This window comes from Semicossyphus pulcher, unplaced genomic scaffold (assembly GCF_022749685.1).
Source record: "Semicossyphus pulcher isolate SPU_LCO1_2020_fin unplaced genomic scaffold, fSemPul1.0.p SCAF_12, whole genome shotgun sequence".
Taxonomy (NCBI): Eukaryota; Metazoa; Chordata; class Actinopteri; order Labriformes; family Labridae; genus Semicossyphus; species Semicossyphus pulcher.
The window spans coordinates 30342384-30413732 of NW_027211626.1; the positions used below are offsets into that span (position 1 = coordinate 30342384).

Here is a 71349-nt window from a genome sequence, read left to right on the forward strand (position 1 = left end):
AAATGATAAGTGAGCAAACAAAAGAAAAAAGAGGCAGTGATTATTCCAATTACAAAACCGGGAAAGGACCCATTTAATCCCAAAAAATGATAGACCAATAGCTCTGACCTCACATCTAGGAAAGATAATGGAAAGGATGATTGTTGAAAGACTAACTTTTTTACCTTAAAAGTAGAGGAATTATAGGAAGCGTAGAGGAACCATGGATTCGGTTATGTGTTTGGAAACAGATATTAAAAAAGCACAGGTAAATTAAGAATCTGTTATTGCAATGTTCTTTGACATAGAGAAGGCATATGATATGGTTTGGACGGAGGGGTTAATGATTAAATTAATTTGGAAAGGAATAGCAGGATGTGTTCTCTAAAGTTCCTGGCGATATTGGCCGGATGTTTGCTGATAATGGAGTCTTATGGAAAAGAGGCAAAAATATGAATCATATTATGGCAAAAATACAAGATGTGGTAAATGCGATTGAAGAATGGTCATCTTCATGGGGAGTCAAGTTCTCAGTACAAAAAAACAAAAGCAGTCACTTTTACAAGAAGAGAAATGTTGATGCACAGATAAAGATGTATGGACAACAGAACAAGAGAAAGTTTTTAGATTTCTGGGTGTTTGGTTTGGTTTGGTTTGATAAGATCAGTGATTGATTATGGGTGCATTGCTTATGGTACAGCTGCAATATCCTCTTTAAAGAAGCTGAAACTGATACAGGCTCAAGCGTTAAGATTGTGTTGTGGTGCTTTGAGGTCAACACCTGTGTCTGCTCTTCAGGTTGAGATGGGAGAAATGCTGTTGTATTTAAGATGCAAACAATTAACTATGCAATACTGGACAAATTTACAAGGGCATTCTGAAGGCAGGCATCCAACAAGAAAGGTACTTCTTCAATGCTGGGAGAGTGAAAGGGCCAAACAGGAGAGTTTTGCATGGAGTAGTAATAAAGGAGCAAGAGACATGACACTGAGCCAGAAAAGATTCAGCCAGACAGTACTCCTACCAGTAACACCACCCAGGTTGTATCCCCCAGCTATAGTTGACTTTTACATTCTGAATAAAAAGAAGATTCATAAAGATATTGGAAATATTGCAGTCAGATCAGTGGCAAACATTATATCAAACACATGTGCCAGTATCCACCGATGAATCCAAAGATCCTACTACACGAAGAACAAGTTATGCACTTAGTATCCCATTTTTACAAGTTTCAGTTAAGAGAAGAACTGTGGCTATCACAACAGCATTGCAGTGAATAGAGCAGGCAAAGGTTACAAAGGTCATTTTATGCTCAGATTCATGTTCAGCTTTAATGTCATTACAGTCACACAGTAGACAGGATATTGTTCATGAAATATATGAAACTCTATACAAATTAAAAGATATGAATAAATTGGTTACATTTATGTGGATACCAGCACACAGAGGAAAAAAGGGAAATGAACCAGTAGAAGGGAACACAGGTAGACACCTTTATAATTTACAACAAAAAAGGGGGTACAGTGAGGGTAGCTAAAAAGTGCACAAAGGAGGAAAACATCTTAACAAGGCTCAGGTCATACAAGACTCAACAAAACATTGCATCTGATAAATAAACACCCCACAGGATTATGTCAGCTGTGTCATTTAGAAGAATCAGTGGAACGTGTTATTTTGCAATGCCAAAAGTACTTTAGAGAAAGACACAAATTAAAGGCAGACATCAGTAAGCTTGGAGAAGAAGAGCTTACTTTAAAAAATGTATTTGAAATTGGGTTTATTGGTTTATTGTGCTATTTGAGAGAAACTTGGCCATAAGATTTGCTTTTATGTTGCCTGTAATGTACAGGTCTTATTTCTAAGCTGTCATAGAGGTGTTAATTCAATGATATTTCAGCATCAAGGTCATAATTGGTGGTGGGGCTGTTCTAAGCTGCATTATATTCAGAGGTGTTTCTAATACTGTGCCCCCCTCATGTATGTAAATAGGGAGGACATGAAATTAGAGACACATCTGAATATGAATAAGGTCAGTACAACACCACCTTTAACTATGGCCTCAGTAATAAGCATAATTGAATTTACACATTTCCGACTCTCGACTGCGATTTTCAGGTGTTCAAATGCTGGTACACACTCCAATACAGTAGGTGGCGGTAATGCATTTAAAAGCTGAGCGCCACCCGCGATTAAAAAAAAAAAGAGGAAGAAGACGACTATGTTTTTGTTTCTGGCGGAAACATCAGCATTAGGGTGTGTTTGTAATCGCTTGACTAAAGTTTCGGAGTGAGCTGAATGTGTTTCTAAGATCTAGCCTGAGGTAATACCGACTATGTTATGCCCCGTTATTCTTTTAGTTTTCACTCTCCGATTATACATTCTCTTTAAACTGTTACTTTACAGTTAGCCGTAGCATTAGCCGTTTGCATTTAGCTCTGAACAAACAGAAACTCTTAAGTACTCTTCTTTAACGGTTTATAATTATGTAACAAACTGATCGAAGGGTTAATTAACTTATCGGTGATATGAAGAAAGAATAGAAAGTTTGTATATCACAGTTGTATAGCGGCTGACATAATTCAGTTTCAGACAGATTAGCTTAGGCTAAGCTAAACTTTGTTTCATTCTGATTTGAAATTGACTGTGCCAAGAATCAGGATCGTATTAAACTGCCTATGCTAACACTCAGTGTTGTTATAACCTGCCAGCTGCTTACAGTCAGTGTTCTATTATCCTGCGAAATGCTAGCATTATGTGTTGTATAAACCTGTTAACCGCTTACACTCAGTGTTATTAACCTGCTAACAGCCAGTATTGTATTAACCTGCTAAGTGCTAACAGTCAGTATTGCATTAACCTGCTAAGTGCTAACAGTCAGTGTTGTATATCCTCACACGTAAGTGTTGTGTTATCCTGCAAACCGCTGTCTGCTAACACCCAGTGTTGTGTTTACCTGCTGTTGGTAACAGCTGATAGTCAGTGTTGTTGTAATGTTTTGTATTTAACAGCAATGTTTTGTGACAGATGTACTACTATCGATATGAGAACGCGGAGGTCAGCTGCTGCTACAAATATCTGATGTTCAGCTACAACATCATCTTCTGGGTAAATTAACTGCTTACACACCTGTTTACCAGCCCACCTGTTAACATGTTATTTGTGACTGTGAAAGAGCCGTGTTTATCTAAAAGCCCCGAAAGAAAGCCGTTTCCTGTCTGAAAGTTAACAGGAAGTACGTCAGTGACATCCTGTGTGGTTGAGGGAGCAATCTTTCACAATCTGTGTTCCTGTGAAATGTCATGAGTCACAGTTCTTTTCACATTCAGATTCACATCTAAACAAGTTCAGTTTTTCAGAAAACTTTTGAACTTAGACTATTATTCTAGAATGCATATTAACCAATCTTACATTTTGAGTTGGACGGACTGCGAAAGAAATGCTGGTTCTGACTAAACATTGGTCTGTATCTGTTATTGGATCTGATCAATTGCTGGTTTTGGGCGGTTATTGGATCTGACTGTCTTGCTTTGTCTTTATGTGTTTGTGTTGTAGCTGGCTGGAGTTGCCTTCATTGCAGTTGGTTTCTGGGCATGGAGTGAAAAGGTGAATAAACACAGTCTGTCTTAAACTATCAAATCAACCATAAAGTGATACACCTGTTCTTATTCCTTATCTCATTTAGAACAAAAGCTTGTTAGTAGTAATTTTTATTTTTATTTTACACTCTATATCACACTTTATAACATTCATTATTATATCATTTTGATACATTAAACTTAGGAATGGACTGATTGCAGTTTACCTGTCCTCAACTGGTCTGTTGTGGTTTACAGGGAGTCCTGTTGGATCTTACCCAAGTGACCCGGCTTCATGGTTTTGACCCAGTCTGGTTGGTCCTGGCAGTAGGCGGAATCACCTTCATCCTGGGCTTTGCTGGCTGTGTGGGAGCTCTGAGAGAAAACATCTGTCTTCTGAAGTTTGTATGTCAAGAATATCTGTCTTATAATGTTTTACATGGAAACATCTGTCTGCTAATATCTCTACATTAAAAAACTCTGTCCCCTTAAGTTTATACATCTAAAAACATCTGTTATATGACATTGTCCATTAAAAATATCTGTCTGCTAAAATCCGTTCGTTAAAAATGTCTTTCTGCTAAAGTTTGAACTTAAGACACGACCATCTTCTAACGTTTGCAGATTCAAAACATTCTTTAAAAAGTTTATAGTCTAAAACTTAATTGTGCCATAGTTAGGATGGTAATAATATGCATCTGCTCAAGGTTTATCGTTAAGATATGTATAAAATCCAGGTGGCGGTAGCTCACCTTGTGGAGTGCTTACCACTCAGACTGAGTACTTACAACAGGGCCCTTTGTAGCATGTCATACCCCTTTATCTCTTCACCTTTCTCTCAAACTTGTTCCTATTTAACAAAGGCACAATTGCCCCCAAACATTAAGGATTTTAATATAAAGCCATCTGCTTTTCTGTTTGTATGATAACACATTTAACCTTTAAGGTCACAGGGGGTTGAGTACTTATGCAAGGTACTGTATTATCTGCACAGCATCCTCTTTACAGTTGGCTAAAAGTTTTGTAATGTAAGTTTGTAATATACATTTTTTTTGTATGTAATTTGGTTTGCGTGTTGTTAAATTCAGTTTTCAGGTGTGATTGGCTTCATCTTCATCCTGGAGTTGACAGCTGCAGTCCTGGCAGTGGTTTTTCAGAGTCAGGTCAGAGAGTGGATCAACGACTTCTTCCTGGCAAACATCAAAGCGTACAGAGACGACATTGACCTGCAGAACCTCATTGATTCTCTACAGAAGATGGTAACTCATCTCTGTTTTTTTGTGATGCCCAAAGTTTCTTGTTCCTGTTTATTTAAATCTTTAAGTATCTTGTTCTTTTAACAGAACCACTGCTGTGGAGCTCAGGAGCCTGACGACTGGAATCGGAATGTTTATTTCAGCTGTAATGGAACTCATCGCAGCAGAGAGAAGTGTGGAGTTCCTTTTTCCTGCTGCATCGCTGATCCTGCTGTGAGTCACTGATGAATAATAATCAATACAAACCATTGGTTATCCTGGTTAGATAACAATATAATCAGTCTGAAAGTAACTGAGTTGATGTTTCTGTTATCATTGATGGATGTATCTTAATGCGTTTAATTGTGTTGGGTTCAGGTGTTAAAAGTTTGATTGTTTCAGGACTCGGTGGTGAACACTCAGTGTGGCTACGATGTAAGAAGCAAACCAAAGGTGAGATTTCATTTAAAGAACCGCTTCAGCATGTTGGTCTAGGTCTGTCAGGTCCAGGTGAGACCTCATCTGATCAAGCAGTCTTGTATCTGTAACAAATGAAGTAAAATGTGAGGGATAATGTACAGTAAGCAGGTCATTATAGCCAGAAGAAACAGACAGGGTGATGAAGGGTGCGAGCTGTACATTATCCTGCTTATTACACAGCTTTTTGCTAAAGAAATAAATAATTTGACACATAAATATGTTTAAATATAATTTTTATTTATTTTGCTTAAAAATATTTTTTTAGATTCAATGTACTTAACTGTAATAACAATGGTAAATTGGTTGTTCTTAAAATCAGCCGACTTGTTACAGTCCACATTTAACTGAACACTTTCATTGATGGTAAGGTAAACAAGGTGAACAGAACTGAATGCATGAATCCTTCGTAGCCTTGTAGCTTTAAAATTCTGTTAACATTTTCATTTTTGTATAGATGCCTGTTTTATCTTCTCTTTTAAGTTCCTTTGCTTGCCACAATAAATGGTCTGATGTGAAATGCACTGGACTTCATCCTTTGGATTGTTAGGAGTAGACATAGTCCTTCCAAGTCTGTGTTCAGAAATTTGTCCCTATTAACCAACTTTTATACAGAAATAACTGACCCTAGAATGCTGTAATTGAATTGAGTATTCAACAAAACTGGGAAAAGAATAAAACATTAAAGAGATTTATAAAAGACAGTAACATTCTTACATTGACATCACAGGAATCTGAATCAGGAATTGAAGGAGTGAAGATGTCCAGAAGTTAATTGTGGCCTTGCAGTCTGAAACATCTCAGTATTACATCAATATCCAGTATTAAATATTGATATCGCTGATGTTCAAACAAGAAGTTGATCATGTGTTCAAATAGGTTCTTGAGTTTTAACAGTAACATGTTCCACCAGAACATGTTCTTTAATGTTCTTTGATGTTCCTGCACAGAGGGAGTGGAGTGAAGACATCTACATTAAAGGTTGTATTGCTGCGTTGGAGGATTGGTTACCTGGAAATCTCTACACAGTAGCCATTGTCTTCATTGTCATCTCTCTGCTGCAGGTAAAATACATACTGGAACAGTATGGGTATTGCAACAGTAGGAACAATGTGCTATAACTTTAATCCAACAGTACCAAGTGTAAGCTGGGCGATAAAATCATCTTTATTTGGTGTCGTTATAACAATATGACCATAATTATAATAAAATTGGATATTACTAGATATGGACAGATCTAACAGTCACATAGCAGTGTTGACTAAGGGGAAAATAAGAGATGGTGAAATTAACCGTTGCAATCATCCAATGATGACGGAACTTTTGAAAAAAAGTGTCATATGACATCAATTATATAGATGTTAGTGTCAGCTTGCCAAGCAGACCCCTTACAGGACATCTTATATCCTCTAAAGAACCCCAAGGGAGACATCTTCTAACCTGAAACCGCAAAGAGTTGGTTTTTTTTTGTTTTTTTCTCACGCTTAAAGGTTTAACCGTTTCGGTAGTTGACTTATGCCACTGATTTGAAATTTAATTACAAAATATTTTGCCTTAAAAAATGACCAGGTTCATTATCAGGATACTCTTTAAACTGTCAGTGTTATCAAATGATATTTATCGATTAATATCAGGTATACGAGATAGAAAAGATACATGATCTTTTTTTGCCATTTTGCCTAGCCTTTCCATATGTGGTATTACTTAAATTCTACAGTACCTAGTATATACTGTAAGCTTATCTAATGTTTCTGTTTACTTGTTTATCTATGAGCAGATGGTGGGGATCTACCTGGCCAGGACTCTGATCTCGGACATCTTGAAGGTAAAGTTCAGTTACTGAAGCTCCACCTGCAGGGGCGAGGCCTCCATCAGGTGTTACTGGACCAAGCTTACTCCGTCAGATGTGCCTTCTCCTTCCTTTTTGTCTTATTCTTCTTCTATAGCAGCTCTGCCATATCAACCTTCACTTCATGTCGTCAGGATAGTCTTCTGATGATGTCATTGCTATGGTTGCTAAAAGGATGGTGGAACCTCCACAGTCCTGACAGAGGACACGTTGTCCTTTCTTCCTGGACGTTTAGTTGATGTTTTGGAGTTTATTTGTTTGTCTGTTTTGTCTGTGAGAGTTTCATCATCTAACAGACATGAAGCTGCTCAGCACCAGACTGCCTTCACTTTCTCTGCAGTTTAAAGATGAACTGTCTCAGTCCTCTCTGTGAATGTTAATTGAACCATTTTGACCTTTGACCTGATTGGCTGTTTACCACTCAGTGCCTCCAACATCACTATCCTCATCATCTTCATCAGGTTGTACTCAGGTCTTGTTACTATCTGAACATTATGTGAATGATCGATCTACTTATTACTTTTTCATACAGCAAAACATGATGAAGTCATGAAAACGTCAGCTTTCTTTTTGTCAAAAACTGTGAAAAATGACAGAAAGTTAGCCAAGGGAAGAAGAGTTTGAGTACCCAAGCATTTTCTGATTGATGATTTCTGTATTGTCTTCATCATCTGCTTGTTTCTGTGATTTAAAACGAGAAGGGTAATGAGAGATTGGTAAGTCAGTGATGTCACCCATATGTGTTTCACCACAGGTGAAGTTTAGCTATATGTTTAAGGCAGACATAAACATCAACCTGATCTGTATACATAATAATTTCATAGCTTAATTCAGATCGATCAGATCCGTGTAAAAACAACAAAACAACCAAAAACTGATCAATAATCGTCCAAACATTTGTGGCTTGTTTTTAAAAAAACATTTCAATAATCAATAATGTTCATTTATGTTCTTGGTTTAACAAACACACATTTTTTTTATGATTGTACGTTTTAAACGCTCACATTAATATTGTTATTGACCAGGTGTAATTTCAGCGTCTTAAAGAAACAAAGCAGCTCATTGACTCTTTTTTGTATTTTTGTTGTTTTATTTTAGAAACACCACATAATAAAACAAACTACAAGCAGCTTTCATTGAAAGTGAATTAAATCAGAAACAACAGAAGAGAAAACAAACTGAAGTTGAAATCAGTTTATTCAAATGGCAGACTGTTCCTTTATAACATTTCAGGCCATGTGATCGCCTGTATGATTGGTTAAAAACAAACTTTGACACTGGATTCATGTTTGTTGGAATTTTTTGTAAGAATAAAGATTTTGAGGCGTTTAAGATGATATGAAAAAACAGAATTTTGTACCAATGTCCTGCTTAAGCAGATTTCTTTCTTTCTGTTCAGTTGTTTATGATTTCATGTGTTTAGAAGACTTATTCTGGAGGGATTCTGTTGTTTTTATAAAAGTGATTTTTATGCCTTCTTGTATTTCACAAAATTAAAAATTAAATTAGGTTTTGACTTTTTTTTTTACAATTACAACCCCATAAACCTTCATTTTAACAGTACACTATAAAAAACAAGCTATAGGATCTACTCAGTAAAACTGAGGTAACAATTTGCACTTCATTTGACTGAGTAAATTTTACCCTATGTTTTGAGTGAAGAGTACCTACATTTAACACAACAACAACATGATACACTAGAATAAATTAGGTAACTTCTTCTTCTCAACATTTCTCATTACATTACACAAATAATTACTTATAAACTTATTAAAAAAAATTAGTACTATTAACTCATAAAACAGAGAACTTTTCCAGCTCACATCTACGGGCAATTTAGAGTCACCAATGAATCTAGCAAGCATGTCTTTAGACTGTGGGAGGAAGCCGGAGTATCTGGAGGGAACCTACGCATGCACGGGGAGAACATGCAAACTCGAGCCCACTTCGTCGGTACCGGGATTCCAACCAGGAACCTTCTAGTTGTGAGGCGACAGCGCTAACCATTGCACCACCGTGCAGCATTTTGGGAATTCAAGCTGCTCAAACAAAAATAAATTATAATCAACAACATTAGCCTGCTCGTGTTAATTCACTTACTAATATTGAGGAAAGTCAGCCAGTGTAACTGCTAAGAGAGGGCTACAGATTTAAATTTCTTGTCATATACAAACACGCCAACTACAAATCGTCTGGTGTATCTAATAAAAATATAAACACTTTCATTCATTCTATGATACACAGCAAAACAGGAATCTTAGCTTTAACCCCGATTAATCCAACCCTGCCTGCAGCCAAGAACAAACTTTGACGCATGCACACTTTGCAGTAGCCCGATATCTTTGGGTAGATTTTCTTTCTTTATTTTGGGTCGCAATTGTTACTGTTGAAATTTAGGTAATGCAGGTAAACTTTACTCATTTCAATTTATTTCACTTGCTGACTTATATACTTTTAGTATACTTTACATAATTTGCATGGATTTGATTTACTACCCTCAAAAATCTTTTTTTACAGTGTATTAATATTGATTGATTAACACACGATCATCACAGACTGGATACCACCTTACCATAGCATTTTTGGGATAAAAGGTTGGATATTTGACCTCTGTTGATTTTTTATTTATTTTTACAAATATTGATTCCCAGATATACAACACATTCTTCAACTGGAATACCTTTAAATTCTGTGGTATGAATACTGCCATCTTTGAGCACTAAGACTTCATTTCTTACCCTGATAACCTAGAGAACACATTAAGACAGTTTTGAATTTTTTTAAAACCTGCTTTTCATCTTTTAAAAAGATAGCCATATTATCAGCTAATTGACAACAATCAATTTCTTTTTCTAAGACTGCAATGCCTTGAAATGGTTCATTATGTAGGCTATATGTAAAGCCATTGTTTGCAATTGCATGACTAAAAGACAGAAAATGGAGCCTCTGGATCTCCCTGTTTTCTACCTCGGGAGATGCTATTCACCATGAACGTTTAACTGAGCTATTACAGTCCTTATATAAGGTTTGTATTACTCTTTTAATGTGTCAAAAAAAGTCAAAGGCTTTTTACATGTCTATGATTGAAATGTAACTGTTGTCCGTTATGTAGTCCTTATAGTCAATCAGATCAAAGATCGATTGGATATTGTTACGTATATGTCTTTCTTGCATAAAACCAGACTGACAGTCATCAATAATCGCGTCTAAACATAGTTTTAATCTTTGTCTGAGTGAATAATTTTGCATCATTATTAATTAAAGTTATAGGCCTCAAATGATCAGGCAGTAATAGGTCCTTATTGGGTTTCGGTATCAAGGTAATTAAACCTTGGCACAACGATGACGGAAGCTTGCAAGCTTCTATAGCCTCCTTAAAAACATAGAACATAAATTCACAGATATGATCTTGAAATATTTATGAAATTCTCCAGTCAGGTCATCATTACCCGGGGATTTATCTTATTTGTCTTTCAATTTTTTAGTATTCTTGGTAAGATGATCAAGGGACAAAGGTTGATCACAAATGTCTCTATCAGTATTGCTAATATTTCATGTTTTAATTTTTATAGAAGAATGACTTAATGACTAATTACTTAAATAATAATAATAATAATAATAGTGTTTGCCATATATAAATAAATAAACTATTTTATGATCAGTAAAAATTGATGGTTCTATTATTGTTTGTTTTACTTGGTCCATTCAATCATTCCATATCAGCCAGAAGTCAATTCTGGAGCTCTTACTCAAATATTTGTTGTTCCAACTGAACTGGATTTGGTGCATTTTTTTTTTTTTTTCTATGTGGATAACAGTCTTTGTGGGGTCACTGATACAATCCCAGTCAATACCTCAAGGTATTAATTTAGCTTTCATAAAGGTATTCAGTAAGACACAATGTCAATGTTTGTGTGATGACGGTGAGTGTCCGCCCGGCGGCGCTGCAGCTCCTCAAAGCAGCTAATGTGCGAAACCTGACCTACCTACCCCGAGTCCCCCTCACAGACTGTATGCTCAGCCGTCCCCCAGTCCCCCCCCCCCTCCCCCCCCTCCGGGGGAAGCGCGCGTTGCCAGAGCAGGCGGAGTCGGAAACGCGCAGCAGCGTCGGTCCGTCGTGTCTGCGGCTCCGCGGATTCCTTCGTCTCTGTCTCAGCTGTCGGATTCTCCAGAAACGGCTTCTCTTTCCAGTCCGCAGGGAACCGTCCGGTCTTCGGCCTCACGGAAGGACGGATACGGCGGGCAGCGCGGCGGGGACAGCTCGGCTCGATTCTTTCTCTAACTGCTGCGGTGGAAAAACCCGTACGGAGGCCCACAGTGTGCGCTCAGCCTCCTGCAGGCCTCCGGCCCGGATTCCCGCTTTTCTCCCGGAAAATGGACGGATTCACCGGCAGCCTAGGTGAGTTCCAGCTACAGCTGGCTCCGTAAAGATAAGCCGGTCACCTGTCCGTGCAACGGCGGGACGGGGAGAGCCACACGCGCCTCTGACGGCATTACACGTGTCACTGCTGTATTTATCTAAATAGGTCTGCACCGCCCCTGCGGCGGATGCAGGGCCACAAAACCAACAGCTCCTGCTGAAGGGAATGAGACTCTTCAAGAGTCCTGGACCCTCTCCCTCCCAAAAACAGTAAAGTTTTTCTTTCTGCATCTGTTGGAGAAGAGCATGAGCTTCAGAGGGAAAGTCCACAATGATCTAGGGGACAGGAGGCGGGCTGTATGTGTATGTGTTACAGTGCTTGGTGTGAGTTTCAGGAAGTAGTCTGAGCCATTAGTTGCAATATGTCTTACAGGGGGCAGGGGTACTTTTGAACCTAAGATCAAATATCTGGATATATAGGTATATATTCATATCTCTGTATCTCAAGTATTCCCATAGAGTCATGGTATAGGAATATGGAAAGTTTCTGGTTCTCTCTAAGTCTTAACTTAACTTTGTGGTTTGAACTGGGAATTTTTCTGGACTGCACTTGAAGGATTTCTAGTCTGACCTGGGATGCGAATCTCTGCTCTTAAATGGAAGGTTTTCTGATTTGAAGCGGGACGGTTTTTGGTCTTACAAACTATGTCTGTGAAGTAATTAGCTGGTAAATTAGCTATCTAACCATCATATTTCCCACAGAATGATATTCCATTGGTGGTGGTTGCTAGCCAAAATTGTTTACCAATCAGACTTTAAAAAATTCCTGTAACAGACTTGCCTAATTAGCAGGTATCCCATACCTGCTAATTAGTAATATATCTTTAAAAAATACTACAATTTCACTTATCCAAAAAAAGGAGCACATGTTGTCTTGATCAGAGAAATCGACTATGGGGGTCAAAACTGTATTTGTACCCAGCTTTCAACATGGTTATTTTTGATGTCAGTTTGAGGAGTTTACTATGGGGCATAATGGGGATTGAAAGTGGCCACTTTAGAAATGGCAGTTTTTGACACTTCTGTGTTGAGCCCCAGAGGTTGCCACTTGATTGAGATCCAGTGTTTCTGCCTCAATTTACGTGGCAGTATAATGAGATGCAGTGTTTTGCCTTACTGTCATAATTGACTGCGTAGTGAGATCCAATGTTTCTCTTACCATGACAGTGTTTTTAGATCTTCTGTCTCTGCTTCATTTTATATGACTATATATATTGACATCTAGTGTGTCCAACTCTCTATAATTGGCTGTATATTCAGATCCAGTTTCTGTTTCACTATTGATGAGAGTCTTGAGATCCAGTGTTTAAATCCCCTCTATTTTATAACAATATTGAGCTCTAATGTTTGTATCAGTATATGACAGTATATTGAGATACAGTGTTTCTATTTCAATATCGATGACATATTTCACATCCAGTGATTCTGTCTCACTAAAGATGACAGAATATAGAGATCAGTTGTTTTTGTCGATGACAGAATATTGATATCCATTTTTCTGCCTCACTTAAAAGGACAGTTTATCCATGCAATGGTTCTGCCTCCTATAGTTGACAGGATATTGAGATTGAGTGTTTTTGTCACTATAGATGACAGTATGTCCGGAGCAAGTGTTTCAGATGTCAACGATCGTCTTTCTGCTCTGGAGCTTCGAGTTCAGCAGCAGGAAGATGAACTGACGGTGATGAAAGCTGCTCTTGCTGACGTCCTTCGCCGTCTTGCTGCCTCAGAAGTCTCTGCTTCCTCCTCCTCCAAGAAACAACATGGAGGGAAAGGTAATGTTTTTAGTTCTTTGTACTAGATCCCTCCTAACTGTTTTAGGATACTAGCTCTGTCCTTGCAGTTTTTGCTCCAAAGCAAAAGCATCTTTCATCACAGCAGATCAGCATGTGTTGCTCTTGTTCCACAGTTTTAACATAAGATTCAAAGAAGGTTTGAGAAGCTTAGGATTTGTGTTAATATAAATAGATAAGGCTGCACAATTATTCGATTATTAATCCCGATCACGATTATGGCTTCCCATGGTTAAATAAACTTGATTGACAGTGATACTGACTATAAAAATGCGTGCTCCACCCATAGAAAACTCTGCTGTGTATCAAATCAAGGGCCCCCTAAACTAACAGCCACTCTCCCATGGGGCAATCAAGAGGTTTTGGCTTCACTTTTGGTGGAGCTGGCATGTCATGTCATGAGTGCCTACCATGCAGCAGAAGTTTAAACTGGAAGAGTAAACTACAGAGACTGATCGGGAGAAACAAAAGTCAAATGTCTGGTACAGATGACAAAGATCTGGTCTCCCCAAAACAACTCAACAGTTTTTTGGAGGTATTTCTGGTTAAGGGCAAGTGATGTTGAACAAGAAAAAATAATATAAAAAGAGTGCATGAAACCTGTGTCTGCGCCCTAAAGCAACGCAGCTAACTAGTTCAACCACCTGAAAAACGCCTCAGAGTGCCATATGAAGAGTGTATCAAAGCCAAGAGGAATAACGCCAGACATCATTAGACATCCATAACATTGACACTGTACAGCGTGACACCCTATCCATCCAACTCCCTAAGACAGACTGGCCAAATGGAATGTGAATGCACTGTTAATTTCAAATACATGTGTCCTTGAAATACTGAGGGTATTGAAGGCTTCAGGAAATTGCTGAACACACTGGACAAAAGATATGCCATTCTGTCATGTAATTATTTTTCTAAAGTGGCATTATCTGCGCTGTATGCAAAAATATCATGCAAAAATGGAGAGGGAGAAGATGCACCAATAATCGTGATTAATAACCTTGATCTCAATATTGATCAAAATCATTATGATTATCATTTGGCCGTTGTGCAGCCTGACCCATGGATGTATTGTACAAACTGTATTCCAAAATCAAAGATGGCATCCTCTCATTTTATTTCTTAATGAGAGCATTTGTAAAAAAGTTCTCTACCTTGTGCCCTCTGTGTATCCTACTTGAAATGCTCACAAGTGATTCTTCTGCTCAGACTTTAAACTGTGACTTTATAAACTTCAAAGTATATTTAAGGATTTACATATATAATACGCATCAAATCTGAATCCATTTAAAACTTCATAATATCAAGTGTCATCAGTGAGCTTAACCCGTTTCTAATTGGTTGTGTTTAGTGTTTTAATAGTCAGGTTTAGTTTTGAACTGGATGTGTTTGAGTTAGTTAACTGGTTAGTGTTAACAGCATCCTGCTGCCCCCTAGGTGGTGCTGCAATGCGTGAAGCCTACTCAATGTCCTGTATCGCTAATGGAGGAAATTCTGGACGAAAGAGAGACTCCACCTCCGTCACCAGGAAGGAGACAGTGTCATCCGCCGCCAAGAGGTTAAACATTTCTCTGTAAATCTATGTCTGCTCTTCGTCTCATTTTCTGTTAATGGTCATTGATTTTTCTCTACACTCCCTAATTTCAGCCTCGAGAATGCCGGCAGACCAGATCTGATAGATGTAACTGATAAAATCATGACACTGCTGCTTGTTGTGACTCAGTTTATGATCTAAACCAGGGCTAGTGGTGCAACGGAACATAGTTGATTTGTGACCATGATTCGGCACACATGTGAACTGATTGACGCTGATGAAAAGAGTTGTGAACACCTCTAATCAAAGATTTTGGAAAACAGAAAAACACTTGAATAGCGGCTGCTGCAACACTGGGTAGTGAGGTTAGTGTTAGGTTGGATATTCAACAGACACCACTCCTGTCCAACCTAGAGCTAACTGCACTGTAATGCTACCCGGCATGTGGCAGCGTTTGTAGGTGTGCACAGCATTTCACAAAGAAATGTTGTTAATAGTTGTACCAAGGCGCTTCAACCGTGTCTGCATTTACTTTGGAAGAACAGCTGGTGGTTGCGTGTAATTACATTCTGTATCTTAACATTAGTAACCTCATCTCACAGCCTGCTGTGTTGATGTAAACTTACCCATATTACACAAACTGTCAACCTATGCAAAAATACACATCCGCTAAATGAACGGTGGGCATATGTTTGTAATGATTATGTACTAAGTTGGGGGAACGATAGATAAGTACAATTTTTCATAGATAATTGAACAGATGCAGTAGCAATGTGCAGTTTTCTCATCCGTTGCACCCTTTACCGGGACAGAATACAGAACTCTGTCAGCAGCCTGAGATTAGTTAAATGACTGCAGTCAATTTTGTAGAATGAAGTAGTGGAATTATTAAATGTTCCACATGTGGAGGGAAAATAGTAGAAGCTCTATACAATTTGTAGAATCAGTAGACATACAGTAGCAACAGTAGAATCAGTGTGTTCTGGCCTCACACACTCCTGGTTTTGTCCACAGTGGAGCAGACAGGAAGGAGGAGGTCAGCAGCCAGCGGTCTCAGATGGATTTTGGTGGTTTGAATCAATGCAGTAAACATTGTAGTATCAGTAGAGAAAAGTAGAATCAATAGATGTAGAATAAAACCAGTAGAAAAGTAGAATCTGTAGTTTGTGGTGTCATATGGTCCTGGTTTTGTCCACAGTGGAACAGACAAGAAGAAGGACAACAGCAGCCAGCGGTCTCAGATGGAGGAGATCCAGGAACGTGAGGAGCCTCCTCGCCTAAAGAACTCATCCCCCTCTCCCCCCTCCCCCCACCCTCCCCAGACCCCTCAGACTCCCCAGACCCCGGTGACCCCCCAACCGCAGAGAACGGCCCAGTTGGCTGACACCAGTAAAGGCCACACCCCTCCCAAAAGGTTCCACTTTGTAATCTGTTGGCTGGCTCTAACCTCACTTCTTGCTGACGCTGCTCTGACATTTCTCTGCCTTTGGTTACTAACCCCGCCCCTAAGGACCCATAGTCCTCCCCTGTTCTGCCAACACCTGATGACCTGACCAGGTCAAGTACAGGTGTGGGTAGATGGAAAAAAACCTAGCAGGACTATGGGTCCTCAGTAGCAGGCCTTAATGACCTCAGGAACATTATGGAGTCTCCTGGAACCTCTGGGGAACCCAGAGTCTTCTGACACCTTCTGGAGTGTCCTCAGATGTCCCAGAGATCAAGTAGTCTCAATGAAATCCTAGAGTCTTCTCAGGACATCTGAAATCAAGATAATGCTCAGGCCTCCTTTCTCCTTGGGCCTCATGGAGATTATTGGGTCTCCCTTGGGCCTCCTGGAGATCCAGGGGTCTGCTAATACTTCCTGGAGATCTGGGCATCTCCTCAGGCCTCCTGGAGGTCCGGGAGACTCCTCGGCCGAAGTTGTTCAAAATATTCAATCTGGATCAGAATGATCTGGATTTGGAAATCCCTTTTTTTCTTGGATCAGCTAATCCATCTTACTTTTGTCCTGGTTTTTCAAAACTGGAGTAGAACAACCTGATCCATACACAGACTTTTTAAGTTTACCATATCTGCATTACCAGTGCTCTAAATGGGACTACATACCATACATTTGTCCACAGGAGCCGCCAAAATCCACACAGAATTTGAAAGTTGCTTTACATTTAACATTAGATGCAAAATACTGAAATCAACCATGAATCCACCCCTCTGCTAGGATCCAGATAATCCTGATTTTTTTGGACCCGAATCTTAATCAAACAACACAAGCTGTATGTTTTATCCAGATAAAAAAAAAACTGGATTACCTGATCTAATCAGATTTTAGAATACCTCTTTTCTTTTGAGCAACCCCTTCTCAGGAGTCTCCTGCTCAGACCTGGCTATGTGGGTTTTTTACAAACTCAACTCCCAGTGAATTCTTTATGAATCTGCTCCTCTAAGCCTCTCTTTCCTAACTGGACCTTGCTGACCTTGAGATCACAAAGTCCCCAGGAGCCCCGGCCCCTTTACTATTTTTTTCCAATAGAAAACTCAGGCTTGACTGCAAGTGATTTCTAAAAAACTACAAATATTTTCTCCTCCCAGTTTCACCTAAGGAACCCATTCCCCATTCCTCTTCTTTTTTTCTTTTTCGTCTTCCTTCTCCTCAAGCAGGTCTCCTGCAGCCTGGGGCTCGAGTTTCTAACGTATTCCAGCTCACTAATCTCTTCCTGCATTTTGTCTTTAACTTGCTGTATTTTGTGTCTTTGGAGGAAGAAAATAAGTCATTGAGTTTTTTAAGCCTCATAATCTGAATCTGCAGCATGTCAGACACTTAAACACTGACACAAGTCTCTGTTTATTAACCATCAATCAATAATATAAGACCAATCAATAATGTTACTCCAAAACACTCATCAGATATCCAGTCAGAAATGATTTAATTGATCTGGAGATGAATGACTTCTTGATGAATTCTTCTTCTTCTTCCTCCTCATTATTATAACCATTCTCATATTGTTACAGCACTGTTGAGATATGGACTGTGTGTGTCTGTGTGTGTGTGTCTTCAGGGGACCAAGTGTGAAGAGGTCCACAGGAATGGAGCGCTCTCAAAGCAGCACCTGGGACTCTTCAGAGGAAAACAGGAACAAACTGGTGAAAGCTGCTTCCACCTCTAAATTACTTACCAAAATGGTCAAGAATGCTGACAGGTAATTAATTACATACTACCACATACAGTATATTTACTATATGCACACATCTTAATATACCAAATACATGTACAATATACATATATACACACATACAGTACATACAGCACACTGTATATTTTATACTGGTTGTATGTAAACAAATATGCTGCGTTCACAATAGTAGTTTTTTTTACTTTAAAACTGCACTTTCAAACATAAACAATCTCAGTACGCACAAATGTTTTAACAAAGTTTCAGAAATAAGCACTTATATCTCTAATGAGTGAATATTACCTGAAATACATCTATTGTGAGCTGATTTATCTCTTTTGATTATGTATAGTAAAGAACTCATACTGGATGTTACATCTCCAAGAAAGTGTTATCAGAAGACATATCTCAAATGAGCTGATATGGGAGTATGTATCTCTAATGGGCTGATAACTTATATCACCAATGAGCTGATATTGGATGTTGTTTGGTGTTGAGCCTATATTGGATGGTTTATCTCCAATGAGCTGATATCAGATGATATACAGTCCCCTCCAAAACTATTGGAGCAGCGAGGCCCATTCCTTTATTTTTGCTGTACACTGAAAACATTTAGGTTTGACATCAAAAGATGAATATGAGACAAGAGATCAGCATTTCAGCTTTTATTTCCAGCTATTTACATCTAGATCTGTTAAAAAAACTTAAAAGATAGCACCTTTTGTTTGAACCCACCCATTGTTCAAGTGAGCACAATTATTGGAACATTTGATTAACAGGTGTTTTTCATTGCACAGGTGTGTCCTATCACACTGATTATTCAAACAATGAATAGCACTGAATGTTTACTCTCAGTTACAGCCTGTACAGACTGCATTTATAGTTAAAAAGGTGTAACCAATATGAAGCCCAGAGAGCTGTCTATGGGAGAAAAGCAAGCAATTTTGAAGCTGAGAGATGGAAAATCAGTCAAAGCCATTGCACAAACATTGGCCATAGCCAGTACAACCATGTGGACTGTCCTGAAGAAGAAAGAATCCACTGGTTTACGGAGCAAAAGACGTCGAACCAGTAGACCAAGGAAAACATCAGCAGTTGATGACAGAAACATTGTGAGGGCTATAAAGAAAAACCTTAAAACAACTGTCAGTGACATCACCAACAACCACTAGAGGGCAGGAGTAAAAGTATCACAATCCACCGTGCGTAGAAGACTTCGGGAACAAAAGCACAGAGGCTACACCAGAAGATGCAAACCACTCATTAGCAACAAGAATAGGAAGGCCAGATTGGAATTTGCCAAAAAGTACAGACAAGGCTCACAACTTCTGGGGCAAAGTTTTATGGACTGATGAGACAAAGATGAACCTTTACCAAAGAGATGGAAAGGCTGCTGTGTGGAGACAGAAAGGATCTGCTCATGATTCCAAACACACAAGCTCATCTGTGAAACACGGTGGAGGTCATGTCATGGCTTGGGCTTGCATGGCTTCTTCTGGGACAGGCTCATTGATCTTCATTGATGATGTAACACATGATGGCAGCAGCAAAATGAACTCAGAAGTCTACAGAAACATTTTGTCTGCCAATTTTAAGAGATGCAACCAAACTGATCAGGAGATCCTTCATCATGCAGCAAGACAACGACCCAAAACACACTGCCAAAACAACCAAGGAGTTCATCAGGGCAAAGAAGTGGAAGGTTTTAGACTGGCCAAGTCAATCTCCAGACTTAAACCCTATTGAACATGCATTTTACCTGCTAAAGGAGAAACCCCCCAAAACAAACAACAACTGAAAGAGGCTGCGGGGAAAGCCTGGAAAACCATCACAAAAGAAGAACGCAAAAGTTTGGTGATGTCAATGGGTCGCAGGCTTGCCAGCAAAGGATTTGCAACTAAATATGAATTATTATTCACTTCTATACTAGTCTATTTTAATTCTGTTCCTATACTTTTGCTCATCTATAAATTTGGTGTTCCGTTACAAATGATGCTATCTTCTAAGTTTTTTTAACAGATCTAGATGTAAATAGCTGGAAATAAAAGCTGAAATGCTGATCTCTTGTCTCATATTCATCTTTTGATGTCAAACCTAAATGTTTTCAGTGTACAGCAAAAATAAAGGAATTGGCCTTGCTGTTCCAATAGTTTTGGAGGGGACTGTATATGTAATGAGCTGGTGATGGATGGTGTATCTCTAAGTAACAGATAGATGATTGGTCGAAAATGACCAGATATTGCATGACATATCTCTGAGCAGATATTTTGTAATAGATGTATAATAAGCAGATAACGAATGATGCATCTATAATGAGCTGATATGGGATGATATATTTCGTAGCTGTATCCAATGGTATAGCTCTACTGAGCAGATAGATAATAGATCTCTAATGATCAGATATTGCATGACATGTCTCTTATGATATCAGATGATGTGTAGTAGTGAGCGGGTATTGAAAGATTCACCTAATGATCTGATACTGAAAGCAATGAGCTCATTTCGAATGATAAATTGTAAAGAGCAGATATTGGATATATATATTGTTCTTATGAGCAGATATCTGTGGCTGTATCTCTATAGAGCTGATATCGATTGTATCATGATAGATCAGATTTGGGATGATTGATCACTGAACCCTCCAATCAATATACACTTTATCATTTAAAGTTTAAATAGCAAACACTCACCACACTCGCCTGCTCTTTGATCTTTTACTGTAGGAAACAATCAAAATGATTATGAATTCATAAACAAGTATATTACAGTTCAGTGTAAATTGGTAACCATATTTTTTCTGTTTTGATGTTTTTTTTGTGTTATATGCCCTTATTAAGGTCAGTCATCACTTTGAGTTACACTGACCTGTCTTAAGGTTTTATACTGATAAACTGATCTTTGTTTTCTTTTGTCCTCTTTCAGACACAAAGACCTGGTGGTTAGTCAAGGTAAATCCCCTTCATGCTTGTTAAAGTTTGGATTCCTAGTTTTTAAAAAGTAATTTAGTCTCCACTGTCATGACTCAGAGGCTCTGATGATGATGATGATGATGATGATGATGATGATGATGATGATGATGATGATGATGATGATGATGATGATATCATGGTGGCTCAGAGATCTGCCCAATGAAGCAAGATCAGTGTGAAAATCACCATGGTAACTAGGGCAAATCACCGTGGTAATATAAGTTGCAGGGCTTACGAGCAGGTTAATGTCAGAGGACGATGATATGCAGATATCCATTAAAAAAAAGCTTATTATTTGAAAAGGTATTTCTAGTCTATCTGCAGATTCTTATTTTGTTTAAGTTCTGTGATTATGTAGTTTATGTTGCACCATGTTGAGTTTACCTACATGACATTGGATTTCATTTTAAGTACTTTTATGGGTGACGATGTTTGTAATGAACAAGTATTTTTGTTGATCAGTGAACTCAGAATGAATAGAGTCAGTTAATTTTCAGCCTCATGAAAGCAGTTATGATCACTGATGTTGGACTTATTTTGAAAACTCTCGGCCGTCTAAGTGATAGCTCCATTCCATCAATGTGGCTTCTATGATTTACTGCAGAGAAGCCATGGAAACGTTTGCCACACAACTAGCCTTTTAATAAGGAAACCAACCATTAATGTACGCCTTTACTTTACTTCCAAGCATAAGTCACAAAACGTGCAAATCCAAATCCAGAACATATAATTAGATAAAAGAAGGTAAAAAAGACATTTTCTTTTATTCCCTTTTCACACTTAAGTAAGGTAAGGTGTATGAAGGAAATAATCTTAAGAATCAGAATCAGCTTTATTGGCCAAGTATGTGGGCACATACAAGGAATTTGTTTGTTTTCTTTGCTCTCGATGAACAGACACACATCAGGTTAGACAAGGTAACAGACACTTAGACACTAAAAACTGAATCTGAAGCTACTATATACAGACCTATGGATCCAAATATATTTTACAAATGATTAATATATATATAGATATATATATACATTATTTAAAGAAAGTACAACAACACTTATAGACAGGTGTGTCTATAAGTGCTGTGTGTTAAGACAGGTATGTGTTAAGAACGTGTGTTTTATTATAGGCTGCTGAATACTTTGTTAATGCTTGATATCTAGTTTTCAGCATTTCCAACGATCATTTCTGGATATTTAGAAGTGTTGTCGAAGTGAAGAATTAATATAGACAAATGGTAACTACATCAGAGAGGCTTCACACCTCACCATTATGTTTAGAATAAGACCTGTTGACGTTAAATGCGCTGTAGTAATGTTGGTTCCCTACGTTACCTTACACCATAATGTTAAACACATCTGTTATTATCCAGCTCATGAAAAAGCCACATTCATACTGTATCCGGTGATTTTAATGTTAAATCATAAATATTAACAAATAATATTAAACATTTTTGTGTAATTACAGAATTGCCCTTTTAGATGAATTGTCTTTATATCCCTCAACTCCATCAGAAGGGTTTGTTCTTAAGAACACAGTTCTCCTTTATCCTCTTTTTGACCATCGACTTTTTTGGACTGCTAATATTATTCATGCACAATACAAGCTTATTAAAGCGATAATAGAGTTAACTCTGACTAGACAGCTACATTTCGTTAGTGGAACATCCAAAAAGTAAAGTAAAGGTCTGCATTAATTCAAGTGCTTTTCAAGTAAGCGCAGCTGTCAATGTGATAGAATTCCCCCACCCCCCGGACTCGATGCTCCTCCTTGTTAGTATTGTTGCTGTTGTGGTATCTGTTTCGTTTTTTGTTTGTTTGTTTGGTGTTTTGTTTGTATTGTTGTTGTTAGTGGTTATGTAGTGTTTTTTTAATCTTTATTTTTATTGCTGTTGTTTGTGTTTGTGTTTGTTTTTGTTGTTGAGTGATGATGTCTTTGTCTCAAACCAGCTAAAATGTCAACACGAGAGAAAAACAGCCAAGCTGGTAAGTCCTGATATGTTGTCAGAGCGAGCTAGCTGGCTAACAACAGGCTAACAACAGGCTAACAACAGGCTACAAGCAGCTGAATGAGTACCTCCTGTTTCTGCTCTGAACCAATCACATCTCTCTGTCTCTCTCTGCTCTACATCGTCAGCCTCGCTCACTCAACTGCTCTCGCTCTCCTTCAGACTGTTCAGGTGATGTCACACCTGACTGTGGCTCCTCCCCCTGCTCTCCTTTACCTCCGTTTAATGTGGAACAGGTTCTACGTGAAATTGTATTAAGCTACGAGATCAGACAAATTCTTAAAGGAGCACTGAATGATACAAACAGAAGCCCTGCCCATCACCTAAATGTAAATCACGTAATTGGATGCTGCTTTCACTGTCACTGTCATACTGATTGGCAGGTAATTGAACATTAACTCAATCTGAGATATTCATGTCTAGCTGTGATTCTAAGGAGGTAAACAAAGACAGGGCAGGTGTTTCCGTCTGATCTGCTTCAACTGCTTCACCTGCTTAATCTGCACGTCATCAATGCTGCCTCACCTGCCCCTCCTCTGCTCCTCACCCGTCTCTACCCTGTCTCTCCCCTCTCCCTCGCTAGCCCTTTACTTTTCCTTTATCTGTCCATAACCCCTCCCTCAACCCTCCAATAACCTATCCCTCCATGTCCATCACCGTTCTCTTACCTGTCTGTCTGAAGTTTTTTTTATATTTATGGATCCATGCTTTGTTTTAATGAACCTTTTGAGGTCTTGTCCTGTTTCATATAATCAGAAGCTGTTTCAGGCTGAGACTTTTAAAGTTAGCCGTTTTCACAAACTTCACATGTTAGACCCGTTACTTATTCACATTTTGTGTTACTTTATTAAAACAAAGAATATCCGTCTTAGATGGATATCTGAAGAGGTCCTGGTTTCAGAGCTCCTGTTTAAAGTGACTGCTAACAATTGATTTTTAGCATGTCACTATTGGCATGTAAATACATTTTCCACATTGAATCGTTCTCTATTAAGATGTTTTAATCTCCGTCTGTTTGTGTGCTGTTTCAGAGGGAAACCACATAAAGATGTTCATGCGTGGTCGTCCGATCACCATGTTCATCCCTTCAGATGTAGAGAACTACGACGATGTTCGGACCGAACTTCCCTCAGAGAGACTCAAGCTGGAATGGGTGTATCCTTCATCCTGTACATAGGGGCCGTAATCACAGGACACAGTTACTTTGAATTGTAAAAGTACTTGTAGTATTGATCATCATTGCATGTGCAACCCCCTTTTAATACAACAAAATGCTTTATGGCGTTTTATGTTCAGAGAAAACATTTATTTGAGAAATAAGGCCGCTTCATTAGCTCTGGAGAATGAAACATACATGCATACTTACATCTTGAAAAGATATTGATTGACTGTAATTAGCCAAAGTGATAATTGATCAGGAAAATTATATCTTACAGTCATAATATGGGTAAAATCTATATGTGGAGTTTCAATTCCTCAGAGAGAGAATTTGATAAATTTCATTTGTTTCATCTGGATGTCTGTGGAACATTACAATGTCATATAATCACATAGTACAAGGCTGACACACGACACATTGTGGTTCTTTTGTATTGTACGTAGCATTGTTGCTGTAGATCAAGATGTAAATTCGGTAGAGGAGACTGAGGTCAACAGATCTTGAAAGCCGAGTGTCATCTGCATATAACAATAAAACACTGTTTATACATGAAGAGTCACAATATAAAGACTGAAAAGTAGTGGATCCTCAGTATACTCTCATTATATCTTCAAAATATCTTAGTCATACAATAGATCCTCAGCAGTGGAGCCTGCAGAGAAAATCATTATAACCAACACATCTTTATGATAAACTCAGTAGACCTTCAATAGACATTAAATACATTCTCTGTCATCTGTGAGATCTCAATAAACCCTGTCTAGATCTCCTGTCAGGTTTTAACAGCATATCTCTAGTAGTTGTATGTCCCCAATAAATAAGTGTTATGCAGTAGATCTTTGTAGATCCTCTCATCAGATACCCAATAGATCTTTAAGTTTTTTCAATGGGTTTTCCAGATGTATTCGAGGTTCTTCCTTGACTCCCTACAGTTATGGTTACCGTGGCAGAGACTGCAGAGCGAACGTCTACCTCCTTCCAACCGGAGAGATTGTTTACTTCATTGCATCCGTTGTAGCTCTGTTTAACTATGAAGAACGAACTCAGAGACATTACCTCGGGCACACAGACTGTGTCAAGTGGTGAGAAAACGCATAAAAACAAAATCAACTGCTCTCCTATTGGCTAGTTTATGATTACATGTCTCTGACATCATATCTTTCTCTCTCTTTGTCAGTCTGGCCATCCATCCTGATAAGATCCGGATCGCTACAGGACAGATTGCAGGAGTGGACAAAGATGGTCGGGTGAGGACAACACAATTTCTCTCTGTAGATGTTTTTTCAACAAAATTTAAATAAAAAATGACTTCAAAAAACAAGAACAGTGACAACACATTCTCATTTTTCTGTATGTATCTTATTTATTTTATACACACACACACACACACACACACTTTATACAGCTATGAAATTATACTTTTCCTTGTCCGTGCTTTCAGGCGCTGCAGCCCCATGTTCGTATCTGGGACAGCGTCAGTCTATCGACACTGCAGGTTGTTGGTTTGGGAACATTCGAGCGAGGTGTCGGCTCTCTGGCTTTCTCCAAAGCTGTAAGTATCACCAAGGTGCATCTTTTGAGCTGTAGTCTACATACACCACACTGCTCTGACTTTTATACTGACTTCTATACTATTCTTTTGTACATCAACAGTTTATATTCCTCTTATGAACATTTTTATGTCCTCTCATCACTGAAAAACATGCAGGAATATTATTTGTGTAATAAAGTTCATGTCCTAATCTCTGTCTCACATCATGGCCTCATTTCTTTCTCACATCATGTTCCCATCTACGCCTGTCATCATGTCCTCATCTCGGTCTCACATCACATCCTTTTCTCTATCTCACATCATGTTGCAAATCTCTGTCTCTCTCTCAGGACTCTGGTCAGCACCTGAGTGTTATTGACGACTGTAATGATCACATGCTGACAGTTTGGGATTGGCAGAAGAAGTCAAAGATTGCCGAGATCAAGGTGATCACTCTGCGTACAAAACAATAAAACATGATATTGTGTCATTATATTTTATGTTAAGTTATGTCATGTTATGGTATCAAGTGTTATGTTATATTATTCAATATTATTGTATTTATTTATTATCATATAATGTGTTATTTTTATCTTATATATAATATATTATATCATGTTTGGTAATTTAATATAATTTTATATTACGTCATGTCGTGCGTTTTACTAGCTGTGTCTTACCGGATCTTACTAGTCCTTGACTGGTGTCTGACTGAGTGAATTGGTGTGTTTCAGACCACTAATGAGGTTGTCCTGGCAGTGGAGTTCCACCCCACCGACCCGAACACCATCGTCACCTGTGGAAAGTCCCACATCTTCTTTTGGACCTGGACCGGGACTTCACTGGCTCGTAAACAGGGGATCTTTGGGGTGAAGAGAAGTTTTTCTTTTAATTCATTTTTATTAATGAATAGAATGAATACACTCTTTCTGCGTCTGTCTCAGCCTTTTAATCTATCAGAGAAACACAACTATACTATTTGGTACAGAAAAAAAAACTTCACACTGGTAAAGTACAGAAATCACTGTTTTTATTTGAAAAGTTCAGATAATATTGATTATTGTGGAGAGTTAAGGAGTTTCATCAGCATTTTCTCTCTGATATTTCTGGTCATTTTATAAAGGAAAACAAATGTTCACTGATGATTTGCATGAACAATCACAATTTCAACTTACATCTGGAGTTCATAAAGAGCCTCTCTGGTGTCAAATTTAAGTTGACCTTATGTAATGTTGGGGGAAGTAACAGTCTAAAAACACTCACACACACACACACACACACACACACACACACACACACTTTACACAGTCACCGTCTGTTCACACAGTCTGTTTTGTCTTAGTAAAAGAATCTAAACTGAAGGATTAAATCAACATTAAGATGATTGAGGTTTGGTGGAGGACAGACTGAAATCAAGTGAATTTAAGGAATTTGATCTGCAACGAACAGGAAGCTCCACCCAGCTGAACACAAAGGACAAACCTTCAGACCGTTTTACACTAAGATCATTCTGATTGCAGCTGCAGTTCAGGGGTGAAAATATGTCAAAAAACTATATCATTTAACATCAGAGAGACTTTGTTGTGAGACAATATTTTATATTGTGCTTTTCTGCTGTTAAGCCCCAGCTCAAGATTTGCTCAAGAAGTGTCAAAGCTTCACAATCAACAAAATGTCTATGTCTTTACCACAGGCTTTGTGAGGAACCAGACAGGAGAAACCAAAACTAGAAGTTACAGTTTATCATTACATAACCTGAATAATCAATCAATCAATCACATTTTTTTGTATAGCGCCAAATCACAACCAAAGTTATCTCAAGACACTTTACAAAAAGAGCATTCTAGACTGTACTCTGTGTTATGTTATTTAGAGAGAGAGCCAACATGAATCACCACGAGCAGCACTAATCGGCTCAAACATAATGCAAGCCAAGTTCACCATAACAAGTTTGAAACAAATTTTATAAAATGCATTAACTTACCAAACTTCTATCTTCAGATGATACCCTAGGGTGGGGGAGAGCACCAAAAGACATCATTTTGTCATAATGTGAAGTAATCAGTGACACTTGTGAGTAATGATGTATGATAGATTCACTGGCACTTCTGGAGGACTGCAGCAGCAATTTGCTTTTCTGTGACCCCCCCTTGCTGTGATTACTGAACAACATGCACTTCTAGCCTCCACTTCACCTACAATCACCGTGATTTCAATGTCAAATATTTTCTTTGTTTTCATCTCAGTTGTGATTCACCACAAAGGTCCACTGGTCAGAGGGCTCATTTGTATGCATCCACAGTCATGAGGTGCTTTGCATTGACCATTTATGATTGCTCGGGGCGTGAAGAGGGCAGAATTAGACACTGATACATATGCACACATTTCCAGGTGGACTGTGATTTAAAAAGGGTTCATTACTTGCAGGTGTGGAGGTTTTTTTCACGCAATTTTTGGGGTTTGTGCATTCATACACTTTTGGTACACTGCTTCACACTGCTTTTTAAATAAGTATTCCAGGTCTGGTCTAGCTCTACCTCGGTTTCTTGCCTTTTTTCTTCAGAAATACGAGAAGCCAAAGTTTGTTCAGTGTCTGGCCTTCTTGAGTACTGGAGACATCCTGACTGGAGACTCTGGTGGAATCTTGCTGGTCTGGACGAGGAACTCCGCTGAGACCCCCACTGGAAAGGGACCCAGAGGTGAGAAGAAGACTGTTTGTCCGTGTTGTTATGAAACACTAAGTACATTTGTAAAAGTCAAATGGATTTTAGGGACCAGGGCAGGATACTCTTGTCTCATAAAAGCCATATGTTTCAGGGTCTCACACTTTCCAGGGTAGTTACAGTGAAAACAGAAAATTAGAACAAAAATGAGGGTCAAACTGTGTCTATGTGGTTTAACTGAAGTTTGTTTGCTAGTGGAACACATGTCAAACACAAAGGCTTAACCTGAAAAGTGTTGATTATCTGGATGAGACCGACAGGAAGGGAGTTGTCAATATAGATGTGTAGATGTATAGAATTAATCCTGCTGATATTCAATGATTCTGTCAAATAGATTACACAGTGTAAGTGCACCGTGCTGAGCAAGTAGCCTCATTCACAGACATTAAACTTCAACACCAAAAAACTTTCTTTGATCATAAAGTATAACATTCCTCTGCGTGAGTAACTCAGAGATTCACATTATGAAATCTCCGTATCCTCACTGTGCTGCATTATTGTAGACTATGATGAACTGCTTGCACATCACATCTCCCGTTCCTGTCATTCCAAGCATGAGGATAAGCCTAAAGAAACAGAATTGATTCATTATAGCGGGCTGTGCAGGGAAATACCGGACAAATTGTGCACCTTATTGAGCCAGGGACAGAGCATGACAAACAGACAGATCTTTGTTATATCTGCTTGTCTCCTCTATGAAACATCTGTCTCCTTAATGCGCTGCATTATCATAAACTATGATAATGTCATGCCCTATTGAAACATTTAAAGCAGTCTCCTTTACTGAATGAGTAAGGGACACAATATGTCCTGCATTTTTGTACACAACCTGCTCTAAAGCATACATTACGTCCTCACATGAGAAATTTAAAAAAATCTAAAGATATTTACAAGACACATCTGAGAAATATTAAATCAATCTGGAATGTGATTTGAGTGGTCTGTTACTCAACATGGTCATTGCTGTGAATACGGGGAGAGAAAGTGGCCCAGGATACAATTTTGTTCACGACACTCCCAAACGAATGTGGACAAATGCGTCCCAGACCAGAGTTAGTGGATCTCATGTGCCCTCAATCAACCTGGGTGTGTTTTTACTTGTACTGATAATTTTTCACTTGTGGTTGGACAAGTCAGGACACATGTTGATACCGAGTGTAAACAGACTTCATTTTCTTCTGTCAGTTTCCACATTTTCTTGTGCTGTACAGTGTACTTATGATCCATTACAGCCTCAGCTAACAGTAGACCAGTCATATTAATCTGCCATAAATTTAGATACATTTTAGATGGCTACAGCAAAAACTCAATAATATAAGCTGAAATAAAAATAGTGATTCAAGTGTTTATGTCGATTTTAAAGGTATATTTTGGATTTTTTGACCCCCAGTTGTATGAAATACTTGTCAGTAGTATAGCAGATGCAAAGCTATTAGCTTACTCACCGAGTCCCGTGGTCGGACTTCTGTCCGGTTTTCGAACGTAGAATAAGTAGTTCCGGTGAGATGCCAGGGTCATAAAACCAAAAAGTTTTACCCTACAAAAACAACACGGAGGCAGAGGTGATCCATTTCCAACACACTGTTGAACAATCCAGTATCACTACGCCTGCGGCAGGCCGGTCTCTCAGGTGACGTGATCCATCAGCTGTTTTTAAGAGAACACTTAGCAGAGGAGATCTTGCAACTGCGGCATGACCAGCTCCCATTCCCGACAGCATTAGCTCTCCACATCGGCGGGCACTTCCCACAGGTGCACCACCAATTTCCATGCTTCTGTCTCTCTCCTTTCTCTCTCTGCCTGTTCTATGTCTATCTGACGAAGTTCAGCATCAGTATATTCAGGTTCATACAGATATCCCTTTGGATCCGTTGTAAAAGGTAAATCTTCTTAATCACTTTCATAATCCGACATGTTTCAGCGATGACGTGAATGAGTCAGAATCACCGTGAAACAGCTGCTGGTCTGCGCAGTATATGAAATCCGCGGACGGTGATTTTTTGTTGGAAATGGATCACCTTTGCCTCCGTGTTGTTTTTGTAGGGTAAAACTTTTTGGTTTCATGACCCTGGCATCTCACCGGATTCTACGTTCGGAACCGACAGAAGTCCAACCACGGGACTCAGTCAGTAAGCTAGTAGCTTTGCATCCGCTACACTAATGGCAAGTATTTCATACAACTGGGGGTCAAAAAATCTGAACTATCCCTTTAATAAGTGACTTTGGTTTCCCTAATGTGTGATGTCACTCACTGTTGTTATTATCAGTGTCAGTGATTCAAGCCAGAGAGACTGGAATTAAATCCAGATCACCTTTAATAGATATTTGATCACAGCTGTAAAACACAGAGAATCATTCACAGAAACAAACTGAGTATAAGTTGTAGATAACAAAAACAAGCTCGCGTAGACTCTGTTTGATTAGTAATGCAAAGAAAAACAGAGGAGAACACAAGGGTGTGTGTGTGTTAGTGTTTGTACTTGTGTGTGTATGTTTTGGCCCAGTTTCAGTAATGGTTTAAGTGATATGTTATTAAAGTGATTTAAAAGAGGAGCTATGCCAAGAATTAAAAGTTTTGCAGTAAGGTGCTGCACTCAGGTCAGAGTTCATCAGACTGATGAAACATTAAGTAACAACAGACTCAGAAGTGAGACAGAAATGACATCCATCCACGAGTCCATGTAAGCTCAGTGAAATCTATTAGCACATTTGTTCAAACAGGAAGTAAAAAAGGAAAGTGTTTTCAGAGGAAACCTTTACAAACCGGAAGTTTTTTTCTGTGTGATCTGCTGCCTCCTGCTGGCACAGCCCCATGCTGGCAGCATGGGGCTGTGTCATAAAACGTGGAATAAAGGTTTTAAATCTCAATCCGCAGAGTACAGTAATAATCATTGAGGATTACAATTACAGTAGATGTTGTGTAATATAACCTGTTTCTGTGTCTGTGCAGCATTTCAGATCAGTCGGCAAGTCAAAGGTCATGAGGGTAGTGTATTTTGTATGTGTGAAATGAGGAGCGGCACTCTACTGACGGGAGGAGGAAAAGACCGAAAAATCATCCTGTGGGATCATGAGCTGCGAGCCGACCGTGACATTGAGGTCACTAACACTAACACACACACACACACACACACACACACACACACACACACACACACACACATACTGTATATCAACTCAAATTTGAGATTTGGAATTTTCACCCAAGCAGTTAAAATGGTAACACAATCTACTAAGTGAGGTCACATGACTAAGGTCACGTTTGTGTCTACAGGTGCCGGATCAGTACGGAACCATCAGAGCAGTGTCTGAGGGGAAGGGGGAAGAGTTTCTGGTTGGGACATCTCGCAACTTCATCCTGAGAGGAACCTTCAATGATGGCTTCCTGGTGGAGGTCCAGGTGAGACCACATGGCATGAGCATGATGTCTGATGTATGAAGCAGACAGGCCTCTGATATATATGGTTTAACACAGTATGTCAGTGTTGGGAGAGCTAAAGAGACTTGTGAACAAAGAGCGCTGGCATCACACACACACTCACAGCGTTGTCCCATCCTACTGGCTTTCCTATCTACACAGACACTTATTTCACTCTACCTCCACTGCCAGTCGTGATCAGTTCATTGTCTCAGTATGTTTCTGTGCTGTGATGTGTTCAGGTTCTCAATACCTTTGTGTTGTAATATTTTCACATCTGTCAGATGTGTTGTTTTTAGAGTCTCAGTATCTTTGTGTTGTTATGTATTTATTGTCAAAGTATAATTTGAGTCTCCATCTGCTCCCATTGTACGTAATTGATGCCAAAATAGCCCCTGCGATAGGCGCTGCCATCTTGCGATGGTGACGTCATACAGAGCCAGAGTCTGCGCAGTAGAGATCAGCGAGTGAAGCGGTGGTAGCCACTTCCGCTAACCCAAACACACACTTAACTTAACAAAAAAACAGCAAGGATCCCGCACGCCGGCGTGTTTAACAGCAGAACAGCTTCTCTGTGTTGGTCTGAGGTTAACGTTCACAGGTATGGTGACTTCAATGACTGTAGTGATTGTTTTAGTTACGTTTCTACTCACGGATTGTCCTCCGCTCTGCTCACCTGGAACTGATTGGCTGCAGGAGCCAAATTTGTCAACAGAGCTGTCAATCATCATTTTGACAGCATCAAATAACTAATTAAAAATAAACTTGTCAGAAAAATGAACACTTGGACGTAAATCAGATGATATGATAATAACTAGCTATAATGACAGAAACCATGTTTGAGAAAAATACATCGGGCGTGTATTTTGATTTTATAGTTTGACCCATGTCCCACCTGTTAACATGGAGGAGGAGGGCTTTATGAGCTATACTGCAGCCAGTCAGCAGGGGGCGCCCGACATGTTTTGGCTTCACTTTGAGGGAGCTGTCATGTCGTCTTTCTTTTTATACAGTCTATGGTTTTGACAATGAGCTGTGGCTCGGAGGTAGAGTGGGTTGTCTTCTAATCGGTAGATTGGTAGTTCAATCCCCAGGTTCTGCAGTGCATTTGTGGAAGGGTCTTTTGGCAAGACTCTGATCCTAAAATTGCTAACTTAGCCATAAGGATGAATAAGATTATTCCTGGTGGAGAGTTTGGCACTTTGCATAGAAGCATCTGCAATCCCTGTGTGAATGTGTGCGTGACACGTTGTTTCACAGTGGTCAGAAAATTAGAAAAAACACTATATAAGTGCAGTCCATTCAAAAATTACTATTATCCTGGAATGGATCAATCAATTTTCTTTTGTACAGCGCCAAATTACAACAAAAGTTATCTCAGGACACTTTACAATAACAGCAGGTCTAGACCGTACTCTTTGTTGTATTATTTACAGAGACTCAACATAATTGCACCATGGGTAAACACTTGGCAACATTTTGCAACAGTAGCAGGAAAAAACGTCCTTTTAACAGGCAAAAACCACGAGCAGAACCACTCATTGGTGAACATCTGCCTCAAATGGATGGGCCAAGAAAGTGGGATAGAGAGAGATGCCGAAAGAGAGGGATGGATAGAGACAAACAAACAGAGCAACAACAACAACAGCACAGACTTATGGCAAACATTAAACATATTTTTACTATTATTATTGGCATTGTAGCCATAACAAGTATAGTAATGGGAGCAAGGGAGAGACGAGAGCTCGGTGTTAAGTCCCCCGGCAGTCTAAGCCTATATCTTTCTGTTGTGATGTGTTCATGATCTAGTATATTTTGGTTTTATGGTGTTAAGGGTCTCATTAAGTTTGTGTTTTTATGTGTTAGGGTCTCATTATCCAGTTGTATTTTGATACGTTCAGTATCATTGTTTAGGGATGTGTTCATCAGAGTTTCATTGTTATTGCGATATCCGCATTTGCAATAAACACATTGCAAAAGACTCGCATTGTTGCAATTATTAGACAGAGTTAAGGCTAATATGATAATTTCAACTTTCATTTAATAAATTATAAGTCATATCATCTTTGCAATATTGAACAAGTTTCCTTATATGGTGCAGGCCTAGTTCAGGGTTTCATTATCTTTGCGTTGTAATGTGTTCAGTGTCTAAGTATGTTTGTAATGTGTATATAGTCTCTATTTTTTTGTTTTATGATGTGTTGTGTGTGGTATCGGTATCGTGTTGTGATGTGATCACAGTCTCAATATGTGTGTTCATCACGTGTTCAGGGTCTCAGTAACTTTGTATGTTTTGATGTGTTCAGGGTCACACAGACGAGCTTTGGGGTTTGGCATCCCATCCGTCCAGAGAGATGTTTCTCACATGTGCCCAGGACCGAATGGTGTGTGTCTGGAACTCCGTGGATCACAGCCTTCTATGGAGCCGAACGCTGGAGGTGAGGGGGGGGGGACAGTGACTGGCAGCTGATTGGTGGTGTGAATATTTATAGATGATTGACAGCTCTGTCTCTCCCTCAGGAACATGGACACTGTGCAGACTTTCACCCCAGCGGAGCTGTGGTCGCTATAGGAACACACTCAGGAAAGTCAGTACAGATCAGTGATTGATCCATTGACCCAAACACACACACACACACACACACTCTCTCGTTCTCTCTCTCGCTCTGTCTCTCGCACACACAAAATTGACTCTGTATATATGTATCTATAATTATATTTTAGATCTGCAGGTGCTTAATGGTCTAAGGTTTAACAGGCGTAGCTGTCTAATGAGGGTCTAACTCAGGGGTGTCAAAGATACGGCGGCCCACCAGGACGTCTCAGGCACGGGTTGCCCCCACACTCATGTCCGCTGGTTGAGCCAAGGAGCAGTGCTCAAACGCTTCTTTCAATTACGCACGGAGATCGCTCAATTCATGGCACAGAGAGGAAAGCGAGTGGCAGAGTAAGATAAGCCAGACAGGGGTACAGGTCTTGCTTTTTCACTGGACATTACAGAACATTTGAATGTGATGAATGTTAGCATGCCGCGCCACATCAAATTCGTCACAGAGTACTCCGACAGCGCTCGTGCTTTCCAAATGAAATGTGCTCTGTGGCAGGCGCAGCTGTCCCAGCACAACCCAGCCCACTTCTCCTGTCTAAAACTTGTAGCTGTGGATTCCGAAAGTATGGACACGTACAGGAACACACTGTTGGGGCTCATACGCAAGTTTAAAAGTCCATTTACTGTCTTCACTCAGCTGGAGAGGGATTACACCTGTGAGAGAGGAGCTCCTAATGGAGCTAATCAAACTGCAGTGTAGCGCACCATTACAGGAGGAATCTACATCTGATCGTTTGACATTACTTAATCAAAGACAGAATTTGCATCAAAGATAGTCTGTAGGATTGGGACAAGATATTTATGCGAGCAGGTATTAACGCGAGTGATGAAGTCCAAACTGCACAGTCGGCTGACACACGGACATCTGAGGGACATATTGAAAATCGCCACTGCTCTGAAACTCGTTCTTGATGTCGACAGGCTGGTAAAAGCCAAAAAGTGTCAGGTGCCAACCAGCACGTGAAAATGTGAGTGTTCCTTTTCCTCTATCAGTTTCACATAAACTGCTGGCAAAATCCCTCCCTCTCTCTTCCTCTCTCTCTTCTCACTACACACTGGATTCCACATGCCCTGATCCCAGGGCAGCTGGTTTAACCCCGATAACAGGTCGGACTTGCTGGACAAAAGGTGGCTGTTTTATAGCCTTAACCAGCAATATTTTACATGAATAATTAATGAACCACAAAGAGATTCAAACACTATATGTACTGTTGTTTAGAGTGGTGTAAATAGGAAATAGTTTACTATGCCACTTGTCGTTACACTTTCCTTCTACTGTACTGTTGTACAGTATTATGTACTATTATTATTAACCTACCTTCTTTCAAATGTATCATTAGTGAATGACAAAGACATTCAAATTTGAAATTGATCTTTATTAATATGTTGCAAGGATTGCATGTTGTTTATGCAACAACTTGAAATGCTCACTGATTAGTTCAAGTTTCTGTTGGCTCTTATTGAATGATAAATAATAAAACTGTAGTAGCCGATTTATCTATGTGGCAAAAAATAGTCCGACCCCTTTGAGGCCTCATCTGAACAAATCCGGCCCACTACTTAATATGAGTTCGACACCCCTGGTCTAACTGATCAACCTGTCTCATGATTGTCCATATGGTCTACCTGTTTCATTGATGATGAGTCTGGTCTCCTTGTCTCAGGTGGTACGTTCTGGATGCTGAGACCACAGACCTGGTTGCCATCCACACTGATGGGAATGAGCAGCTGTCAGTGATGCGCTTCTCTGTAGGTGGGTTGAGTCAAGTTGAATAATTTTGTTTACAGACAAGCTGACAGATCTGGATCCCAAGGCCTGTACTGAGAATAAGAGATCAAGCCAAGTAATTCCAAGTCCTTTAACACTGCAGGGGCTGAAGCTGAAAGAATAGTCAAACTGTCATACAAACCACAATGACCTATCTGAGAAACACAAAACTTAGATGTAGTTATGATGAAATTTTATTAAGATCTACTCTTGTTACTCTACTGGCCATGTTTGGTTAGAGTCCCGCCCAGAACACATCCATGTATCAATATTTTATCCATAGTCATAATGAGTATGTTGATACACTCCTACCTGGTTGCGGTGATGTGGTCTGAAAAGCCTTTAGTCTTAGTGATTTAAGAGTTTTCATTGAACAGCATTGCCCTGGCAACATGGCAGATTTCTATGTAAAACCATGAAACAGGAAGTGGTTTTCACTCAAACATGCAATCTCCAATCTGACACTAACTTCTCATGTTGACTTCCCGTTCTGAACACATATACATGGCAACATACAGTCATAGTGCCACCTACTGGTAAGAGGAAGTAAACCTTGCATGACAAATATTCAATTTAGATTACGCAGTAGGGTCTGCACTTCTTGTACAGCATCATTATGCATGATTACTTTATGTCCTCTCGTGCTGTTTGGTATACAAAAAGAAGAAACAAGTTAATCCTTTGTGCTTTATCCAAAACATATCTAAATAAAGAGCCAGTTGGACCTTTCCGTCTCTAGTGACTACACCACAGCGGTGCAACGCCCCGATGTGCACAAAGCCATGTTTAGTCATTTCATAACAGTCTGCCAACATTCACTCATTCACTTACAGTCTCACCAGATTCACTAGCAGTCTGACAACATTCACTCACTGTTTGACAACATTCACAAACAACATCTGATGGTAAACACAGTTCAGAGCACAGTGTGAAACAAAGAGACCCCTGAAAGGGTGCAGGAAAGTACATAAAATGAGTCTTTGCTTATATTGCTCTAGGGAGGCTTACCTACACAGATACCTCCTGTTCCTGAAATAGCATGATCAGCACTCAGCCAATACTATGAATGATGACTGTTTAAACTCTCTACTCTGTACTTTTCAAAATAAGCGCATAATCTTATTAATTTTAAATTCATCCATGATCAACAAATTGATTCTCAAACTGCTTTCAAAGAACCAAAGTAGCTGGATGAGAATAAATCTTATTATTTTAGCCAGATCACAGCATGTAAGCCTGAATAAGTTAAACCATATCGGAAGAGTAGGGCCCAGCAGGGCTTTATTCGTGAATCTTTTATAGGAGAAGTAAATTGCATGTCTATGAATGCGTCTCTCCTTGTGCCTTTGCAGATGGCTGTCTGTTGGCAGTTGGATCTCATGATAACTTTATTTACCTGTACACCGTCTCAGACAGAGGACGGAAGTACAGCCGATACGGGAAGTGTACAGTGAGTGTGTTTGTTGTTGTTCCTTTTTCATTTCATTTAGCCATTTAAAAAAAAATCATGATGTGTTGTTTGAGTCTCTCCAGCCAGTTCATTAGTTCTGAAATATTTCCACAGGGACATTCCAGCTATATCACTCACCTGGATTGGTCACCTGAAAACAACTTCATCATGTCCAACTCTGGAGACTACGAGATTCTTTACTGTGAGTACTCAAATACTTCTGTACTGTGTACTTGAGCAACTGGGTAGTTCTACTGTTGAACTGTTGTGTAGTAACACATGTGTGTTTTCAGGGGACGTTCCAAACGGTTGTAAACTGATCAGAAATCGTTCAGAGTGTAAAGACATCGACTGGGCAACTTACACCTGCGTACTGGGATACCATGTTTTCGGTTAGTACACCTGCACGCCTGTACACATGTTTATTTGTAAGCCTGTGCACCTGTACACCTGTAAACCATACAAATACTACTACTTCTACTACAATTACTACCATTGCAACTATGACTACTACTACTTGTACTACCATTACTATTACTACTATAACCACAACTTATTCTACATTTATTATAAATATTTATAATGAAACAACTAATACTACTTATACTACTACAACAATTACTTAATTTACTCATACTACTACTTCTACAACAACTTTTACTACTACTACTAATGCAATGAGTATAACTGCCTAAACTCCTGCTACTGCTACTACAACCCTTAGTTCAATGTTAACTACTTTTACTACATATGCTGGTAATACAAATTCAACTATTACCACTTGTACTACTTCAACTATGAGTTTGACTACTAATACTACTACTACAACTACTCATACTCTAACATATACTAACATTAATACTAACGCCGGGGACACACCGGACGAGGAGTGCCGGAGCACTTCCGTTCACACCACATGCGCATTTCTCTGCGCCGGTCGGCAAGCGCCTCTGCTCCTCAGCTGTCGTTTACTCACATTTGGAGCTGTTTTTTCGTCATGCTCTCTCTGTCTTGCCCTCTCTCTCTGTTTGCGTGTGTTTTGACACCCCGCCCGCACCCCCTATAGCCAGCCCACTTTGTGTCTCTCTCTTTCTTGACCAGATTCTCTCGTTGTTTCATGTGTGACTTCCTGCCAGGATTGACGCGATCAGTCGCGGCTCGCGGAAAAAATAGACCAGACGCCAAAATGATCGCTGCAGGGCGCGAGCCGGCCGCGGAGGTGCACAATTGCTTAACATGGGCGCCGAAAGGAAACTGGCTTCGCGGCTATTCGCGGCGCTTCGCGGCGCTTCCGCGGCGCTTCCGCGGCGCTTCCGCGGCCTGTGTGTCCCCGGCTAATACTACTAGTTCAACAACTTCTACTACTATTACTAAATTACATCTATTACTTCTAATTATACTGTAATATTATTACTTCCACTACTACTGTTGTTACTTTTACTTCTACTGCTACTACTACAATTGTTACTATGACAACTAATACTACTACCACTGACACTGATACTACATTTACAACATTTATACTACATTTACTTCTAATACTGACACATCTTTGTATGTGTATCTCTTTTTGTATGTGTGTGTGTTTGTTAGGTGTGTGGCCAGAGGGCTCAGATGGTACCGACATCAACGCTCTGATCAGAGCTCACAACAGGAAGGTGATTGCTCTGGCTGATGACTTCTGTAAAGTTCACCTGTTTGCCTACCCCTGCTCAACCCCAAAGGTGAAGAACACACACACACACACACACACACACACACACACACACACACACAGACAGACACACAGTTGTGAAGAACATTGTTGTTTGAGCAAGTAGATGAATATATCAAGAATCAATTATCTCTGTGTATCTGCAGGCTCCCAGTCATAAGTACAGTGCCCACAGCAGTCATGTGACGAATGTAAGCTTCCTGTATAACGACAGTCACCTGATCTCCACGGGGGGGAAGGACACCAGTATCATGCAGTGGCGCTTAGTGGAGAAATCTTCGCTCTCTCTCACTGACGGTCTCCTGTCTAACTCCGCCCCCCACCGGGCAGATCCTGTCTACACTCCACCCCCTCCCGCCCCAGTCACTCTCACACAGGAACCTGCCAGTCTCCCAACCGCCAACGGCACCCAAGAACCCTCCTGGGGCACCACGCCCCCCACAGAGCTACCCCCACCCATATCAGAGTTAACTCCGCCCCACTCTGAGTCAACTCCTCCCCCATCAGACAGCACAGTGAGTCTGAAGGACAGCCTGGAGCCGAGTGACGACACGGCCACACCCAGTGATGAGGGGCTGCCTCCTCTCACTCCCCCCTCATAGAAAGAGGGTCAGTGTGTTGTGTGTTGGTACAGCTATCTTTGTGAGGACCAGGCCTTTTATACCTTGTGAAGACATTTTGACATACTGATTTGTCTGTTTGAGTCTTCAGAATCAGGTTTTGTTCAGTTTAGGATAAGGGGTTTGGCATAATTCAAATGTGAACACAAATACATGAAACCAATATTGATATCATTCAGTGTGGAGAGGATATCATTATCTCTGATGTCCATAAAAAAAATCTTAAATACACTTTTTCTTCAGTATCAAAGTAATCCATTGATAGTTTCCATCTTTACAATGCAAACAGGTGCTGCTTACAGCTCATTTAGCAGACTGTTAATGGAGACAGTTGGTGGCTTAATGTGAACAAATCAAATCAAGAATACTCAGAGGTAGTGGTTTGATGGTATTGTGAGGGGTCCGCATTACATCAGTGAGGGTCCTCACAAGCATAGAAGTACAATCATTTATGCGTGTGTGTGTCAGAACTGAGCCTGTGGCTGCAGAGTTGCTTGTCTTGTCTTCAATCAGCTGTTAGAATTAACAAACATTATGTCATAGTTTGATCGAGACTGGAGGAGAAGCATTGCCCCCCACACAGACACACACACACAAACACACACACGTTAGATCTGGAAGTTTACACTCATTCTCAAAACTTAGGAAATGTGTAGTTGTAAAATCATACGAAGGTCCAGGCTTGCTTTCCACCTCTCTGTCACAGGGGGGCAGCAGAAAGTAGAGGACAGAGATAATACATGGACATATCTGAGGTGACACTTAGGGGATGTAAGCTGACAGCTGTGTCTAAGTTAACTTTTTCTCCACCAATAAGAGCAGAGCAGTTCATAAGGAAGTGCCTGGGGTTCAGAAGTCTTAAGTGTGTTTTACAAACTTTAAAAAAAAAAAAGTTTAAAATTTATTTGGAGATAAAAACATATTTTATGCATGTTTTACTGGTGTGGTATAATTAAAGATATCTTAAATAATAATTGATTCCAAACAAGTATTGATCAAAGGAATCATGTTAAATGAGCTGCCGAATGTTAAGTTACAAATCATGAAACAGGAACATTAAGATAAATCCATTGATGCCACTAAATTTTGTTTTCTTTTGTTTATCTGCTGACCTCAACACTTAAGAGAGATGTTTCACATTAAAAGCTCTGAAGGAAAGGACGGTAATATGGAAGGCTTTTAATGTGAAACATGCAGGAATTATGAAGTATATATTACAAAGCAGAGAGGCTTCAATCTTTAATTAAATAACTTAAGCTACTAGAAGCCTGTGGAGGAGTCAACTGCGACTCCTGAGGTGATTTTTTTTGACAGCTTACCGCAAAGCTTCACGTTCTTGTATCTCAGGTGAGACTCAGTCCGGAGTGGTCTTGAAGACACAGTTTTTGGACTTGTTTAAAGAGCCCCTCGCCTGAGATAGGTGAGCTTCAGACCAGAGTGTCAAAATTTCAATAGTGAAATCATCTTCACACTGATGTAAACAGGAAGTAAATTGGAAGATAAACAGGATTTAATGGGAAATAAACAGGAAGTAAAGGAAACATAAGGTGGACCTCCAGAATTTAAACTGTGACTCAAGTGTTTTTTTTTTTTTTATAAATCAGAATCCGGAGTTGAGAGAGAATTTGATCTGAGTGAGACCCATCTCCTCTCAGAGGAGGATGTGTGTTAGAGCTCTGTTTGTATATACTGCAGATATCTGTGTGTATATTTCTGTTCACATCAAGGGGGCAGCAGCTCCTCAGCTACACTGTAAAAATACTCAGCCACCCTTCATATTCAACACTTGCATCTCTCAGCCAATAAGGTTGCAGGATTTAAAAGAGAACCTCCGCTCTGATGTTTTCAGTGACTCACTGGATGACTGCTGATGATGTTTGTTTTTTTTTGTCTCTTCTGGACCATTTATGTTCAAAATGTTCTCTGAATGTCATGATAATATCACTCTGGGGGCGGGGCCTATCAGGGGCAAGGGGAGGGGGGCATTCATGTTTTTTGCCTTTTTAATGCTCTTAATCTTTAATATCTGTCTTTTCTATGCTCGTCTCTCTGAAGGGCTTGTACAGTGTTCAGGGACTCACCTGTATGTTGAGGCTGGGATGGGGGTTGGGGTGGGGGTGTGGATGGGGTGTGGATGGGGTGGGGGTGGGGGTGGGGGGGGGGGTCGAGGAGGAGAATGGTAGGGGATTTGTGGGAGTTTCTGAATAAAACTGTTCAGCATTCAGTAAAGACAATGATACTGATAAATGACGATGTCATGTGACTGTTTTGAGCCAATCATGTCTTCTCTCATGCATTCCTGTCAGATGACGGACTGTACTGAAGATTTCAACAAAAAAATGCAAAAATAAATGTTTTCAAAACTTATGACTGTTGTTGTTTTTCTCTGCTTCTGTTGCCTTGGTGAAGGTGATAGTCCAGAGGCCTGTGCTTTGAAGTGAGTTCAACATATCCGGGATTTCTTTTTATTATCTTGCCTCAATAAGCCAAACAAAAGCAATCACACTTATCGTTAACAAGACTCTGGTTATCAGGTAGGAATAATTCCATCTGTTTAGCCTATGAAATTAATGTGTCACTCATATATTGAAGCATGTGTGATAGTTTGAATGTTATTCTTTCAGCTGCAGGCCAGGCAGTATCAAACGGAAATAATAAAATCTATATAATCGCTATGGCGATTAACCTTATTAAGAAAAGTCACAGTACTGGAAACCCTAAGTTACCTCGCTAATCACACATCCAGCATCAGAGTTGCTGATCCATCCATTATCTATATCGTATATTCTGTTAAGGGTCGTGGGGGGCTTGAACCTATCCTAGCTGTCATTGGGTGAGAGGCGGGGTAACACCTGGACAGGTCGCCAGTTAATCACAGGGCTGACACATAGACACAGACAACCATTCGCGGTCACGTTCACACCTACGGGCAGTTTAGAGTGTCTTTGGACAGTTGGAGGTTTTTTAAAACCCATTTTTCTGTATTATTTCTAAAGTCTGTCTCCAGTCTTTTGCTTTTTACAGTGAGGCATTTGGTGATGTCTGAGAAAACCAGAATATGAGACACAGCGGTGTGATACAGCACAATGTGTCACTAGGTCAATTTAACCACACCCCTGCTGGCGGATGTGTTTGTGAACATTGAAATGATCCCTGTCTCCTCACTGTCAAAGTACATTTCTTATCATGAGCCTACAACTGTCCACAGCTTTGTAAACATGAAAGATGGATGGTTTGCAGATGTGATTCGACTGTAAAAAGATTTCAGGAATAAAACATGGATTTCTATCTGATACAACTCTATATGCAGGACATCATTATTATAATTATTATTTTACTTTAATTTCAGGGATAAGATACTGTTTAATCATTTTGAATTTCTTTTGTTAAAATAAGTGACTCAGCATTGGGTAAACTAAACAGACATTAACTGTGATCCTACTCAAACTTTAAAGGCTTGAATCTATATTTAAGTAATTTTATTGTGATACTAGAAGCTGAAATGTTTGTGTACTTTTACTGCTGTCTCAAACTTTCAAACTTCATTTTATTTCTGAACAGTATTTGTTTAACTCAGGAAGTTACTGAGCTTGAAGTTCTCTCTACTGACACTGAGACACGATTCAAAGTCCAGGGACAGACCCATTGTAAATATTAAATGCGTAAGTACTTAAATGAGATAAACAAAACACTGGAAATCACTGTCACAACTTTATTTCACATTTCTTTTGATAATATCAGTGTTTCATGGGCTGTGATTGGCTCATATGTTGCATCCGTCGGTGTGGCAGCAGGTCCAGCCGGGTTTTGAGCAGTATTCCAGTTGAATGCAGCCTTTCTCGCCATTATCTGCAACAACAAACAGGTAATGCATTATCAGGACCTCCAAACACACCCAAGTCTCCCAGGGTTAGGGTAAACCAATCTTAATTATTTAATGTCATAATCTGATTGTACAACATCAATTTTCTGTCAACAAGTAAGAAAGAAAAGATAAAGCTGTCAAACCTGACATATAAAATATTCATTAAGTTCACTATGAATAACTTCAAATCCAAACTTACAGCAAGTGTGTCAACCAGTGGGATTGAAAAAGAAAAAACAATGCTGATGTGCCAAAAAGTTCTTCGAGTGGCCACTTGAGGTTAGCTCCAAGTGCGAGCCAATCACCATTGAGCCCAATGTTAGAATCAGTTTGAATGACATGCGGGTGCTGCTGGCTGTCTGCTTGGTGTCACCTCAGTTAATTCAGTCACTGAACTTGACCTATCGTAGCATAGACTCTGTACATTCGTGTTTGCTTGCACTTTGCTTCTCTCCTGCTCCACCCTCTTGTCCAAATATGGTTACATAATGACGGACAAAATGCCAAACTTGAGAAACACCTAACGGGCACACCTGAAGGACAACCTGAATGACCTATCTGACAGAACCACCTGAAAAACACACTGAAATGGTCAGATGGTCTGAAGGACAAATCTGAGAGACACAACATAAGGATACACACAAAGTCCACACCTGAATAAACACCTGAAGGACACAAGTGACGTACACACCTGTTTGACAAACCTGAAAGAAAACACCTGACAGACACACCTGATGGACACATCTGACGGATACACCTGAAGGACACACTTGTATAGCTAAAGGCACATGTTGTTCATAGGGGGCGGAGCCTGCGGTAGTAGGTAAAGGACTCACCTTTGGTGTAGCAGGCCTGTTTGACATCACTGTTGCAGTCCAACAGAATGTTGCTGAGCGCCAGGAAGTCCTCACCGTAACACTGGATGTGAAACTGTTTAGCTGCAATACAAACAAACACACTTGATTAGATGACAGCTGAGTGGGCATTTTGGTAAATATTAATAATCAATCTTTCATTTTGGCCTGGGCTTAACTAATCGGCTACATTCATAAGGACAAAGCCAGGCGGAGATTAAAAAAGAATATAAACATATTTTGAGTGTCACGTGGAGCAGCAACTAGGATTCCCTTCATTACTCTTCATTAGTTAATTGAATTTATGACTTCCAGAAAACACAACTACATTTCCCAAACACAAAAACAATACCCCAAACACTACGACATTTCAGAAAACACAACATTTCAGAAAAACACAAAACACATCAGAAATTTTTTATCGAAAGTCAGTTACAAAAAAATACAGCATTAAAAAAAAACATCTAAAACATTTCAGATAACAGAAAAGGTAGGATCAAACTTCTTGTTTGTGATCGGACAGAACCCAAATTATTTGTCCGATATTTGCGTAAAAGAACATTAACATGACATCAATCTGGCTGAAAGGTTGAATTGACTAAATTAGCTGGAGGTGACAACAGCACCCCCTAATTATGCATAACTTTGTGGCTTAAATAATATAAACAGCTGAATTCTGTAAAAATTTACCCAGTAAAGGTATCTTGAATAGAAAAAATACAAACATGAATACAGTAGAACAGAACGAACAAAGACATTATATCAAAGTTGGGCATTTTAATATGGGGTCCTAGTTGCTTTTGGAGCCAGCCTCAAGCAGCCACTTGAGAAACTGCAGTTGTTTAAACTTTTCCATTGGCATCATTTGTAAACAATGGAGGTTGTCTCTTGGAAAGAGCAAAGTAATGAGGGACTTGGGTTCTGTGCCGTCGCAAACAAAAAGAGTTGTCCTACCTTTTCCTTACTCTGAAATGTCACAGTGTTTTGTGAAATATTGTGGGTTTTTTTTATGTTTTTCCATTTTTTCGTGCTAAACCAAAATGGAAGAATCTTGTTTAGTTTGGCAAGATAGTCTAAAGCAATACAGAAAGGCCCTGTAGCATGCTTGAGGCGCCTACCACTATAGAAGGAAATGAAAACAATCCTAGGTACCTTTTCAGCACTGTAACCAGAGTCATAGCTCCATTGAGCCATGTATAACGAAAGCCCTTGGTAGTAACGACTTCATGAGCTTCTTTAATGATCAAATCTTCAAAATTAAATTAGGGACAACATTTAACTGATGTGGATCTATCTTCAAACATTGGAACCTTGGAATCAGCTCTAGAACCTGATACTGTACCTAGTCTGTTTTTGTCCAATTGACTGTCCTGAACTAAATTCAATGATTTCTTTGGCTAAATCATCAACCTAACCGCGAGACCTGATTCTAACAAGGCTGCTTAAGAAAGTCTTACCCTTAGTTAACACTTCTTTACTAGATATGATCAATATGTTGTCATCAACAGGCTATGTACCACTGTCATTTAAAGTAGCTCTAATTTAATCTTTTTCTTCCCTTTAATTCATCGCCAAAATCCTCAAAAACAGTAGTCGCTCATCAGTTATGTAATTTATTTTAAACAACGGTTTATTTGAGGATTTTCAGTAAGGATTTACAGAGTTCCAGAATTTTCTGTGCTCGTACCGATTCTTTTGACTTTATACAGTATATCCCGCCTCTGGGCAATATCATGAGGAAACACTCCATAAATGTTCAATGTTATGCAGATGATACTCAGTTATACTTATGAATGAAGTTAGAGGAAACCAGTCAGCTTTATAAACTCCAAGCATGCCTTAGGGACATAAAGACCTGGATGACCAGAAATTTTCTGCTACTTAACTCAGACAAAACTGAAGTTATTGTGCTCAGCCCCAAACACCTCAGAGATTCATGTTCTAATGATATAAATGTAGTAGATGGCATCAGCCTGGCATCCAGCCCCACTGTTAGGAATCTGGGAGTACTATTTGACCAAGCTGTCCAATAATTGCTTATTATCAGGCTACTCTAAAGTTTCCATATACTCTTCAGCTGGTACAAAATACTGCAGCACAAGTACTTACAAGAACTAGGAAAAGAGATCACATCTCTCCTGTATTAGCTGCTCTGCACTGGCTGACTCTAAAAGTAGTATGGGAAGTAGAACCCTCAATTATCAGGCCCCTCTCCTTTGGAATAATCCAGGGTCCAGGAGGCAGACACCCTCTCTACTTTTAAGAATAGGCTTAAATCTGACCTTTTTGATATAGTTAGAGCTGGCTCAGGCTTGGACCAGCCCGGACCAGACCAGAGTTATGCTGCTATAGGCTTAGGCTCCTGTCTGTCCCTCCCTTTCTCTCTATCTGTATGCATTTATCTCATATTAATACATGTTACTAACTTGAAACCCTTGTTTCATAGGTTCCTGGGGATTGTTGCTGCAGGCCACCTGCTGCTATGGACCTGCTTGACTCTTACTGCTACAAATATTAATATCAGTCTTAATTTTATAACTGGGAGGCCCTCCTGAATGCACATTCAAACCTCTGCAGATGATCCAGAACACAGCAGCACGACTGGTCTTCAATCAACCCAAATCTGCCAATGAAAGGTGCCTGGTACTCCCATCACAACAGGGCCCTAAGTTGCTAACTAGACTCTTCTCCTCAGTAGTCCCCCGGTGGTGGAATGAGCTATCAAACTCCACTCAGTCCGCAGAGTCCCTTTCACCTTTAAGAAGAAGCTAAAGACCCAGCTCTTTCATGAACACCTCTGACCTTAATGATATTGATGCTATTGATGATGATGACATCGAGGTCGGGGTTTATGTTGATTAGGATATTCATGATGATGATGACTATATTGACCTTGATGCTGCTGATGATTATTTTTATAAAAATAAAAAAACGCCCTGTGCACTGCCCGTCAGCACCAGTGTCCGATCACACATGCTGTTTGTTGGCAAATCCTGACTCATTTCCCTCCTGTATTGATCGCTGCTTATGTTGTATTAACTCTCAGATGTACGTCACTTTGGACAAAAGCTAAATGCTAAATGAAATTGTAACATTGTAACATTGTATTCTCATGATCAGTATTGTTATTGTTAACAGGCTCTGTCCATCTCTCTCTTTCTGCATCGCCCTCTATCACACTTTCTCTGCCCATCCAGTCGAGGCAGATAGCTGCTCACCAAGAGTCTGGTTCTGCTTGAGGTTTCTGCCTGTTAAAAGGAAGTTTTACAAGTACTTCTTCATGGTGCGCTCCTGTTGGGTCTTGGTTGTGTTAAAAAAATATAATCTACACCTGCTCTTTTTGTAAAAAATGTTGTGTTTTGTGAATTTTATTTGGTGGGGAAATGCCATCGTATTTGTGAAATGTTGTTATGACCTAGATTGCAATATTAAAAGAAACATAAACAGTTAAAAGCACTCTAAAATTGCCCTTCTGTGTTCTGCCCTGGTATAACACATGACCAGACCAGTGTCTGGCTGATAATGTTGAAACATAGTAGTGGAGCTGTTGCAAACTCTTGACCATTTATGACTATACTTTTAGTTTTGCTAAAAAGGATATATGATATTAAAACAAAGCTGTTGGCCCGTATACTGTGCATCTACGTTTAGACGAGTCACAGTCTTGTATGCAAGTCTTGTAAACTTATCTGCAGTCTGAGACAAACCTTAACTCACTTTAGGTTTGGGATACAAGCTTCACTGTTAACTGTTTAGGATGATGCAGTTTATTTAAGTGATTGCAAAAGTTGCCCCAAGATTTAGACATCATTGCCACCCACTTATAACCTGAAGGACTAATCTCATGTCTAGTTGCTCTCCATTCTCAGTGCCATTCATTGTCTTAATATTGAAGTATACAATTATATAATATATTTGTCATTTGTTGACAAAGAACTGATCGTAATAAAATAATTTCTAAAATGTCACACTACAAACCCACAATTTTCAGTAGGAAAGTAACGAAACTGGCTTCTCTTATGCACCCTTATCCTGTTAGTCCTCTAACTTACTCACATGTTGCCCTTTACAATTCTTGACATAAACTGTCAGTTATAGTTTAGTGTTAAAGAGTAAGTAAAAAAAGCTGTTGATCTCAGATGAGCACAGCTTCTGGTTAAATATATGAGTATGTAATTGTACCTGAGCAGAGTGGCAGCAGCAGCAGCAGCAGTAGCAGGTAAACCTTCATGTTTCTGGATTTTGTCTTTGACACTCAACGAGCAGCACAAACTGAGGAACGGGAAGAACTAATTGGACTTTTATCTACTGTGGACACACACACACACACACACACACACACACACACACACACACACACACACATACACACGCAGAGAGATAACTTATCAGAAAACAAACTTAACTGACCTCATGTCTGCTCAAATACTATGTCTGTGTTTGTCCGATGTTTCTGCTAAGGCAGTTTATCACATGGTGTCATAGGGTTGTCCTGTGTACCTGCTGTGTCACTGCCTGAAGAGCCTGAGTGTTTCTACTGAGTCATAACTCTGCATTGTGCCACTGGATAGTGCACTCAAGGGGCAACCTCCGGTGTTGAAAAATGACGTCAATGTGAAAGTGAAAAAAAATGCAGTTCTTCAAGTGTCCTCTTGAGGCTGGCTCCGAAAGCCAAAAAGATCACTATTAGACTGCGTATTAAAATGCCCAACTTTACAGCAGATATATACATGTTACTGCCTGGTATGGTTTTGTTTTTTATACTTAACTTCTCCATTTATGACGAGGGCTGATTTTTGAATGAGTAAAGTGGATACTTCTTGCTGTCTGTTAGACCTCAGCACAGCTGATACAGTTACTAAAGTTACCTCTCAGCTGCGTTTATGTTGTAAGTGCCTTTTGGGGATTTTTTATTCTAAAATCTCATAAAAATATTTACTTGCTGTGTAGTTTATGGCATTAACTGTCTGTCCAAGAAGTCTGTGCTCCAGCTTTGTTGTGAAATTTTAGTATAATTGTATTGATATTTTTGCAGCAAGTAGCAGGTATAATGTGCTTGCCATACCAGTTTGTTAACACGTTTAGTGTTAATCATATTTATATTTATCTATTTATTCCCTGGAGAGATTATGGCGGTCCGTATTGATGAAAATGTTAGGATTTAACTGAAGGCTTTAGCAAATCAGCAATTCAAGAGCAAAATATTTCAGAAAAGTATCAACATCATTGTAAAAATGTTGTTTTGTTTAACCTATTTAAAAGTTTTATAATATTTTTTCCTCTAATCCAGCCTGAATTCTCCCCCCTGCTGGGATCAGGTTGGATTAAAGTTATCCCAGTCCTATTCAAAAATTTTGAACAACCCAAACTGGAGGTTTTATCCGGATGAAAGCCAAGATTGGATTATCTGATTTTATCTGTTTACGTAATCCTTTTTTTTATTTTGAACAACCCGTTTTCAAGATTTGATCCTATCCAATAGCTCTAATCCGATCAGATTACCTTTGAACAACTGGGCCCAGGAAGGCCTCTGCCACTTCAGGTGACCAGGTGAATGGGACAGCTGAGGAGGTGAGACGGGTGAGTGGCGTCCCAGATAAAGCGCTGGTAAAAGTTGGCAAACCCCGAAAAAAGCTGGAGCTGTTTGACAGAGGTGGGCCTTGGCCAGTTTTCCAAGGCCTGTATCTTGGCTGGGTCTGTCTTCATCTGCCTGCCTTCAAAGATGTAACCCAAAAAACTCACAGAAGCCACTGAAACTCACATTTCTCTGCTTTAATAAAGAGTTTGTTCTCCAGCAGTCTCTGGTGGACTTCATGGACATGTTGGGTGTGCTCTTATTTATTGCGAGAGACAAACAATTTTTCCTGGTTCCAACATACAGTGGCTTGAAACTGCATATGTGGGAAAGGAGAAGAAATTATTTGACTCACCAGTACTCCCACCTCTACTGGTGAGCCCCCCCTTTTGGCCTGAGAGAGCAGGTGGCAAGGAAATGGCTGGTCTGGCCACAGTATAGCCCTCATGTGGCGAAGACGCTCCGTGGAGGTCAGGTGGGCCCTGCCCAGTTGCATGGGCTCCTCTCTTGGTGAGACTGCAGTTGAGAGGTTAGCGAAAAGGGCGGATGTAGGTCACAGCACTAAATAGGCCTTCTGAGATGGAGGAGATGGCTGGCAGGAGGTTAGGGTGGGCTTGAGGCGGTTTGCTCTCTCTCCACCTTTCCCTGAGATTATTATCATAGTTAGAACTGAAGAAGCTTTTCAGATGACAGGTGAAATGTCTTCAAGAACTTCAACCAAGTCCAGTTACCTTTTGAATTAAGCTTAGAATTACCATGACCTGGATGACTGAAAACCTTCACAGACACTAGAACATAAAGAGACAAAAAACTCAAAAACAGAACAAGCAAAAACTTGAATTCACAATCCAAAGATTCCAAAGAGGAGGAGCTGGAGAGGCTTGACCAGGTAATAAGGAGGCAGGACTGGAGAGTGATGAACCACGTCTGCCACACAGACAAACACAGACAGACAGGGAGGAACAGACGAGTAAAAGATAATCATCATAGCTAACAACTCCACCCCTCCCCCTCATGTCACCTCTACATTGTGCTTCACAGCTGACCATGTTAGAAGACAACTGACAAGACTCCATGCAGGCAAGGCTGCAGTCAGCCCCAGGGTACTCAAAGCCTGTGCCCCCCAGCTTTGTGGAGTGCTTCACTGAGTCTTCAACATGAGTCTAAGTCTGCAAGGGCTGTGAAAGATGTCTTGTCTCGTTCCTGTGCCAAAGACACCACATCCCAATGGCTCCATGGACTACAGACCGGTGGCATTGACATCCCATATCATGAAGATCCTGGAAAGACTTGTCCTGGAGATATTGTCCCCCCTCGCCCTTTTAAAGATGTTTTTGAGGCCATTGGACCCAACATCCAGACAATTATAATCAGCAGTCTTGCCTCCAGTGTAGTTCCTACACATTTTAAACATTCTGTAGTACAGCCACTCATCAAAAAACCCAATTTGGACACCTCAGTCCTATCCAATTTTAGACCTATTTCCAAACTCGCCTTCCTTTCTAAAATTATAGAGAAAGTTGTTTTTATTCAACTGCAAATCTTTTTAGACACAAATGGGATTTTAGAGGTGTTTCCTGGTTTTAAAGCACTTCACAGCACTGAAACTGCACTTTTAAAGGTTTTGAGTGATCTTTTCTTAACTGCTGACTCTGGGGAATCAACCATTCTTGTGCTTTTAGATCTCACAGCTGCTTTGTGGACCACAATGTTTTAATTTCTCGCCTTGAGCACAGTCTTGGTTTTAAAGGTACCACTCTGGAATGGTTCCCCTGGGGTCTATCCTTAGAAAATATGGACTCTTGTTCCACTTTCATGCTGATGACACACAACTCTACTTGCCCTTGAAAAAGAAAGACACCAACTCTATGGGCCCTCTGCTTTACTGTCTGAAAGATGGCCCTCAACTTTCTTAAGCTCAACGAGAACAATACAGAAGTCCTTATTTTTGGACCCAACGGAGGCTGCAGCGCCTCCAACTTGGACCTGTCCTCCCTAGAACCTTTAATGAAATCCTCTGTAAATATCTGGGGGTCATCATCATTCTAGAACATGCGCTTTAACTGGTTGCAGCATTGTCTGGTAGCTCTGAATTTTTTGAATCTTATAAAGAATTTATTCAAGAGAAGAGCTTCTTTCATTGAAACGGAGAAAATCTGGAGGATACCACCCTATTCCAGAGTATGTGTACATCAACTTCTGTAGAGACATAGTCATACCTACAACGACTGTACACTGTTTCCCCAATAACAAACCCTGGATCACAAGTGACATAAAGGCAATCCTCAACCAGAAAAAGGATGTTTTTAGAGATGGTGACAAAGAACGGCGGAAACAAGTGCAACATGAGTTGAAGAGGAGACTGAAGATGGCAAAGGTGGAATACAAAAAGAAAACAGAGAGGAATTTACAACAGAGCAACATCCGTGAGGTGTGGAGAGGAATCAATACCATCTCTGGCTACAACAAAAAGAAAAGACAGCCGATAGTGGGTGATGTGGAAAGAGCTGATAAACTCTTCACCCACTGCTACTCCTCCTTCTCCTCAACATGTGGGTTTCTCCACTGCAGCTCCTTCTCCTCCTCCGCAAGTGTGTTTCTCAACCACAGCTCCTCCTTCTCCTCCTCCTTCTCCTACAAATGTGTACATCTCCACTGCTGCAGCTACTCCCCTTCTCACACCTGTGCCTCCACCCTTGTCTGTCACAGAGACAGGTGTGAGGTTGGAGTTCGCGAGACTTTGCTCTGGGAAGGCAGCTGGCCCAGATGGTGTGTATCCAAGGCTGCTTAAAGACTCTGCTGCCCAACTGTGTCAACCTCTACACAGGATCTTCAACCTGAGTCTACAGCTGGGGCGGGTGCCGGCTCTGTGGAAAAACTCCTGTATTGTACCGGTACCAAAAATAAAACTAACTAAATGACTACAGACCGATGGCCCTTACTTTGCACATTGTGAAAACCCTAGAGCCGATGATTCTACGCCTACTGAGGCTTGAGGTCAAAGACAAACTTGATTCCCTGCAGTTTGCATACAAAGAACACATTGGAGTAAGTGATGCTGTCGTCTTCATGCTTCACCGTGCCCTCATCTCATCTGGAGGAATCTGGCGCTTATGTGAGAATCATGTTCTTTGATTTTTCAAGCTCAGATCCTTCCTTTGATTCCTGGATCACAGATTACCTGACAGAAAGGCCACAGTTTGTCAGGTTGGGGAACTGTGTTACTGAGACATTAATAAGCAGCACAGGGCTCCACAGGGGACTGTCCTGGCTCCATTCCTGTTCACATTGTATACAGCGGACTTCAAATACAACTCTGAGTCCTGCCACATCCAGAAATACTCGGATGACACTGCTACTGTGACGTGTATCAGGAATGGACGGGAATCAGAATGTAGGGATCTGATAAAAGCCTTCAGTGACTGGAGTCACAAAAACCTTCTGCCTCCTACTGAACACCTCAAATAAAAAGAAGATGATAATAGATTTCCGCAGGTCCAAGCCCCCTCTTCAGCCAGTGAACACTTATGGGGAGGACATCGAAGTGGTGCCAACTGTGAAGGAAATTTTTATGTTAACCTGTTTGATCAGGTGTTTGATTTCTTTATTACTCTAGAATCAATAATCATGGTATAATCAGCTAAGGTTAATTTTAAGGATATGTATTGTCTGCTCCTCTCCAGGGTCTTGTGCATGATTTACTGTTGCTCCTTCTGTCCTCGAGAGATAGTTGGTGGGCTTGTCTGGGGCTGAGACCTCCAAGGCCAAGGGTAAACTCTAGATAGTCAGGCGCCTCAGCTAAAGTCATAACAATGACATGTAGCTTTGTCTCAGTGAGAAGGAATTCTATCTGTAATGTATAACATACTCTGTGAACCTTGAGTCTGTGTCAGTCAGTCAGACAGCTGCGTTCTGTGTAGTACTGATCAGACCCAGCTCGAGTTGTTATTTGCTTTTACTCATTTATTATTATTCTTCAATTAAAGGCATCAAAAGACAACTTTGTTTCCCTAAGAACTTTATTGGTCTCGTCATCAGAAAATTGCCACCACACCAACCTATAAATATCTAGGCGGATAACAAGTTGGACTGGTCCTTCAGCACAGACACACTAAAAGGGGCAGAGCCGCCTGTTTTTCTTAAGGAGGCTGAGATCTCTAGACATGTGCAGTAAGATGCTGCAGATGTTTAGAGATCTGTGGTGACAAGTGTACTGTTTTATGCTGCAGTCTGCTGGGGAGGCAGTATAAGACACAAGGATGCAAGGCGATTGGACAAACTGGTGAAAAAAGCTGGCTCTGTGATTGGAGTTACGTTGGACTCACTGGGGGATGTGGTGGAGAGATGCACACTGAAGAAGGTTGAGATGGATCTATTGACCAGTTGCTTCTGGCTGTCCCAAGGTAAAGGTTGAAGCTCAGGGGTGACCGAGCATTCTCAGCTGCAGCTCCAAAGCTCTTGAACGCTCTTCCTCCACATGTCTGGCTGTCCTCCACCCTGCCTGTTTTGTAATCAAACCTCAAAATGCACTTTTCCTATTCCTTGGCTTTTGGCTCTGCATGAGAGTTAGGCCTACATTCCGTTTCCTTTAATAGTGGTCCTAACGCTTTTTAGTATTTTATTGTCTCGTTGTCTTTAATTGGTCTTGGTGTTTTATCGTGTTGTTTTTTATGGTTTTTATGTTTGGTTTTACAGAACTCTAAATGTGCTTTATAAATAAATTTGGATTGGATTGAATTGGAGCAGCTCTGGCCCAGGGTCAGGCCCCACTTAGATCCCCTTCAATTTGCCTACCAGCCCCGACTTGGAGTTGAGGATGCCATCACTTTCCTGCACAACCGTGTCTACCTAGATAAGCTGGCGCACACTGTGAGGGTCATGTCTTTTGTACTTGGGTGAGAAGCTGACAGCGATGAAGGTGGATGCTCCTCTCGTGTCCTGGATTGTTGACGACCTGACTGGCAGATCACAGTATGTAAACTTACAACACTGTGTGTCAGACAGAGTGGTCAGCAACACTGGGACTCCACACGGAACAGTCCGGTCTCCCTTCCTCTTCACCACTCTGGCCACTCTGCTGTAGTTGGATGAATCAACAATGGTGAGGAGGCTGAATACAGAACTGTGGTAGTCAACTTTGTCACGTGGTGTGAGCAGAACCATCTCCAGCTTAACATGACAAAAGACAAAGGAACTAATTGTGGATCTGAGGAGGGCAAAGGCACCGGTGACCCCTGTTTCCATCCAGGGGTCTGTGGGGACATTGTGGAGGATTATTAATACTTGGATAATGAACTCGACTGGGCCAAGAACACTAAAGCCATCAACAAGAAGGGCCTGAGCTGCCTCTACTTCCTGAGGAGGCTGTGGTCCTTTAACATCTGCAGGATGATGCTGAGGATGTTCTGTGAGTCTGTGGTGGCTGGTGCTATCCTGTTTGCTGTTGAGTGCTGGGGCAGCAGGCTGAGGATAGCTGACGCCAACAGACTGAACAAACTTATCTGCAAGGCCAGTTACGCGGTCGGGGTGGAGCTGGACTCTCTGATGGTGGTGTCAGAGAGGAGGATGCTATCCTAGTTGTGTGTTATCTTGGACAATGTCTCCCACCCACTCCGTGATGTGCTGGTTAAGCACAGGAGCACGTTCAGTGACAGACTCATTCCCCTGAGGTGCACCACAGAGCACCACAGGAAGTCATTCCTGCCTGTAGCCATCAAACTCTATAACCCTCCCTCTGACTCTCTGACACTAAGACACCTATTCTTAACTGTGCACTGAACACTGTACATAAACTGGATAACAACTTGTGCCATAATCCGACTGTGCAATATTCTGTGCAATAATTTGACATACAGCATTTATACTGTTAATTTAACAATGTTGTGTTGTTGTACGTAACTATTTTACTGTATTTACTTTTATTCTGGCAATTCTATTTAATTCATATTTAAATCACCATAGAGCCCATTTCTCAGCATTTTTATATTTTGTCTTTATTTCTTATTTATTGTATATATACTGCACATACTTGACATATTTCTTACTTCTATTTATATTTCCTATATTTTTCCTTAATGCTTCTCTCTGTGTCAGAGCAACTGTAATGCCTGAATTTCCCCCCGGGGATAAATAAAGTATTTCTGATTCTGAAAAGTTTCATTCCACAAGCTCTCTCAGCTACTTTAGTCTGATAAATAAACAACTGCAGCCACCACCATAGAAATAATCTAACTCTATCTGTGGGAAACATTAGGGTAAACCAGCTCACCGCGACCTTAATCAGACCAATCGCCCCAGGGCCCATGCTCAGTGGGGGTCCCCTAATAAGCTACATTTCAGCCATAGACTGAACAACGAAACACATAAAATCCATCCAAAATAAACAAACAAAAAATTTAAAAAAATGACAGAACAGATAACAAAAAATATTTAACAAAAATAATAGAATAAAATGTTGATAGTGACAAAGGATCCAGGTCACTGAGTTTTTTCTTTCTGGTATATTTGCAAATTGCCTCGACAGTCAGCAAGAGATGACCAGGGGTTGAGTGAGCTGTGCCCAGGGCTCCAGTGGAACTGCGTGCCACTCATGGAACAAATAATAGCTGCCTGTGCTGTTTCCTTATTGGCAGAAAAAAAAAAATCAACCTAATTACGTGCTTAAAACAAGTCAAATCTTTTGAGTCTCCATGCAACGGCTTCAGAGCTCTGCAACTGACCAGTTCACACCACTGCAATTTTCTCTGCAATGTTCTGAAACGTTTTGTTGGGTTGCGAATCATTGATCTGAACTGGCCTGGCACGGATGCAGACCACTTCTTTCCTTTCAAGATTGTATGCTTCCTACGCCATTTCTGCTGATCTACAGCCTTTTGTACAATAGGAAAGCGTATATGAGCTATTTACAGCTGTAAATTTTTAAAATGACCCCTCCAGAAAGATTCAGCACCCCCTGGGCTGAAAGTCGAGGTCTGCCCCTAATGTAGACTGTTTAGCTTTGGTCACTTGGGGTTTGCCAACCCTTCGCTCCTCTCCAGCACCACCCCGTCATTCAAATATGGTTACTTCTGGCTCCAGAAAACCTACATGGCGGCGCCCAAATGCTGAAATCGAGGTTTCATATAAGCAGTCAAGAAGCCATTTCAGAATGTCATGGTGGCTATGTCCATTATTCATACAGTCTATGGACTGCTTTCTGCAGTCAGGGATTCTGCCGTTTTCTGGAACAGCACTACCTGGTGATGTTTCTGCTGAGCCATGATTCAACATTGTGTTCTATGATCTCCTGGTGTTTCTGCTGAGTCATGATAGGTTGGTAAATGAATGGTGATCATTGATGACGTCATTGTTTTTCTGTACTTTGGACACTCAAGTTGAACTTGATCAAACATCTGTTTGTCCCACACAGAATGTTCTTATTGAGAAAGACACAGAGAGAGGTAAATACACCCTTAACACAGAGAGGTGTTTCATAAAGCCTCTGGATACCTAAATCTCCAATAAACAATTAAATATGTAGTTTATGTAGTTTGATGTACATGAAAGTAAGCATCTAAAAATTTCAGAAATAAGTCAGAAATTCGAAATTTGAAATATTTTCATTTATGTTGCAGTAAACTTTTCTGATAAAGGGTTTGAATTGGCCTTGGCTAAGCTTAGATATCCATCCATCCATTATCTATTAGTCTTATCCCGTTCAGGGCCGCACAATTCTGGCTGTCATTGGGTGAGACGCTGAGTACACCCTGGACTAATGCCAACCAATCACAGGGCTGACACATAGAGACAGACAACCTTTCACACTCACGTCACCAATGAACCTAACAAGCATGTGTTTGGAGTGATTGAGGAAACTATAGTACTCAGAGGGAAGCCACGCATGCACGGGGAGAGCAACATGAGTGTCAGCAGTACTGTGATGTCTATGTAATCCATTTTTGAGGCTTTTTTATATATTTGTTAGCCATTTAATTCCCTTTAATTCCTGTGTGTGCTAGTGTCCATATAAATGTGATAATAAGTCATTGAAGTAGCATGCCTAGCAACTGAATGTCTGAGATGAGCCTGAATCTGAACATATCAGTGCTCTTGTGGGTCTAATTTCTCCCACCCATTGCAATGCTAATAAAAGTGCTAGCGTCTCCCCATATGGATTATTTTGCTGATTTGTATGTTGAAATCTGCAACTGTGAAGGCAACACCAATTTTGTGAGCTTAACTGTTTGACACATCTATATAAACCTGTACATAACTGTAGTAGATATTTTCTATTTATGTCTGAATTATCTGTGGCTGGAAAATTTCCACTGCTCTTTTCCTGACTACACTTTCCCTCATATGCAACATTGTGCTGGCCACCACAATTACCTGCTCATTTTCCGTACAGACTTCAAATCTATATTAACGTCCACATGTACCACACCTTTCCTTTCCTTTGATAGGCATGGTTATATACCCACATCTCTGGTACTTTTAACACCAAAGCGGAGGAGGACTATAGGGTCTGACTGGGAAACTCATGCAACCTAGCTTTATTTGATCTGGAAGTCCTGAAGCTCCAGCACTGCCAAGCTTTATACTTTCGTCATTAACTCGCTGAATCCTGGCCTTGTCCACTTCTCCTAACCTTTTTTAGCTCCCTCGACAAAGCTTGGACTCACCTTCTCATCCTTCTTCCTGAATTGAAGCAATATTTTAAATTCCCACTTCTCCGTCGTATTACAAACAACCTTGTCTCCTTCCTTTAAACTATTCTCCTCAAAGCTTTTTTAATTGCTCTTTAATTGTGGACATCCTTGCATCTTGTCCCCATCTTATAATTTGGAGACTAAATCTACACCATTGGAGGCAGCTGCGTTTTTGCAGAATTCATGCCACCCTGTGGCTTTCTCCAAAGCATGCAACCCCGTGGCTGGGTTGGCATGATTTGGAAAAACCTCCTCATTTTCTTTCACCAGTGCCATGGTGAAAGAGCTGTGCCAGATGTTCTGCTGACCCACTGTGGCCAAAATGATCGGAGAAACCTCAAGAGTGTTAAGCTCTCTGCCGGGATTATGCAGGACCCACAGTATGTCCACCAGGAGATCCCTTATATGAAAATCATCTACTCTGCCAGCACCCAGTAATGCCAGTTAAATGTTAATCATGCATGATCTGTCAAAAGTTAAGGCTTCGCTACACAACCTTTAGTAACCCTTCGTGATCTAAAGGATCTTAAAAGGTTCATAAAAAATTTCACATATGAACTCTCAATGTACCATAAAAGCTTTTCTTAAAGGGATAGTTAGGGTTATTTGAAGTGGGGTAATATGAGGTACTTGTAAGTGTACTACGAACAGTAGATAATGGCATCATATTGAAAATAACATTTCAGATTAAATGTACCCTATATATATATATTTTTTTTTTTTTCACGGCTTCACCTTGATGTCAGACGGCCTTTTCCATCGGTACTACGTCTTACTCTGCACAACGACCCTGTATAGCTACACATGCAGCACAGGACATCAGAGCAGCTGTATAGGTAGTGTCCAGAGACAACAAGTATAAGAAAATCTTATCGAAACCAAGAGGTGCCACAATGCAGTGTATCACACCGTTTGGGTCAGATAGTGCCGTGGCTAGCACAGACTGAAATCAAACTTCACTTTTTTGAAGAAGTTTGTTTTGTTCTTGCTTGTGTTTTTTCAGTCGGTTCAAACAATGAGTGGCGTGGTCACCACTTAGATTACACCGAGTTCTGTTGAGTGATAATGGCTTTATAGTGGTGGCTAGCTCCGCTGAATGTAAACATCAACACTCCACGCAGAACACTGAGACAATTCTATGTCTGCACTGATCACTGCACTGATTATGCAAAACCTACGCCAAATATTCCAGCAAGACTCTTGCTAAAGAGCACCACTGTGCCCAAGTATTGAGAATGTTATCGCTAAATAAATAAATGAATGAAACAACTCGCTAAGCAACCACAGAAGTTTTCCCCTGTCTGTTTTCTCCAGTCTCATCTGTAAAAGTACTTTCTGTGTGTACTCTTCTTCATAGAGTGTCCTCTGGTCTTCCCCGTGACGAGCATTTAGTTGTTTCCATAATACAGTATTTTCTTTTACTTGTTATCTCTTCTATAAACAAGCTGCCCCATATAGTGTACACTTAAACTGAAATGTTCTTTAAAATGTAGGACTCTTGAGTGGCGAAAGTACAACAGACCCACCCTGAACAGGATGCGTAAAAGGGGCTCGTAATAGTCTTCAGGTGTATGCCTGCCAAGGACAGAGGCAAATGACTGAACCACAATAGCGAAGAAAACGTTTTTGTATTAGGGAACATTCTCTGTTTTTTTCTTCTTCTTTTAAATAACTTTTGGAGTGTAACTAATAGGTTCAGGGAATCTTTGACTCCTCCTATAAACTGTACTATACTACATATTAAGATTTAGTACTATGATCTGGCCATTTAGATATTTGATAAAAAAAACTTTAATGTAAAATAATATAAGGAGCATCCGCTGAATGTTCTCTTATGTTTTAAAAAAACCTTAAGGTTCTGTTAAACAAATATTATTGCAAGAACCAACTCCTAAGCGGACATGCAGTCATACATTTTATTTACTCTGTTTTCCTGTAATAACAATTAATTTCCAGTTTTTTTTTCTGGGATCTTGACTTCTTCATCTCAAGATAGCAATGCTGCACAGCTGTAATGTCAGATGGTCATAATTCATATACAGAGTTGCAAAAGCACAAAACAAACATAGATATAGGCTTAACTTACATCATTAGTGTGGGCAATGGCAGCATGGCATGTCCTGATCTGTAATATCACAGTGACCAGACTGTTGTTTTGTTTTCTAGATCCCCAGAAAAAGATCTCGTAATCACAAGAAAACAAGCGTTGTTATTCTGATATAACGAGAAAAATAAGTTGAGATCTCGAGTAAACAGCTGAGATTAACTCGTTATCAAGGGAAAATGGAGTAAATAAAATGTGTCGGTGCCAGTCCACTTAGGGATTCCGTAATGTAGGTATATACACTATGGTAGGTATATATGAAGCTATATATACAGTATATACACACATATACAAATGTATATTTATCTATTTATTTATTGTTTTGGTTATCAATTTCATCCCTGCGCCTCGTATGGAGTTGTGTTAAGACTAGAATGACTAGAATGAGGAGGATATCAAATGGACCATTTTAAGCAATAATTTACACATGACAGAAGCTGGTTGATAGTAAGGTTTTTTAATTTTAGTATTACTATTTCTGATAAAGACAAATGTTCATGCAAGATTTTTGAAAAGAAAAAAAACATCAGCTACAAAAACACAGCACTGACATTCCTCTGAATAGTACACTTGCTTTTGGATCATGTTGTCCAATTAATGTGAAATGTCCAGATTTTAACAACTACAAACATTGACATTTTACAATGAAAATACAGCATGAATTTGGTCTTTGGTAAGATAAGGAAATACTGAAAAAATGTGAAACTAAGTCTGGTGTGCAAATAACTCTGAGGATGAGAGGAAATGACATCATTAAATTCAAACAGGGAGTGAAGCTAATTCAATTTAGTTTGCACAGACAAATAAAGGTGCATTTAAATGCTGGAGGTCCATTGCTTCCTGTTATCAATATGCAATTCCCTCTAAGGCACCCTTCCCTTTAATGGAAAGGTTATTTACCTACAAATTGAATGAAATAAATACTGATAGTTTGTTTTTGATACTTCATAAATCAGCAAACACTTGTAACCCATTTGCCTATACAATCATAATATAATTACCAATTTCCTACAACATTACTATCCTTCTTAACTTTCAAACATAATTTCAGCTACAGCAGGGCTCTGTAATACATCACAGAAATGGATTTATAATATGTTCTTAGTTACAGGGATTCATTTACAGTATTCCTTCAGTAAAACGGTTCAACTTTCACAGTGTAACCTGCTCTGTAACATTTCCATATTTCTGACCTTCAGTCACTTGCATATCTTATTTCCCAGAGTCATCTGGTAAAGACAAATATACAGTTATTAAAAACAGAAATAAATCCTCTGATGGTGTCCCTAAACTTCTTTTGGTCACCACATGGGAATCAAACATTTGAACTTTGCTAAATATAGAGGAACAGCAGAGATTAGAAACATTATGAGAGTAACAGCATCTAGACCTCCTAAAAAACATATTCTTTAAAATGAGCCCCTGGACACACAACAGTTGAAACAACTACCAAACATGCAACTGTCATCAATTTGTACCTAATTTAAAGATACATTTATACAGGAAAACTAAATATTGTTCTAACAAACAGTCCCAACAGTTACATAAAGCAGTTTTCAAAACACGTCTTCTCAGACAATTAATTCAAAGATGTCAACTATTCACAAGAGATTAAGTCAACAATGAAAAAAATTAAATATTTTAAGGACCCCATGAAACAAAAAATACAGTCATTCATGAAATTCAACTCCGATTAAAACAAAAACAAAGAGTGTAAAAGTGTTTCAAACAGTGACATGATCAAACAGCAGCAGTAACTGAAGAGGCAGTGACGAGATAAAAACCTGTGACTGACTTTCCTTTGCCAAAAACACATTTGACACATTATTATAAAATGGTCAAGACTTGCTCTATACGTTATGTCATGAAATTACTCTTTTGTGATTTCACTCAATACAAATAAAAATACATTGACTTATTGGTATTTTATTAGACTAGTGTAGGTATGAAGTAGGACGTACATATGTTTTTATATTTTTTTCCACTCTAAAGTCTTATCTACACGTTTATTTAATCAGTTTGATTTCATGGGGTCTTCAATGTTGTTAATAATCAATAACACTCTTTGTACAATCTACTTTCATTTTAACAGTTTGAAAACATAATCGGCACACTTGTTGGAAACACTTTACAATGTCAGTCTATCTTTTCATTAATCATTTAAAACACAGACATTAGGGCAGCTCTTTACAAACTAAGGCAGAAGGTTCTGGGGGACTTCAATTAGGATGCATACTACTACATGCTTTCAAACAAACATGCTCTCTGAAATAACAAATGAAAACAGAGTGTCTTCAGCTGGACTATTTTGTTAAGAATCTCTTCAGAGAGGATTAATAAGCTAATACTTATTTACCTTACCTTTTTTTGGTGTTTTCTTTTCTCTATCCTCTGCCATACAGAGCCAGTAAACGCAGACTTACACCTGAGTTTACCACATGATGGACGGTCTCCTTGTTCACATATCCTACCCAGCTGCCCTGAATATAATATGTTGTCTCCACTTCGTCAAGGTAAGGGCAATGTTGATCTCAAGGCCAGTCTTTAAAAAGATTTTTTTTTAAGTGTCTGATGAGAAAAATGTTTTTTTAAATTAAGCAAATCTACTGAGATCTCAAATATCAAGAATGTGTTTTATGCTAATACTTGTGGACCATAAACGCATGGGCTTTTTTTTTTTCAGCAACAGTGCAAAGGCTTATAGGTAAGTAAAAGTCACAGAAAAAGAGTATGCTAAGTGGCAGTCTTTTTAAGGGAGCGTGGCTGGAAATGTAAGGCACTACAGTCTCAGTTGGAGCGTCTCTGCATCTTTTAGACCTCCATTGATCTGTTTGGGGAGAAACTGGTGGTTGAACTGAGATGGAAGGGACTTTTTTTCTCATTCAGAAACTCCCAAAAAGTTTGTTGATCGGTGCATAACCATCCTCATAATAATTATAGTATGCATCATCAATAGAACTGAGATCATTTCTGCAGTTCAGTAATTTTCTTAGAAAGAAAGACCCCCTCCAGGCGTAAAAGCACAGGTACAAATAAAGGCTTGGCTGGCTGGCATGTGCTACTTCTCAGGTAGAGAGTTTAGGAGAGCATGGAAGAAGCTTCTAATAAGGTGGAGATGCGGTAAGATTTGTGCGCTTACAGTCGAGTGAAAGGGCCCATGTGAAGGGGCGCTCTCAGTTTGGGAGAGGAGCAGGAATTGGTGGTGAAAGTGGAGGATGGGGAAGAGGAATATGGTGAAGAAGAAGCAGATGAGGAGTCACAGCCACTGTTGAGAGTAAAGACACTGGAAACGGCCACATCAACGATACCTTGACACAGCTCTGGATATAGTTTCCTGAAGGAGAGAGGGAAAACAGAAGAGCCAACTTGGCATCACACTTGTGTTACTGACCGAGTTTAAACAAGGTCTATATGTAAACAGTCCCAACCCACAACTGGCAGTGACGTTGCACTAGACATTAAATCTACAGTAGCTTAGGAATTTAATTTGCATAATAACATGGCATTTTAAAACTCCATGTTCATTTATGAGTCATTGTTCCCAAAATAAAAATTCATGAGGAACAAAATTCTTTCTACTCTAGTTTTTAGCTTTTAACTAATGGTAATGTTTTTGAAGCCGACTCTGACCCTCCCTGGAAGACAAACAACCTATTTATACTTCAACATCTCACCTCAGAGACTTTTAGATAATAAGGAATATAAATAGAAGCTTTTCCCCCTATATTATAAACACAAGCAAAAAAACATTTGTCAAAATGTAGGTTGGAGCAAAAGATATAAATACAAGACACAGCTGTAAAATTTCTAGAGGCAGAAAACAGTTGTAAAAGTCAAGTAAAACTGAACAGGATGCTAAGAAAGAAACGCATGAATAATGAGCTGAATGCTACTAACTGTGCACAGGCTGGAGCCCCATTGATCTCAATGAGCCACACTTTGAAGCTCTGGTCCAACATGAAATCAAATCCAAAGAGCTGGAAGCTCTGGTAGGACAGGTGCTTGGTGCTGATCGTCGGTTCAATACACGTCAGACATGACCTGTGAAAGCAGACAGCTAATTATTTTTCAGTAACCTGGCTGTTGATAAAACACCCAAACAACTTCATGTCATGTCATGATTGTCAGTACAAACATGTGAAACCATACATTAGGAACATTTCAGGCTTTAACAAATAGGAAAATAAACAGACATTACAGACCATTACAGACCTCTACTGCTATTTGAAAATAAATTGCACAATAAAAATGCCTCCTCCCAGGAGCTGGTTTAGCTCAGCGGTTAAATTGGCGGCTCATGTATGAAGGCTACAGTCCTCGATGCAGCGGCTCCAGGTTCGACTCCCACCCTAGCCTCTACTTCAAATGTTTATCTATTACTAATATTAAACACTACATGTGTACTAATAATACTGCTTTGCTGTATTTGCTTTTCTTTCTTGATAATAAAAACGGATAATAAATGGCTACAATGTTTAACAACAGTCAGAAGTCAGACATAAATATAAAAATATTTATTTTAAAATGTTCTCAATAATATTCCGGTTAGTAAGACTTGGGGTCTACAGCCATGCGAGCGGCTCTGTGAGGCTTAAAGTAACCTTGAATTTGAAAGCTAACTAGCATGGCAAATTATTCATGTTGATACTTTGTTTTCGTTGTTAGGCAACATTTCTTTCTTAGTTCCACAATGATGATTGAATTGTCTGATTGAATGCTATGGACTGGTAAGGATCTTTTTAAAAGCTGACATTAGAGGCTTAACAACGTTGTCAAACAACAACAAAGTTTCTCTTGTTTGTATCCATTAATCTGGAAGACTAAAATGTTGACCTTGAGGCAACATGAACAAGAATATGTTATTTACTAAAACTGTCAACAGATTTGACTAGACAATTCAGTCAGTTGTGTCTTTGACGACGCAGATATGCCATGATATGTGGGTTTTTTTTGAGTGGGATACAGTACAAAATGGTATATAAACTTTAAGATGATGTGACATGTGTGAGATGTGAATGACAGGCTATGCTTTCGATTTTATAAGATCCAAACATAAAAACAGTGGCAAAATGCAAAGGGACCTACTTTATGATCTGTTTGATCTGAGGTAATATGGTGGTCTCCAGGGCAACATTGTGAGTGTTCAGCAGGTACAGCCTGAATTCATCAAAGAACATCTCGTTCCCCTCCTCATATCGTCCATAGTTCTGGGAATGCTCTTTCTGGATGCAGTGATTGGTCAAGTGGCTGGTCATGTCCTGGAGGTCAGAGCTGTTGTAGGGCTCTGAGGAAGTACGCAGCACACCCTCCCGGTATAAATAGATGTTGTACTGATGGTCCACTAGCACCCAGCTCCTAGCAATAACATAGTATTTCCAATTAGAGCCTCGGTTACAGTGTTCAGACAAATAAGCACATTCTCTGTATGTTTGTGTTAAACATAAAAGACTTGCCTTATGTCAAACTTCCGGTGTCCTGGCTCCAGAAGCAGAGGTTTCTCCAGGTACTTCTGAATCACATGAACCTGTCCCTGATTATCTATGTGCTCCAGCAGCTGATTAGCATCATGGGATATCAAAATGCCAGCACCTGTTGTGGTTAAAAAAAAAGAATTATGCTAAGCTGCCAAAGATGCCATCTACCACATCCTTAATATACAATTATAAATCAGTTTGAAATCATTTATTATAAATCAGTTTATCATTACACACAAATTAGTAAATCATATAGAGAAAAGGAGAGTTTAGCTCTGCTAAAGGAAATGGTTGCCTTGGTTCAACATTTCAGTACAGCTTAGAAATAGTATGTTATCTTTTTGATTGAAGTTAATATAATTTAGAAGCTACTGAAGGGGAAATTTATGACTAGCTTGATCAACTTGTATCTTGGATTTAAACAGGTTAATAACTTTTACCTTTAGCTCCAGCTGAAGACTTGGCTATCCATACTGTGCCTTCCCCGCTGTCTTTTTTAGTAAGATAGGAGGCCAAAAACACTTCCCGTTCATCCGTTTTGGGGTTGTTCTTTAAATGGCTAATGCCATTGGTGGCTGGAGCAACAGGGGTGTTGAGGTTAGTGGGATAAATGATGTAGGATTCTGGGAACCAGTTCTGAGAGTCAGACAGTTCTGGGCTGGTCTTTATTAGCCTAATGGTAAAGAAGGGAAATGGTCAGCTAATGCAACCCCTTTGAATAATTTGTTGAAAAGTGCACTATTAACATGAAATATAACAAAACAAAGATATGTATTTTCTGTTTAAAAAGACAGTTACACACTTGACCAACGACGCCTTTCTGCAAAGCTTGTCTGCTCCTCTGTAGTAATTCACCAGCTGCACCAGTCCTGGCTCATGACCTGTAAAGTTCAAGTGATGACACTTAAAATTAATTAAAATACCCAAATGTGCACACTGGCAGAATCCTGACTGCACATCTATCAGAGACAAAATAATTTCACAGGATGCTGGAACATGCAGCCATGCAGAGTCATAGCAACTGTCTCGTCCTGAGTGGATGTACATCAGTTGTAGCACACACAGACTTCTCTTTCTGCATATATATCATATATATAAAGGACCAAAATTTACCTAGACGTCCAAAGGGCAGTCTGTTCCGTTCACCAAGCATAAGGTTGAATCTGGGATTGTCTCTTTTTAGCCTCTTCCACTGACCAGTTGCAAGGAGGATTTTGGAAACTTCTGCATATACAGTACTGTTGTCATCACGGGTGACAAAAGTGTACATCGGAGAATTCATAATGCCAATCTAACTACGAGGTGAAGTAGAATATAAAGGATTGAATGTGTAAATTACTTATCTTACTAGCTAGTTTATGAGGCTATCTAGTTGTCACAGCAGCAGACGGACTGTTCAGGGTTATCTCCTCGGTCCCAGCCATGATGATGAGTCAGTCATATACAGTCCACACTTTTCAGTTTGCTAAATCACACTATTGCTCTGAAGCTCCTATTTACAATTCTTAGGCTAATATTGATTTACATGAAACATCATAACATGTTAATGGGAAGCGTTTCTATGTTATTCCACAGACAGAGGTCCTTCAGTAATCCAGACAAGGGTGTGACTGACTGCTGCTACCGGCTCCTAGGGCTGGTCCCGTCTGGATTAATTTACATCCCGCCTCCTGATTACCGATAGCAAACAGACTGCGAACTGGGACGAGTTTTCCAACTTTTCTGATGTTCCTACTCAAAGACAGAGACTTCAATCAAATAATGCGAAATATCTACCCAGTTAGCTAAATAGCAATAGCACAAAGGCACACCATTAGCCCACCGGCGGCGTATGCTTTTCCCAAGCTTTGCAGCCGCTGTCATCCACTGTCGACAGCATAAACAAAAAGCTCTACGGTTGTGGTTATTGTAGTTTATACCCGCCCGGATATAACAGAATGTTGTTGTTTAACGGTTTCCTTTTCCTCAAATGTAACTGAACATAACTGAAGCTGCGAGTTATGTTAACGTATTGTTTAATTGCATATAATTTATTTTGCAATCCAGTGAAAGAGTGAATTTCAATACCATCAGTACATCATTTCCCAGAGTGCAACACGATATAGCGACTCTTTACTTAAATTTGTTTTGTGTTTGAGGCCACAAGATGGCGACCTACACCTCACAACAACCTTTACCTACTGTTGAAATCAAGGTGCAGAGAAAACTTTTAAACACAAGAAGAAGTTTCTCAATCTAGGTAAAGGGCCGCGTCTTTTCTGATTAATTATCAAGTCTCGTTACGCTGTTAACGCAGCATTAACCCAGTGACCGCTCTCTCGGCAACCCTGGAGAATAAATGGAGCACTCCCTAGTTGTAACAATTCATGGGCCGCGCTCCCATATTTTTAAACAATTAATTTGCTCTGGCTGAGCTCTTTGGTGTTCTCTGATTTTACTCCGAGATTGACTTTTTGTTAATAGATTAAAGATAACGTTAGGACTGTTTTAGCTGAGTTTCTAAATGTGGTGAAAGAAATGGTGAAATACATATGTATCGGTTCTAAAAAAAACGAATTGGAACGTAGCAGGAAGTCGTCTTAGTACAGCAGAAACAAGTGGCGGGAGTTTGCGCAAGCGGCATAAAACTTTTGCTTGTCGTGCAGCATCTACATGTTTCTGTCATAATACCGTAAAAAGTAAGTGATGTCTCTCATCCTTAGTATCGATACCTGTTGCGTTGTGTGGATAATGTTTAGTGAGTACTTAACGTTAATGTCTGTAGCATGTAGTACGTCCTGTCTATAGGTTGTTTACCAGCTCACTAAGCTTTACCTTCCCGGTAAATGAATGATATACCCTTAATTGTAGGTCACTGCAGCAGCATTGCCAGACAACATCCCTCTAGTACAGCAGCTACATACCCATTCAATTATATATGAAGTCTAATTGCACATACAGTGGCGTAAGAAAGTTATTTTCTAATCATTTAAATTAGTACTCATTGGTAGTATATTGTTGTCTTAGGGAGCTTTGTCAACGCTGAGAAAAGGAACCTTGATGTAGGTAATCTCAGCGGGGTCATTTAGACTAACAATGCGTGCTTTTTAAAATGGAAGAGTTTCAAAGAAGAGTTTATTAACCAGCTCTCATAAGAAAATGCTACTCAAATAAGATGCTAATGGTGGGATCCGGCTTGATTAGAGTTCGATCCATACTGTTGGCTAAATGTCATGAGACCTCAGCCTCTGCTACTATAACATAAACCATGTTTTAGCCCATTTGTCAAATGCCAGATAACAGATTGTAAAGTGAGGAGGTACCATATTTTTGTGTGTATGGGTCAGGGATGATGTGTGCCTTTGCTTTTCCTGAGGTCATGTATTTTTAATAACTTTTGTCCCCTCTCCCTCACCAGACTGGAGCAGGCCAGGCATGAGTGGTGCACACCTGGACGAATGGCAGAGGAGGTCCTTTGACATTTCATCTGGCAACTATACACCTGAACAGACGGCCGATGCCTACCGGGCCCACATCCTCTCCATTCAGTATGCATGGGCAAGCGTCGAGATCTCTCAGGCCGGCATGGCCAGCCTGCTCAGGACCTACTCGGAGCGCTATGCTGCAGTGCTGGACTCGGATGACCCCCGCAAAGGGCTAAACAACTATGCAGAGAGTGCGCTGCATCTGGCACGCAGTCAGAGAAATTACAGTAACAAATGGGAGTCGTCCCTGACCATGGAGAGTGTGCTGGAGCTGCCCAGTGTACAGAAGATGATTCAGGCAGTGGAAGGGGGAGGTTGCTCCCTGGTGGCACCAGGAGATGTAAACATATGTGTGGGGCAAGAGAGCAGAGGAAACCTCTTGTCTGCTCCCTTAACTGGAGTCAGGACAGAGGCTGTGTTGCTCAAACCTATAGCACCACCACTGCCTAAAAAAATAGACATTAGCACTGCCAAAAATTCTGCGACTAATTTTACATCAGAGAGGCCAAGAGGCTCTGAGGGCAGCTCAGGTAATCCAAATTCATTCTCCCGACCTCCAGTTCGACCGCAGTCTGTGTTTAGTCACTCTTCTTCAGTTCTTCCACAGGGACACAAAGGCCCTGCAGGGGGGACACATAATTATCAGTCCTCCCTCCTCTCTAACTCCAACCCTACTAAGCGCAAGAATTTTTACAACCCAGATGTAGGAGATGGTGGCAGGGGGCAACATGGAAGTCTAGCAGGAAGCGATCCGCGAGCTGGAAGCAATTTCAAAACGGCTCATGAGCAGTTCATAGTTGATCAACAGAGAAAGCATTCCCATCAGCCCCAGAAAGGTCAGACCACTGGCATGTCAGCAACTGTTAAGAAATCTCTGGGTGCTAACAGACCTCGAGGGGCATCTTCTAAATTTGTATCACCTATTCCACGACATGAGGAGGAAGAAGGTGGGGCGAGCCAAGATTTCAATCAGGAACCGCAGATGATGGATGATCGTCTAAAAAACTTTGAGCCAAAGATAATTGAGCTGATCATGAGTGAGATCATGGACCACGGGCCTCCTGTTGCCTGGGATGACATAGCAGGCCTGGAGTTTGCCAAGACTACCATAAAGGAGATTGTGGTTTGGCCCATGCTGCGACCTGACATATTTACTGGCCTTCGGGGTCCACCTAAAGGCATCCTGCTGTTTGGACCCCCAGGGACTGGAAAAACTCTGATAGGAAAATGCATAGCTTGCCAGTCAGGTGCTACCTTTTTTAGCATTAGTGCTTCATCGCTTACATCCAAGTGGGTGGGGGAAGGAGAAAAAATGGTGAGAGCCCTGTTTGCCAT

At 40.0% G+C, this 71349-nt stretch overlaps 5 protein-coding genes across 6 annotated transcripts in view; 3 read left to right on the top strand and 2 right to left on the bottom strand.

The window, feature by feature from the left end:
• The first annotated feature begins 2189 nt into the window (after positions 1–2189).
• On the top strand, positions 2190–8619 carry tspan14 (tetraspanin 14). Its single transcript, XM_069659073.1, has 9 exons — positions 2190–2299; positions 3004–3084; positions 3532–3582; positions 3813–3959; positions 4643–4813; positions 4898–5023; positions 5192–5242; positions 6217–6330; positions 7044–8619. Exons 2-9 carry the CDS (start codon positions 3004–3006, stop codon positions 7107–7109), a joined length of 807 nt encoding a protein of 268 aa, XP_069515174.1. The 5' UTR covers positions 2190–2299; the 3' UTR covers positions 7110–8619.
• Positions 8620–11231: 2612 nt separating this feature from the next.
• LOC138588162 (echinoderm microtubule-associated protein-like 4) lies at positions 11232–41959 on the top strand. 2 transcript variants are annotated; one of them, XM_069658065.1, is made up of 24 exons: positions 11232–11514; positions 13125–13310; positions 14763–14883; positions 16058–16273; positions 17916–18056; positions 20952–20977; positions 22942–22977; positions 24032–24155; positions 25092–25241; positions 25337–25406; positions 25601–25711; positions 26041–26136; positions 26425–26559; positions 28254–28389; positions 31364–31512; positions 31688–31813; positions 34138–34269; positions 34352–34419; positions 36104–36192; positions 37560–37657; positions 37772–37859; positions 37951–38049; positions 39251–39381; positions 39518–41959. In XM_069658065.1, the coding sequence occupies exons 1-24, from the start codon at positions 11490–11492 to the stop codon at positions 39971–39973; spliced, it is 3009 nt and encodes a 1002-aa protein (XP_069514166.1). In that variant the 5' UTR covers positions 11232–11489; the 3' UTR covers positions 39974–41959. The 2 variants fall into 2 exon arrangements, with proteins under 2 accessions (XP_069514166.1, XP_069514167.1); XM_069658066.1 differs by lacking the exon at positions 16058–16273.
• A 1778-nt stretch (positions 41960–43737) lies between these two features.
• LOC138588173 (uncharacterized) lies at positions 43738–48965 on the bottom strand. Its single transcript, XM_069658078.1, has 3 exons — positions 48893–48965; positions 44693–44794; positions 43738–43840 (listed from the first exon to the last, which is right to left on the bottom strand). Exons 1-3 carry the CDS (start codon positions 48939–48941, stop codon positions 43755–43757), a joined length of 237 nt encoding a protein of 78 aa, XP_069514179.1. The 5' UTR covers positions 48942–48965; the 3' UTR covers positions 43738–43754.
• A 12549-nt stretch (positions 48966–61514) lies between these two features.
• On the bottom strand, positions 61515–68393 carry ttl (tubulin tyrosine ligase). The gene is made up of 7 exons (XM_069658666.1): positions 67664–68393; positions 67353–67431; positions 66991–67223; positions 66530–66665; positions 66162–66431; positions 64974–65117; positions 61515–64410 (listed from the first exon to the last, which is right to left on the bottom strand). Exons 1-7 carry the CDS (start codon positions 67830–67832, stop codon positions 64212–64214), a joined length of 1230 nt encoding a protein of 409 aa, XP_069514767.1. The 5' UTR covers positions 67833–68393; the 3' UTR covers positions 61515–64211.
• Positions 68394–69147: 754 nt separating this feature from the next.
• The window catches only part of fignl1 (fidgetin-like 1), a 3371-nt gene continuing 1169 nt past the window's right edge, over positions 69148–71349 (top strand). The window contains exons 1-2 of the mRNA XM_069658987.1: positions 69148–69228; positions 69948–71349. The exon at positions 69948–71349 is cut by the window's right edge and continues 1169 nt beyond it. Of these exons, the coding sequence (XP_069515088.1) occupies positions 69965–71349 (1385 nt within the window). The 5' untranslated portion in view covers positions 69148–69228; positions 69948–69964. The remainder of the gene's footprint in view (positions 69229–69947) is intronic.

What these genes read in the sequence shown, in the direction of transcription:
- tspan14 (XM_069659073.1), top strand. Translation starts at nt 3,004, where the DNA reads ATGTACTACTATCGATATGAGAACGCGGAGGTCAGCTGCTGCTACAAA. An exon ending in GCTACAACATCATCTTCTGG is followed by an intron (nt 3,085 to 3,531) that starts GTAAATTAACTG and finishes TTTGTGTTGTAG; the next exon opens with CTGGCTGGAGTTGCCTTCAT. An exon ending in TTGATTCTCTACAGAAGATG is followed by an intron (nt 4,814 to 4,897) that starts GTAACTCATCTC and finishes TTCTTTTAACAG; the next exon opens with AACCACTGCTGTGGAGCTCA.
- LOC138588162 (XM_069658065.1), top strand. Translation starts at nt 11,490, where the DNA reads ATGGACGGATTCACCGGCAGCCTAG. An exon ending in GCTTCCTGGTGGAGGTCCAG is followed by an intron (nt 31,814 to 34,137) that starts GTGAGACCACAT and finishes TGATGTGTTCAG; the next exon opens with GGTCACACAGACGAGCTTTG. An exon ending in ATAGGAACACACTCAGGAAA is followed by an intron (nt 34,420 to 36,103) that starts GTCAGTACAGAT and finishes TCCTTGTCTCAG; the next exon opens with GTGGTACGTTCTGGATGCTG.
- LOC138588173 (XM_069658078.1), bottom strand. Translation starts at nt 48,941, where the DNA reads ATGAAGGTTTACCTGCTACTGCTGCTGCTGCTGCTGCCACTCTGCTCA. An exon ending in GCTGCTGCCACTCTGCTCAG is followed by an intron (nt 44,795 to 48,892) that starts GTACAATTACAT and finishes TTTGTATTGCAG; the next exon opens with CTAAACAGTTTCACATCCAG. An exon ending in ACAGGCCTGCTACACCAAAG is followed by an intron (nt 43,841 to 44,692) that starts GTGAGTCCTTTA and finishes TTGTTGTTGCAG; the next exon opens with ATAATGGCGAGAAAGGCTGC.
- ttl (XM_069658666.1), bottom strand. Translation starts at nt 67,832, where the DNA reads ATGAATTCTCCGATGTACACTTTTGTCACCCGTGATGACAACAGTACT. An exon ending in CAGATCAAACAGATCATAAA is followed by an intron (nt 65,118 to 66,161) that starts GTAGGTCCCTTT and finishes CTGCTTTCACAG; the next exon opens with GTCATGTCTGACGTGTATTG. An exon ending in GGGGCTCCAGCCTGTGCACA is followed by an intron (nt 64,411 to 64,973) that starts GTTAGTAGCATT and finishes TCTCTCCTTCAG; the next exon opens with GAAACTATATCCAGAGCTGT.